The sequence below is a fragment of the Aedes aegypti genome, chromosome 3, assembly GCF_002204515.2.
Source record: "Aedes aegypti strain LVP_AGWG chromosome 3, AaegL5.0 Primary Assembly, whole genome shotgun sequence".
Lineage (NCBI taxonomy): Eukaryota > Metazoa > Arthropoda > Insecta > Diptera > Culicidae > Aedes > Aedes aegypti.
The window spans coordinates 129293305-129354402 of record NC_035109.1 but is presented as its reverse complement, the minus strand read 5'-3'; the positions used below and the strand labels follow the sequence as shown (position 1 = coordinate 129354402).

The window sequence follows — 61098 nt, the reverse complement described above, 5'->3', positions numbered from 1 at the left end:
AGGATTTTTGCAGGTACTCTCTCTCTCTCTCTAGTTGCGATGCTCACCATAACTCACACTTCAAACGAACTCTTGAGTCTGTCGCCCGAACAGACAGTCCTCGGGGAGTTGTGAGAGCACCCTTTTTTGATGGAATTTTACTCTGTTGTGTTTTGTGCTGCATCTTCCTCGCTCATTTTTCGTCGCCTCTCTGTTTAGCATTTTTTCGCTCCCTCGTAAAGAGGCAAAGGCAGCACGCTGCTCTAGAATATGTCACCGAGCTCTGGTGATGTTGAGGAGAATTATCAAGCCTGCCCACCCCCTTCAGCGTTATGAAATTTGTGAACAGGCCCTTATCATAATCTCGAAAACTTTCAAACAGACTCAAGTCAGAAAAGTGAACAAACTTACTTTATCAATCCTACCTGTTTCGCCGACGAAATTCTACACGTTCTGCTCCAAACCAACTCGATTTTTTACTCTTTAATGAATGTTCGAATCCTCTGAGCAGAATCTCAAATAGAGAAACTTAAAAGTAGATAGAGTACCGTGTACCGTTTAGGAGCGGAATTAAAAGGTACACGGTACTCCATCTACTTTTAAGTTTCTCGATTTTTTACTTTTGGAATGTTTAGTTTCAGAATTTTCAAAACGGCGTAAGTAAAATTTTCAATTTTCGCGACCTAACCACTTCGCCGCTTCGTTGTATGGAGAGACAATGGGCCGTATGAATAAAATGTAGTAAAGTTGAGTTTACTACATTCTCGGTAGTAAACGCTATATTTGGAACACGAGTGGAACATGTTTGTGTCATTTTCCTTTCTACACCTTTCGAACATACTACAAACAACGCATTGCTATGAATAAAGGTAGCATTTACTACAAAGCTACTGGTAGTTAGCTTCAGAGGTTGCTGCACATGCTTTGAAATTGCGAAATTGAATGGAATAATTTACTTTTAAGTAAAAATCATGGGAAAACGATATGAGTTTTGATATTTCGGAAGGTATTTTGAGTTTTGCTTAGGAATTCTGAGGTTACGAAAACATTCGCCCCGCCAATGCTGAGATTCCGCTAAGATTACCGGCAGTAGCAATTTGTAATATCCGTGTGAATTCTGGCATTACGATAATTATGTTATTTTCTAGGAATTTTAGGATGTCGGTAGGAATTCAGATATTTATAATATAAATCTGAATTTTACGTGTAAATTCTGACATCTCAGATTTCCTTTGGAATTCCGGAATTCCTGTAGGAACTTTGGGATTCCGATAGGATCCCGATAGGATTCCGATTCTGGAAGTTGAAATACCATTCAAGGAATATTGCGGAAATATTAGGAATCTGGTAAAAATCCTAGAATTGGGGTGGGAATGGGATTCCGAATATTAATCTCTTGGAATCTGTGGGTATCTTTGAGATTCCTGCGAATTATTGTGTGAATATTTGTAATTCTGAAAATCAATCTAATTATTGTAAAAACCTTTAAGATTCCGTTGATCTCCAGTTCCGTTGGAATTTCAAAGCAAAGCTTTAATATAAACGTTTTGAATGTCGGTGAATATTTTATAGATTTCAATGGGATTTTTTGTGAAATCGATAAGAATTTTAATAATTTCAGAGGGAACCCTGGTATTTTAGGGGAGATCCTAACGACTACCAATGAAATCACTACAATTCTCATAAAAATCTCTAAAAAAGTTCTAGAAATTCCAAGGATACTATCAGAAACCCTATCAAAATAACGAGAATATCACAGAAACACTTAGAACTTCCGGAATTGGGTCCTAAAATGTTTAATGAATTCTTGTTTTTATTTAATAGTACGAAAGAGCATGTTATTGCAACTACTTTATCAAGTTTTCCAGCTCAAATAACGGCTATAACATTTTTAAACTTCAATTTTAAAAATGGTTTCGAATATGAACCTTGACACTTGTGATCTTGTTTGACATTCACTTTTTCGACAAAAATGCCACAGGGCATATAGTTTGAACACTAGGGGTTGTTCCTATCTGACATTTCGGAAGGGACACGGAAAACAAAATATACCCAACATTTGAGTTTAAACCAAAAGGTGTGACAAAATCATAAAAAAATGTTTTTTGTACTTAAACCAATGAAAATCAATTAAAAATTGAGTAAACATGTGTTTCTGCCCTAAACTTAAGCGTTTGGTACTAAAATTGAGACAGGGCTTTAGGACCCTATTCAACATGCTGTTAAGAAACTACACGGGGAGCATCAAAATTCTACCGCAATTTCACCAGAATCTCAGTACTGGTGCTAGAAAATATGTAATTCCTAATTTGATAGCTGTAATCTCAAGATCTCTTCATAGATGTTAAGCTAATATAAAAAAAATCATCAATCACTGGCGTTGTCGAAGACCGAAAACCACCATTGGCGTAAATAGGGAGGGGCCAGGGGGGGCCTGGCCCCCCCGAATCATGGGCTTGGCCCCCCCGAAGTAAAATGAGAAATGAAAATATAGTTAAAACTAGTTTTTAGTATAAAACATGCACTTATGAAACTAAACGCGTTAAATGCATTTTGAATATAAATTTCTGGATGATCATTGTTTGACAGGCAATAGCAATATGTAATTTTAAAACGTCACATAGTGCCATACTGTTTCCTTTTTGCCCTTTCCCGATTTTGAAATTCATTGAAGCATATTTTAGAATTAGCAGAACTGGCTTGATCTATTTGTAGTGGTATTATTAATTAGAAAACCAAAGTCTCTTCATATTTTAAAACTAGCTGCGATATTTTGTGATCAATTATCTAGAATGAATCGTTGCTACTAGGAAATGTTTGTGTATGAGAATTATGGTAAAATTTTACAAAAAAATCTCAAAAATAAACAATAGTGCAGCAAGCGAACTATAGTTTCTTCACATTTTTCGCGAACCTTTAAATGTTTCATATAAAAATTTATTAGTCTTTCGATGTATTTGTCTACAAAACGTCGGGAACAGATATGCTAGTAAGTTGACGACAGTGAAGCAGTTGCATTCAATAGTGACAGTTAAACTGTTAACATTGAAATTCCTTTACGTATAGTAAGATAGTGGCGGATTCGTATAAAAAACAACATCAAACCGTGTAAAGGCGTAGATTTCGCAACATTTTTTTTTTTCAATTTTCAATTAACAAAAATGTTCTGAAGTGTTCAGATTGAAAAAATAATAAGACCATGTTACTATTTGTTTCTGTAGAACAAGCGTAAAACCTAGTTCATACTGAAGATTGTTTTTAGACACGCTTTTAATTTTTCTATAAGTGTTTATAATATGACTTTTTTTTATTATTTTTTCTTACGCAGCATTTTTTGGCGTCTTACGTAGGTTATATGGAAATTATTTCAATTCTTTTTTTGTCTTTGTAAACGAGATTTTTAACCCTGGGCTAGTTCATCTCGAGACCAACAGCTTTACTTCCCTTCCAAATGAAGTCACCACTGGGGATTTTTTTTATTATCGTACAAATTGGGCCGAAGGGTCTCAGATTTTCATGAAACTTTTTCCACAGGCAGGGCTCATGGATATATGAATAAAAAAAAATTGAGAAAAATTCAAGGTCGCCTATTTTTCCGGAAAACTCAGGTGGAAATTTTTTGTTTTCCCTTGACACTACTTACTTTGAAAAATCATAACTCAAGAACGAAGCATCGTAGAAACAAAGTTTTTATATGAAAATTTAAGCAAATTTTCTCAAAAATCAAAAAAAAAATATGAACTGGAAAAAGTTTTCCACAAAATTTTCCACCGTTGGGAAAATTCGTAAAGAAAAGCCGGAAAAAATATGCCCGAACTCGTGGAAAATTTTCAAAAAAATATTTTCGAGAAGGTAATTTTATAAGCTTTAATCACTGAAATTTTTAGAATGCACTTTTTTTTAGTTTTTGAGTTATGGCCAATTTTGTGAAAAATGTCCAGATGTGCCATATAAGACTTTTCTTTGAAAAATCATAACTCAAGAACGAAACATTGTAGAAACAAAGTTTTTATATGAAAATTTAAGCAAATTTTCTCAAAAATCCAAAAAAAACATGAACTGGAAAAAGTTTTCCACAAAATTTTTCACCGTTAGGAAAATTCATAAAGAAAAGCTGGAAAATCTATGCCCGAACTTGCGGAAATTTTTTTTAAAATACTAGTGGTCCCGGCAAACTTTGTCTTGCCATCAAGTAGGCTGTTGAAAAACGCTATGCAAGTCCCGTGTAGAAAATGTCAGATTAGTTTTCTCCCGTTTTCCCCACTATTTCGAAGACTTTCTTAATTTTTTTCTCCGCACAAACACGTCAGAGCTCTGGACGAATTCAACAGTGAAAGAATCATGTAAATCCAATCACCCGTTCTCAAGCTATTTCGTGACATACAAACATCATTACATTTTTATTTATATAGATTTTTGAGAAGGAAACTTTATAAACTTCAATTCTAGTAACTTTTAGGATGTACTTTTTTTTTGCTCCTGAGTTATGGTCAATTTTGTAAAAAATGGAAAGATTTGCCATACATGCCTTTTCGTTTAAAAATCATGACTCAAGACTCATCATGACTTGTCGAACCGGTAATGGAAATTTTCATCTTTTCCGTAATCCACCGGACTCCATTCGAATGAAGCTTACTGATGAGGCCTTGGCTGATCGTAGATTTGTCCTTACTGATTTGTGGCCGTCCAGTCTGAAGGGGTTACAGCATAAAGAATTGTATTCGTAATATTGAACTTTGTCCATTTCAACAGCTTCGGGAAAACTTTTTTCACTTTCCAAAAATTAATAACGAGGAATATACAGCTGATAGACAACACTTGCACTTTCTCACTGCTCTTTGTTAGTTTTTGGTAAACTTATGATTCTCAAGCCATTTCAACGCTTTAAACTTGAATTGGTAAATACCTATTTGTCATATTGTCTACCCATTTATTTAACTGTCAATTTTGTAGTTACCTAACAGGAAAAAAATGCCTACATTCTGATTGAAGAAAACTTTGTTTCTATGTAGTTTCGTTCTTAAGAAATTTTGTTTATGAACTTATAAATTTGTAAATATATGGTTCAAACAGCTCATCCTAGCAATATTTGATCATGTTTTAGGAACGAAAAATGAGCGTATTGAAAAATATTGTAGGATTGGATCTTATTGATCGCTCTTTTCAAATATACTTTGTTTGAAAGCTGGAATAGCTAATCGGGTTTTCATTATTTGTTTTCATAAACAGTGAAAAATGTCCTGGGAAACTGATTCCATTTCAAAAATTTCATATTTTTGAGATAATTTGAATCCGGTTCGACAAGCCATGATGAGTCTTGAGTCATGAATTTTAAACGAAAAGGCATGTATGGCAAATCTTTGCATTTTTTACAAAATTGGCCAGAACTTAAAAACTAAAAAAAAGTGCATTCCAAAAATTTCAGTGATTAAAGCTTATAAAATTACCTTCTCGAAAATATTTTTTTGAATATTTTCCACGAGTTCGGGCATAGTTTTTCCGGCTTTTCTTTACGAATTTTCCCAACGGTGGAAAATTTTGTTTCGTTCTTGAGTTATGATTTTTCAAAGAAAAGTCTTATATGGCACATCTGGACATTTTTCACAAAATTGGCCATAACTCAAAAACGAAAAAAAAAGTGCATTCCAAAAATTTCAGTGATTCAAGCTTATAAAATTACCTTCTCGAAAATATTTTTTTGAAAATTTTCCACGAGTTCGGGCATAGTTTTTCCGGGTTTTCTTTACGAATTTTCCCAACGGTGGACAATTTTGTGGAAAACTTTTTGCAGTTCATATTTTTTTTTTGGATGTTTGAGAAAATTTGCTTAAATTTTCATATAAAAACTTTGTTTCTACGATGCTTCGTTCTTGAGTTATGATTTTTCAAAGTAAGTAGTGTCAAAGGAAAACAAAAAAATTCCACCTGAGTTTTCCGGAAAAATAGGCGACCCTGAATTTTTCTCAATTTGTTTTTATTCATATATCCATGAGCCCTGCCTGTGGAAAAAGTTTCATGAAAATCTGAGACCCTTCGGCCCAAACCCGTACGGTAATAAAAAAAAATCCCCCACTATAACTTTTTTAGTCATAAGTGACTATCACCGGGATGGGCTTCGATCCCAGGTCCTTGGTGTGTACGGTTAGCGGTTAGACTACACTAGGTACGTCCCCACATCAATTCGGTTCAGAGATTTTTTTTTCGTTTTAAATATATATGCATTCATGTACAATTTCTGTTATTTGTAAGAAAAATAGAAAAAACTTGTTTCTAGAATAATGATTAGATATCGATGATGTACTGCATTGTTTTTTATATGTTTTTATTGCAAGTATGAACAAATCTAGAAAGCCTAATTGCAATCAATTTTCTTTAAGTGAAACTAACATTAGTTTGCTCATATCAGTTTGCTTATTTTACCAAGTCCAATGAAGCAGCCGTTTGTTAGACGACCTTTACTAACATCTATGTCAATCTATTGTATGAAAACTTATTGTTTTCCAAGCATGAGCTCACGAGTTTTAGTCAATATGTATTTCTCAGACGTACATTTATATTTTAAGACCGGCCGGATTTATTTTTAGATTTTTAGTAGCCCAAAATTAAACATTACTAGAGAGACTGGGATAAAAGTGCGAGTGAGACAAGATTTTGTTTTTAAGATTTCTAGCTCGATTCAAATCAAAGCTAATAAAAACCATAGTGTTCAAGAATAGATTGAAATTTGGAAAAATTATGGCTATTTGTTGTTTTTTAACGTAAAAAATAAAAATTTTGGTCAAACTTTCATTGCATGGAAATGAATAAGGATAAAATCTTCTTTTATTATTTATGTAAGGCCGTTTTTAGGCATCATAAGGATGCTTTGAGGTGTATTGATTGCTACATAATTGCTTGGAATCAAATTTTGACCCATAGTGTGGCAAAAGTTTGAATCAGCGGGGCAAAAGTTCAAGTCATATAAGCTTACAGAGAAATTCATAAATTACCCCAAACTCACACGAAATTTAACGAAATTTGGCTGATCGTGCAAAAAAAAGTCACAAACTTTTCACATTTTCACTTAGTTTTGCAAAAAACTGCTTTTTTTGGGCTTTGGGAAATTTTTCTTTTCAACTGCTATTGTTTTCTATCCTGCTTTCTTCAAACAACTGTTATCGTACGAATTTGCTGACAAAGGCTTTATTTGAATACAAAAAAACCTTTCAATTCTTCAATATGATGTTAGCCAAGCAGCTTTAGGTTTTAAAGTTTTTAACTCTAAAAAGGTATTATTCAATCCTATGTTCAAATTTTGGTTTCGTGAGGCTTAGAGAAATGAATCGTTCGCTACAGAAATTTTGAGCAACAATAATCCATATTTTCAAACTAGCAAGCGTCATTTTTTTTTTCAAACGCTAGGTTTTTTTTTAACTTGTCTGCTTCAAAAGGTTTGAATTTCACATTGATCTTGAATCTTAATTGAACTGATACATTTAAATCTTTATCTTGTTTTATAACTTTGAAAAAGTTCTAGTTCAAATCTAAAAGGAAAGGTAAATCCTGATTATAGTCTTGTATTCTATTCAATATCATTAGATTGGGTTGAAATCGTCATCTTGGCAATATAAAACAATAAAATAGATTGAAAGATGAAAGTGACATTTGGTATCTAAGAAAGTTGATCAATCGGTTTTGGACGATTTTTAGGTTTTGATCCACCTCTGTATGAAAGTACGCGACTCGGTTCACAAATATTATCGAAACAAGCATTGTTAAGTTATCTAAATCCCTTATGACTTTTATCTCTCATGAGAAAGGGGCCGTGGCCCCCCTCAAGTCTGATGGCTATTTACGCCCATGAAAACCACCCAGAAAATTCTTTTATGTACCATCATCATAAAATCATAGACATAAAGAGAATACCAGACTAATCGCAAAATTACACTACAAATCTTGTCAAATAACAGCACCTTCATGATTTGTGCAAATTGTCGCGTAATCGATTAGATTCCATGCATTTTCTTCATATGCATGTTTGTATTAATGTTAAGCGTCACTCTGAATATATTGTTCTTTAAGGCTGGTCCACAATGGTGTGAGCGGCAACGCGGCGCGGCAGGTTTTGACAGAAAATGTATGGGTTAACTGTCAAATCTTGCCGCGCCGCGTTGCCGCTCACATCATTGTAGCTCAGCCTTTACGTGTAGAATCACTCAGCACTCTGAATAGAAATTTCTTAACGTGCAGCTTCAGTCATTGCTCATGTTCGAAAGTAGTAAGTACTACATGTTCGAAAAGTTTTTTATTCATACCAAAAGTGTAGTAAACTTTGTGGATTTTGTTTTTGAGTAGATGCTACATGTAGTAAAGTTCAAAGTTTTTTATTCATATCACCCAATGTGATTTAACCACGAATCGAAACAAAACACTTAATTGAGGCGATTTTACACAGGTACAAAAACGTCGTAAGTAACTGAATGAAACGGCTTATCATTTTGTCATACATTTTTTGTGGGAAAAGATAGAAGCAACCTAATATTTGAACGTGAGCTGATTGCATGCAAAATTTAAGCGATGTACACGGTGAACAAATGTTAAAAAGGGGAATCATTTTAAAACAGTTTTAGAAGACAGGTTGTGATTCTTCTAAATTGATTTTCTCAAAACCGTATTAAAGGTACTTACTTCGATTTGAAAAAGTAATCGAGAAACATTGTGCATTTAGATGAGCTTTGCTACTGACAAGAAAAGGAATCGCCTATCTCGATGCGTGGAAAATTTCTCCCAAGAAATGGTCAAGAAAATCACTTTTTTCTGATCGCAGTACGCAGTTGAGAAGAAATGTCACTTCAAAGGGGGCTCTCTGTAGGAAATTTCTTGACCCTTTCAGCCAAGAAATTTCTTTACTTTTCTTGAGCGAAACAACATACTTAGCTTTAGACCAAAGTTAAGAAGAGAAATGATATATCACAGACAAGCAAACGTCACACGCTCACCGTTGTCCGTCGACCACCTTTTTAACTGTCAGTTTAAATATAGTATAGGTGGTCAATCCAGGACCCGCAACGCTCGCATCTGTTGGCCCATCCTCGATCACATTACTGATTCGATGATACCTTGGAAACCATGCTGATGACTGGTTGTTTTCGGGTGTTTCTCAAAGTTTTGGACTTTACTAGCATACTGTGATTATATGATGTCTTTCAATGATACAATGATTCTCAAGCCTGCGGTAGAACTTTGACAGCTGCGGTAGAACTTGGCGGTTACCGCAGGACGGAAAATTTACAAAAGAATCGCAGTAATTAATATTAATATTGCAATTTTTGAGATAATTTTCCGTTCTGCGGTTGAACCAAGGGGTGGATCACTTATTTGATGCACATCAAATGTGCATTGAATTGCATCAAATGCATTTTTTTCGTGATTCACATCAACTTAGCCCTGAGGTTGAAAACTTCATGTTGTTATCATAGTAACGCGTTGTTTGTTATGAAAGTAAAACAGTACGAAAACCTGACGGCCTGGCAAAAATATGTTCTTGATGATGTACTCTTTGGAACATAAAACGTTCAAGCTTCTATGAAACCTTCCGCTGAGAGATTCCACATTCTTCCAATGTAGACCAAACTTACTTTAAGACTTCATTTGTAATATAAATCGATTGTTTAATAAAGTAGAAATCAATTTTTCAATGCTTCAAAGGGAAATTATAATGAAATTCGGTAACTGGGGTCCATTCACAAATTTCATAACGCTAAAAATGACCATTTTCGATACCTACCCACCCCCTCGTAACGCTTTTTGTATGAACATTTTACAAATTTTGTATGAGCCCCCTTCAGCGTTATTAAATTTGTGAATGGGCCCTTGATTTGCCTGAGTGCTGAAAATTGCCGACGCGAGCGCTAAAATGATGTTTTTACCGCAGAATTTTTTTGCGGTTTATTTGGTCTTGAATTTATTAATTATCTGGCAACACTGAAATATATTCACCACCCTGATTATTTACGGCTGCAGCCGTCACACTCAAAATCAAGCGCATTTTCTCAAATTTCGTGATGTTTCTTGTGCATCTACAACTCTTACGTGATTTTCTATTTTTTTAGATATTTAAATCTCTATTAGAGCTTATCAAACTTATAGTTACATTCAGTAGTTTACAATAACCATCGAATGACTGCGTGAGGAATCTCTGCAAAATGCCGAATGTTGTGTTTAAATCTGTGGAAAGCTTCAGCAGTGAAGATCCGGTTTGTTGTTGGATGAAGCGAAAACAATCAGATTTCTGGTTTACTCATTCGCATATGCCTCTTTCAGAACTTCCCCGCTTCCAACCTGTTGGCCAAGGAAGTGCGCAAATGGAAGTGTCGCGACGCAGGGGAAAAGAATGCTTTCATTATTCTGCGTCTGGAAAAGCCGATGACCATTAACGGCATCGACGTGGGAAACGAACATTCAGCTTTCGTTGAAGTCCTAGTGGCGCGAAGTGGTCCAACAAATCCCGAATTCAAGGAAATCCTGTTGACATCTTCGTTCATGACTCCCATCGAGAGCAGGAACTCAACCAATATCAACAGGGTGAGGTGTTTTACCCAGGATGCGCTGATTGAAGCGGTGGCTCGAGGTCAGTGGGACTTGATTAAAATTATCTGCACTCAACCGTTCAACAGCCGGGTTCAATACGGACTTTCCTTCGTGACACTTCATTGTCCTACTGTAGAAAAGAAGCACGATGAAGAACCTCACCTACCTGCGAAGAAGTCACTAGTTCCGGATAAGTTTAAGAGGCAGATTAAGGAAGCGACCGAGAAACAAGAAGAGCCCAAAATAATGAAACTCGGAAGGTTTAACATCCGGGAAGAATCTCCCGATTCTGACGAAGGGAATAATTCTGCCTCGGCGCTTTTTGCTCGCTGGAAGGAAAATCGGAATGGAACTGAGGGAAGTCCGAAAAAGGTTAACAGTCCATCGAATGTAGTTTCGACGGCCGCTGCTATTCGAAATGCCTCCACGCCGGCTGCAGTCAAGAATCGACAGTCTACTCCGGTGGTCAGCAAGAAACCCGTGGCAATAACGCCCAAGACCAAGCCTCGGTTGTTTGACGACGACGACGATGATGAAGAAGTGGCAAAGAAGCCCCTGAATCGGAATCGAGATTCGCTTCTCTACGATAAAGACGATGACAAACCTAACGAAAAACTGGAGAAAAAAATGGCTGAAGATCGCGCCAGAGTTCAACGGGAAAAAGATGTTAAAGACAAAGATAAGCGAGATCGTTCTTTGGCGGAAAAGAAACCCAAGGCGGCTCACGATACATCTGCAGCGAAGTTTAAAGACTTTTTGTTCGAAGACCCTTCAACTGCAGGTAAGGGCGAGAGTCCCGTAAGGACGAGCTCATCTCAGGAAAAAAGACGTCGATCTCGATCTCCTCCAACCGCGGAGAAACCGAAACACAAACGACAAGATCAGCATGATGAATCAAAGTCTGAGGACAAGAAAAAACGTCCCTCGGATTCTCCGGCTAGGAAAGCTGACCCAAGTATTAAGGAAAGAACTGATAGTAGTAAGAAACAAGCGAAACACCATTTGTCGGCTGATGAAGAGGAGGGTGATAGGCGAAAACCGCCGACTTACAAACCGTTTAACAAGCTGCTGGAGCACGTGGTGCTCGTCATCAGCGGGATACAAAATCCGGACAGGGCGAATCTCCGAAACCAAGCGCTGGCCATGGGAGCGAAGTACAAGTCGGACTGGGACTCGAGCTGTACGCATCTCATGTATGTATTGATGATACTGAAGTCGAAATTGTTATGCAGGGCAGCCCAACATACGGCTACCCAAAGATGAGTTTGGGTTGAAGGTCCCTATAGTTGGACTACGTGGTTTATGGGCAACTTCCGAGTCATATAGTTTTGTCAGTTTACGTTGAAAACGATTATTTGTACCAATTCTTAGGCATAATTCTTCTTGTCCAATTTTCGTCAATTTTTCTTATTTTCCATGTTAACTGTAATTGCAGATGCGCCTTCAAGAACACGCCCAAGTACAACCAGGTGCACGGCAAGGGGAAGATAGTGAAAAAGGATTGGATCGAGCGATGTCACGCCCTCCGGAAACGTTTATCGTGGCGAAAGTTTGCCCTGGACTTGAATGACGCCGAGCAAACGGATTCCGAGGGGGAGATCGTTGACATAGCTAAGAAACCAAGTGGATCATCGCCCAGCAAACGAGCAGCCGAAAGGCCCAGCAGCAAAACCGAAGAACAAGTGAGAGAAACGGACGAGGAAGCTCTGGCCCATTACGATCTGGATGACGTAGTGATGGTCGAGGAGAGGATCGAGGACACGGTTGAGGTTTCCGGATCAGATACGGAAGAGGAGATTGAACGAGTGAAGCAAATGCAAAAGAAGACTGCGGAGCAACCTAATGCCATGTATGACAAGAGCACGGAGGACGAAGGAAACCAAAGTATGGCCGACGCTTTTGCCCCGTTGGACTTTTTCAAGGGCAAAGCGTTCTTCATTGACTCCGATGTTGGAGCCGTGGATATAATAAAGTTGGAGCGATATATAAAATTGTATAAAGGGTAAGAACTACAAAGTGCAGGTATAGATACATACATTAGTACTTCAAACAATTTCAGATCTATTACCAAACACGCATCGGAAGCAGATTACGTAGTGACGCGTAACCGCAAGCCTATGGGTGACAGTTTCAAAGGTGAAATAATCAAACCACTCTGGGTGTACGAATGCCACGATATGGAATGTCTCATACCGACTCAGCGATACCAGCCTTAAACATGTAGTTCACGGTCTCACCATTCCAGTTGTTACTCAAGTTCTCTATTTATTAAGTTATCTGTGTTTTTTAACCAATACAAAATCAGTTCGGACACTCAAAATGAATCTTATGCGTCTGACGAATGGAAAGAAAATCCGCTTAAACGATCATTTCAAGTTCCCGGGCGTAGAAAATTGCCTGTTCGGCCAGCTCCTGCGATGGCATCGGGTCTTTCGGCTTCACCAGCTCGCTGATGAAGTGATAGAACCCATCCGAACCGAGCTTCCAGCCTTTCTTCTCAGCAAACTCTTTAACCTCATCCTTGGTTTTAAGATTCAACCTCTTGGCTGCCTCCTGAAGCGAAACCCTCTCGTAGGAGCTCTCCAGACAGGCACCGATTTCGTCGCGAACCGTTTGCAGCAGAATGTCGGTGAAGAAGTTGTACCGCTCAGAAGGGGCATTGCCCTTCGCTTGGAAGATTTTGTTATAGCGTCCCTCCATCAGGTACTGCTCCAAAGCCAGTGGGTGGCGAATGTATTCATTGGATTGGATGATGTCCGCCGGGAGGAGCTCCAGTTCCGTATGAAATTCGGCTACGCGATTCTGTGACAACAGGAACAGCAGATTCATGCCTAGCAGCTGGTATTTGTTCTTCGATTCCCCTAGTTGGTTCCTGAAACGAAATTTAACGAGATCTGTTAAAGAGCGAGAATCATATGGAAAAGAAGGTATTCTTACTTGTAATCGTAATAGTAGCATTTCAGCTGTGAAATATATCGCTCGAAGGCCGGAATATTTTTCGTGGCCACACTGTATTCGACGGCGATTTCAAGGACATCCCGGGCAATCACCAGTTCTTGTTGCGTTGCCGGACTATCACCGGTGGGTAAATAGGATAGTTCAACCAGAGCAATCTGAAAATAAGATAGCATGACAAAATAGGTATTAGAATAGGTAGGGTGCAGAACCACTTGGGCACTTCCATGATTAACTTTGGCATGGGGGAGTTTTCTTGGCCGAATTGTCTGAAGAAGAGTCTACAAGAAGCGCTTCAGTACGACGCATATTGTGACCAAATATGAGCTCTGCAGCTTTTAAAAAACCCCACTGCCGAAGTGAATCAAAAGTGCCAAGAATAGGATTCGGCTTCCTACATTATAGCGTAAACACTATCACAAACGTTGGAGAATATAGTATTCACTACACATTGCATATTTCGCTCAAATTTTGGATAGTTAATTATCTATGCCTCAATGAAGGAGGTAGGGCATGTCATACGCACAAAAATAGGATAGGTCAGGGCAAGATGAGCACCCCTTAGTTTTGTGACCGATTTAATATTTTTTTTTAAATAACGTCATTACTGATAAATTGAAATTCATTCGATTACTATCCCCAGACCGTTATTATCCGAAAAAAAAAAAATCTCCGTCAAATCTGGTCTTACCGGTCGGTTTTAATAGGAAAGCTTCATGTCTGGGCAAAATAATAATCGTAGAGCCCATTTTGAATTTACGCCTTTTTGAGGTATAAGTCCACAAATTCAAAAGAATTTCGTGTTGTTTTTACAATTTTTCATTTACCTTAATTATCAGAAGAAATATACTTTCGAAACTTGATTCATTGATTTGTCGAGTTGTTTGTAATCTCAGGGTTGAATGTCAGTGGCGATTCCCTAACCTCAAATCTACCTGTTCCACGATTAGAAATTCTTGAATTTCAGCAACAAATTTGCATGTAATGAGTAGAGATTTGTTAGAAAGGACGATTTCAATAATTAACTTTTTGATTTATAATCTAAATTTGCCGAAATAGTCATTTTTAGAGTTGTAGAACAGGTAGAAAGTGAGGTTAAGAGTCGCCACTGTTGAATGTAAAGATCGACAAAATTTGGAGTTACGCTACGCTCTTTTCGAGGCTTAACCGTTAGTAGCACTTATTTTAAATAAACATAAAAAAGGAATTCTATTATCTTTAATCATGTACAAACGATAAACTTCTATTACACGTCGTAGATTTTTTTTTTCACAAAAAACTCATTTTTCATAGGCTCAACCGCCACACACTGGGGCAGAATCGAAAAAACGCGGAAACAACCTGTAGTTCTTCGGAATGAAGAGATAGACGTTTGATATCTTCTGCGAAAATGATCCTTTCAACGAGGCCGATGTTTTGAGATGAGGTCTTATTTTTTAGTATTATTCGCATAAATGACTCATATGCCATTTCGGTCAAATGGCAGTTTAGGTGTATGGTTTCTTCGGCAAAGTTGATCGTTATTTTATGCTGAAAATAATTGCTAAAGACGTCAAATTTCCAAGGCCTACTATTTCTGAAATATTGGCATTTTTCATAAAAATGTGCTTAAAATCGAAATTTTTGAGATTTGCTTGTAATTTTTCAATTAAAATACCATATATCACCTACGATTGTCTCAATTATTAATATAAAGCAGGTCTGGTGAAAATTCGATGGTAAAAATAATATTTTGTTTGATATTTTCAGTAAAATTTTCAAAAAACAGGGATATTGCGTATAGGCCATTCTTGCGATCGGGCAAGTTCGGGCAGGTGTTTTCATCGCCATCCACTTACGAAAGGTCAAAATATTCATAACTTATTTTTTCAAGGATATGATATTTGATATATTTTTTTCTATGTGATGTGGAAGTATGCTAAGTTTATAAAGAGGTTAAAAATTAATTTTCTTGACAATGTAATAGTTTTTCAATAAAAACAAAAGTTCAACATAATTATGGGCATTCATGCAGTGTACTGGTAGCTAAATGTACTTATCTATTTGCTTGTATATTTGCTATTCGTTAAAACGCCTTAAGCGTCAGACTCATTATTTCAAAACCATTTCGGTCGAATGTAAATTTAGGTATATGATTTCTTCGGAAAAGTCGATCGTTATTTTAAGTTGCAAACAGTTGCTGTAGATGTCACATTTTCAAAGATGGCAATTTGACCTCTTCAGCTATTGTTTTAAGCTTAAAATAACGATTGACTTTGCCGAAGAAATGATATATCTAAATTTCAATTCGACCGAAATGGTATGATATAATGAGTCTGGCACTTAGGACCTTTTTTCGAATAGTAAATATACAAGCAATGTAAAAAGCAAATAGCTAAGTACATTTAGCTACCAGTAAACTGCAAGAATGCTCATGATTATGCTGAACTTGTGTTTTTATTGGAAAACTTTTACATTGTCAAATAAAATAATTTTTAACCTTTTTATAAACCTAGCATACTTCCAGACCGCATAGAAAAAATATATTAAATATCATATCCTTGAAAAAATAAGGCATGAATGCTCTGACCTTTCGTAAGTGGATGGCGATGAAAACACCTGCCCGAACTTGACCTATCGCAAGAATGGCCTATACGCAATATCCCTGTTTTTTGAAAATTTTACTGAAAATATAGGGGACGGACCTGGTGTAGTGGTTAGAACACTCGCCTCTCACGCCGAGGACCTGGGATCGAATCCCATCCCCGACATAGTCACTTATGACGTAAAAAGTTATAGTGACGACTTCCTTCGGAAGGGAAGTAAAGCCGTTGGTCCCGAGATGAACTAGCCTAGGGCTAAAAATCTCGTTAATAAAGTCAAACCAACCAACCAACTGAAAATATCAAACAAAATATTATTTTTACCATCGAATTTTCACCAGACCTGCTTTATGTTAATAATTGAGATAATCGTAGGTGATATGTGGTATTTTAATTGAAAAATTACAAGCAAAACTCAAAAAAATTCGATTTTAAGCACATTTTTATGAAAAATGCCAATATTTCAAAAACAGTAGGCCTTGGAAATTTGACGTCTTTAGCAATTATTTTCAGCATAAAATAACGATCAACTTTTCCGAAGAAACCATACACCTAAACTGCCATTTGACCGAAATGGCATATTGGTCATTTATGCGAATAAGACTAAAAAATAAGACTTCATCTCAAATCATCGGCCTCATTGAAAGGATAATTTTCGCAGAAGACATCAAACGTCTATCTCTTCATTCCGAAGAACTACAGGTTGTTTCCGCGCTTTTTTGATTCTGCCCCAGTGTGCGCCATAAGACATTACGGAGTCAAATGTATATTATTATAAATCGATTATATTTTTTCATGTCTTATTAGTTTAACTCACCGTTTCAAGATGTTTCATGTTCAGCATAGACCATAGAGCTAACAATTTCAAATATTCAAGATGAACAAATGGCAACAAAATTTGATTTTACTGTAACACTCGGTAGGACTCGATCAAAAAATTAAAACCGGAAAGAAAAAACTTAACAAAGTATAACGGATAGCTACCCACAATAAAAAATGTAATATTGAAATATTATTTGTTGTATGTTTGTGCATTGTTATACAAAATATGTGCTACAAAAAAAAGTTACATGATCAAACTGGTTCCGTAATGCCTTTTTGGTGTTTGAGCCTATGAAATACAAGTAGATTTTAAGAAACCTATATGACATGTAATTGCAGTCTATCTGTGGCAACGTTTGAACATGATTGACGATTAGCGAATGCCTTTTTAATCTATTTAAAATTAGTGAATCTACTGGCAACGCCTCAAAAAGGGCATAACTCTTAATTTTGTAGATCTCCGCCCTGAGGTTACTCACACTTAGACAAACCAAATTCAAACCAAGTGATATGTTTGATCTAATAATTCTTCTTCTTCTTCTTGGCATTAACATCCTCACGGGGACAGTGCCTGCTTTATCAGCGTAGTGATCTTATGAGCACTTCCACAGTTATTAACTGAGAGCTTTCTTTGCCAAAGTTGCCATTTTCGCATTCGTATATCGTGTGGCAGGTACGATGGTACTCTATACCCAGGAAAGGCAAGGAAATTTCTATTACGGAAAGATTCTGGACTGACCGTGAATCGAACCCAGACACCTTCAGCATGGCTTTGCTTTGTAGCCGTGAACTCTAACCACTCGGCTAAGGAAAGGCCCCTAATAATTACGGTTAATGAAAAACCTTCCAAATATAACTGATTTTCTTTAAATTTGTGGAATTATATCTTCAAAAGGGCGTAACTAAATAAATAAATAAACTTCAAAACTGGGCCTATTTTTTTTAGATTTTGCCCTGACATGCTGCTTAGCTATAGAAAACGAGTTCAGATTTGATGGAGATTTTTTTCTGATAAAAACGGCACGGGAAACATCGTGTAAAATAAATTAGGTATAATAAAGAAATGCACTCATTCTGCGTAGATAAAAAGAAGGATCTGTATTCGACCGGGTTTCGTGGTACACTAATACAAATTTTATATTTAGAATTCTCTAGAATGGCTAGCTATCGATTTATTTCGATCATTATTGTGATCGGATGGATCAATGTGTCTCTAATAAATTTTGGGCTGCTGAATCTGATACCGTTCTTAGAAATTTTCCAATACCTCACAATTTTGAGCTACCGGTCGTCAAAGTTTCATAACACACTGATTTCATTAATGTTTACATGAAATTTAAGGTATGATATATCAAACTTTTTAATGATCTTATTCACTTATCATGCGAAGTAGGACTTGAAGTTTAATTTTATATTAATTTGGTTCAAATTTCACGATCAAATTTAGATTAAATCGATTTTTTCAACATGTTTAAAGTCTCCATACAAAATTATCCATTTCTCTTATATGGCAAAATACAATACTTTTCTAAACCATCAAAACAACTTTTTTCTCCATACAAAATTATTCATTTCTCTTATATGGCAAAATACAATACTTTTCTAAACCATCAAAAAACAACTTTTTAGCATCGAAAGTATTAGAAACTTTGTTTATAAGTGTTGTTTAGCCTATGAAGTTTAAATTCTGTGGCAAATTAAACAAATAAATTGCTATACAAACTGACAAAATTGCATGCAAGTTGGCTAAAATCGTCAAATTCTACATTTACAGCGAATACTCAAAACTAGACGTGCTATTATATTTTTGAAAACGGCAATGGCCCAAGTTAGGGTTCACTAATTGGTTTGTTCGCAAACAGTCACTAAAGTCACTTTTTTCAGAAAATTGGTCATTAAAGTCACTATTTTCGTGAAGAATTGAGATGATTTTTCGTAGACATTTACAACGGAAAATAAAAAAAATCTAGCGAAAGTTTTTAAGAAGATTGTAGCAAAATTTAGGAAGCGACTGGGGGATAAATTTTCTGGTCGAAAAATTTGAATAAATTTTGGCGGAAACCAGGACCAATAAATTACTAATTTTCTGCAGTAATCTGCAGCTATAGGAGGAATTTTAACCTGCCTCATGAAAGAACCTCATCATAATTCCTCCGGAAGATTAGCCAGAGATGGTTAGGAATAAAAATTTATATGGTTTATCAGAAACTCGTTCAGGACTTTAAAAGCGAGTCAGTGGTAGAAATCATTTCAGAAATTACATTAGAAATTCCAACAAATAAGCTATATATTTGGTTTGGTTTGGGTTTGGGGATTTGGTATCGGGATCTTCCCAACACGTAACAGATCGTAACAGGATTAAACGGAGGCCTAATCTTGAAGAAAATTACGAAAATTAAATGACCCCGACATCATAATTTCAAACTGATTGAACTTTTTTTTTCTCGGAATGTATTGATAAAAATTCCCACTGCCCTTGTTCGAAGAACGTAACTTAAATAGGGCGTTTTGAACATTCCAGCAGCTCTTATGGCATCAATGAATAGTACACCAGAAAATTTACTACACCGCAGCAGCAGCAACCTGAGTTCGAATCCCGTTCCGAACCTTACTTGAAGAATTAAATACTTGTAGCTTAAATAACGGCAGTGAGAGCATTTTTGTTTATTTTGATTTGGATAACTTTAAATGAGCAAATTTTACAGCGTCATCCACAAAGTATGAATACTCTAAAGTGTTAATAATGCTTGTGCTTTTATGTAGCATTAGCAATGAAAACTGTAGTGAGGCCCTTTTCAACTTTATTTGTACTTAAAAATATAATATTACTCTAATTCAAAATTGTATAGTGCAATGTAAAGCAGAAATAGAGTATTCATATATAGCTTCGCGGTTACTTGGGGTTATTTTTTCAGCGTAGCTTAGTTAAACAACGTGTTGCGAAACTGGCAACCCCGCCAGAGCGAAAGCAGAACGAGCAGGGGGCCGATATGATGGCCATATGGTCTTATCCACTGGTGTACTAAACTGACTCGGTCGAAGAATTTTGACACGGGTCCAGATCACGAAGGGATCATACGGGAGCGTGCCCCGCTCAAGTGTCACAATTCTCAGATCGAGTAAATTTAGTACACCGGTGGATTAGACCATTTTGTTGCCTCTTATCGAATGCAAGCAGCGCTCACCAATATTATTACGCTATAAGCAATGCAGCTGGTGTGGGAAAACGAACCTAGGCACACGCATTTTGTTCGTTATTATTTCCATATCGTAGCTCTCGGTTTGAAATAAAAGTAAGTTTCATATCCATTATCATGAAAATCACAATGAAGTGTTGTTTCCTTCTTCCGGTGTCGATTCTCATAATCATAAGAACAATTATCACGATGATAACATTTCGAAGAACAAGTTTCCAAATAATATCGATGCGCGGGATAGATGGCTAAATGCCATTGCGAACGCGGATTAAACCACTGACAAGTAAACCGAAGACTTTCATTGCACATTCTCACATACCAGCTTTGCGCAGTTTTTGTCTTGTTTGGCGCATTTTGTCCCATTTTCACTCATACGGAAGGTAATCATTCAACAAATATATGAGTGTGCGTGAGAATATCAACTGGAGTATAAATTTATGCTCCCGATTCGCGTCTACGAAAGTAATTACCACAGTTGACCCTATGCGTGAAGCTCCGATTATTTTACCTGGCAAAGCATAGGAAGTCAATTTTCAAATGCTTCTAAAAAATTCAAAACACTTTTTAATTAAATTCTGTTAAGTGTACGGGGTTAGACTATTGATCAACTATAGAATCAGCAGCATATTGAGAAAAAATATAAAACTCAAAATTATATGCCTATAGTGTAGCCCATCAAAAGTATATCAACATATACTGAAAAGATTTTAAATAACTATTGTAGTTAATTTTATATGAGCATTTGAAATTTCGCTTCCTATACCTTGCCGGGTAAAATTTTCGACACTTCACGCATCGAGCAAACTTTTCCCAGATGGCAGCACCGTACCTTCGTACCTTCGAATAAGAAGGCACAACAAGACCTGTCAAATACCATAGTGAAAAACTATGATGCCATCTCTCTGAGAACGAGCGAACGTCAGACGGAACGGTAGAACAAATCTCGATTACTTTTTCAAATCGACGTAAGTAACTTTCATACGGTTTTGAGAAAATTAATTCAGAAGAATCACAACCTGTCTTCTAAAACTGTTTTAAAATGAATCACCTTTTTAACATTTTTTCGCAGTGTACACCACTTATATTTTGCATACAATCAGCTCGGGTTCAAAAATTACGTAGTTTCTATTATTTCCCAAAAAAAATAATTATACAAAATGATAAGCCGTTTCATCAAGTTACTTTCGACGTTTTTCTATCAGTGTAAAATCGGCTCAAGTAGTGTTTTGTTTTGATTCGTGGTTAAGTCACTTTGTCTCTCCATACAGCGGGGCGGCGAAAGTAGTGGATAGGTTGCGAAAGTTGAAAATCTTACTTTCGTCGTTTTGTAAATCCGGAAATTAAACGTTCTAAAAGTGAAAAGTTGAGTTGGTACAGAGCGGTACGTGTAGAATTCCACCTGCTTAACACGTAGGATCGATAAAGTAAGTTTGTATACTTTTTGACTTGAGTCTGTATGAATAAGTTTTCGAGAAATGTAGAAACGTCAAGTATAGATTACCCAGGAAAAGTACCTATACGTATCGATGCAATGACGATGTGATTTCTAGTGCGTGGCACAAATTTATATTATATCTTGAAAATTTACATTATAAAGCGTATAATTTAGATTTTCGGAAGCATAAGTGGCAGGTGTGTAATGCACAGGTGGATGTGAAGTGGATAAGTGAATTTATACACGATTTTGGTGAATTTTAGGTCTTAGGTTTTGACCACATATCACCACAAGAATTCTAATTTACGCTGGACACTCAGAAGTAGTGATTCTTTATAGAGAGATAAGCGGAAGTAAAATGGAATGATTTGGCAACAGACCAGCAGCGCTGATTTTGCTCTGCGTCGAGAATAATATTGCTACACGGACATGACTTCCTCATTGCTAAAAAGTGTATTTTGTTTCGTTATTGATCTTTGAGCTACATATCCAGCCGAAAAAATCAACAATTAAAAATCACATTGACAAAAATTTAAAAAGAAAAATATTTATTTTTTTTTGCTTCATGTAAAATTACTTTTACCGAAATAATTTCAAGTGGATTACATTACTCCTCAAGAAAAGTTCAAAACAAACATAACGCATGTTCGTTTGGCTCACACTTTGACAGCTCTCGCTGCTCGATTGGCTCAAACTTTGACAGAAATGTCAGCTTCCGCGAATCTCTCTTATAAAGGATTACTACTCAGAAGTAGTTTATAGCCAAATTACCGTGTTCAATTAAAGGAGTGAGGTTTTTTATATTTGTATAATTTTCTAAATTACCTAATTCAATATTTCATTTGTAGCAGGTGAAAACCATTTAAAGTTAAAAGGAAAGCTATTGTTAGGAATATTCTTCGAATTCGATAAATACACTGAAATTGTAAGTGATAACTTTAACTATACCAAATGATCTCCAATCAGTAATAAATAATTATCTTTTAGCTTGTAGCTGCTGCTAATGAGAATCAGCGTTTTATTCAAATATTCCTCAACACAACGTGTAAATCCATTATAGTGCTAAGTAACCGCAAGCTAAACATTGGTTACAAATGGCAGAGATCGAGAAATTAATCAAGACTTCATAATTTTCCACAATCAACCTATCACAGAAGAAGAGCCTAAAGGTATTAACATAATTTCAAACCTTCCTAAAAATACCCTATAATAGTTTCCCCATCTATTATTTCAATAATTTATAATCTTCAGAGTTTTCTTGCGGCTCTCTATTAAGTTTATGAAAATTTGTGGTAGTAATTTATCAAGACGTTTATTTTATTGAGAGGTCTCTTTTCTTATTTTTTGAGGAACATATGAAGAAATTACTTTAGAAACATTGAATCATCTTGAAGTGGTGATTGAAACGTAATGGTTGGAACTAAGAAACTTATATTCAGGTCTTTACAGGACAAAGGTTGGATTGGGAATGATCAGAATTTTGACTTGTTAGTTTGTCTAAACAATTGGGTAACTAGGGAGATGTGTTGATCGGTAACTAGATTAAACTCAAAAAGGATGATTACTTCGATCTTCAACACCCCCTCGTAATCAGCCTAACCTAAAAAAAGTACTACATATATCTCTACTTTACAGAATCGAACATTGTTGACGACGATCTCTTCAATTGGGTTTATAAGCTGGGATACCAAAACCATTTCCGATTCCATGTATCCATTTTGGCTTCTTGTTATCCGGTGATCTTTTCACGTGAATATACCAGTATGCTAGTAACGAGTTGTCGAACGACGCTTTCATAACTTTCAAGCGTGTTGATTCGTCAGCTTAAGCATTATTTCCAGGGAATACCAAAACCACATCCGGATGAGGGCAGGTTACTTCCAAGCGTTTCGCAGACCACTGATGCACTGCTCTCGATCTTGATGCAAGTAAAACGCAACTGGAACGTCTTGAGCAGAATCCTCAATTGATTGAAGTTGATTTTCTTTCGTCACCACACCGTCGGAACAAACGCTTCCTTGATCTTCTTCGAAAATTTCCCCCTCTTCCAGCATCAACTAGATTCATTTTGTCATCAGGAACCATCTCCATCGCCGCTTGATCTTTCATCCTTGAATGGTCTAGCTGCCGGCTCCAAGAACTAGCGTTTTCCTCGGTGCACATTTCTTCTCCATATAACGTCCATCTCGTACAAATCGTCACTAATGGGACACACGCCAATAGTATCGCCATTGAAACTTATCTCAGCCGTTGTTGCTTCAAACGTTACCTTTATTTCAGCTTTTGCCATCATCTTCACCGATAGCAGATTCGCTCGTACATCCGAAACGTATACAGTACGTTGTCGATTGTACACGTTACTCCCCGGCTGCTGGTTCCTTCAATTCGTCCTCTATGCCATGCAATTAACGATTGATTGTCCTTTGCCACAGAAATAACAACAGGTTGCTTCAATTTCTCCAAGGAAACAAAATATTCCTGCCGATTCACTAGCTGATAACTAGCACCGGAGTCCTGATTGAAGGTAACTGTTCTTCGGCTACTGCTATCCGTCGACTTAAGGCTCATGAACGCAACTGCTTTTCTGTTGGCCGTCACATTCGCTTCCGCTCGTAGTTCGCTTCTGCAGTCCTTCACTTTATGGCCCTTTTTGTTACATCGATGACATCGTCCCAGGAACTTATCGCTTCGTTCTTCAAACCATGCCTTCTGCTGATTTCCAACGAACGCGAACGGCTCCTTCTGATTTACTTCGGTTATTCGATCAGATTTCTTCATTTCTTCCGCTAATAATCTCTCTCTGACGACACCCAGGCAGTGTTGCCACATTTCTATCTGTACCGAAGGCTCAAAAATCTTTTTTATCTGTACCAGAGATTCTAAAAATCTGTACCCAAAATCTGTACCACACCCAACATAAAATTTGCAAAGAAACCCTAAAAATCCTGAATAATTTGGGAATTTAGCACAGTTTAAATTGAAATAATTTCACCTATTACACACTTAGATTTTATTTCGTTGTTCGGTAAATTTTGTTACCGAAAACGTGCTGTAAATAAATATTCAACTGATGTTTCGGTATTCCAAACAAGCTTTACCGAAAAACCGTACACAATTAGAAAAAATCAAAGGATGTTTGCTTGTTTTCACCGCAGTCGTTATTTCATTTACCGAAAAACTTGTAAATCGTTTAGATTCACCGTAGTCAGTAAAAGTTTACCGTACTTCGGTATCTAGTGCTACAGCGCTTTACCGAACAAATGGTAATTTGAGATTTTCAGACCGCCATGTTTATTTGTGCAAGCAAGAACTGTGAGAATGGAAAATGCACTGTCGAGCATCGTCCAAGGTAAATAAATCGAATAATTGTTATCGCAGAATTATCTAAATTGTAATTTTTCTAGACTGAACCCATCCAAAATGGAATCGGCACCATTGTTGTCCGCTAGAAGGGCTGAATAACGGCAAACGTCCCACAAGATTCGGCGGTGGAGTGGCGATAGAGTGGATAATTATGGCGGTGAATTTGCAGCTTGCCTTTGGGTTGATCGTGGCTAACAGTGAAATTATATTGATAAAAAAAATAAACATGTTGAACCGAATAAATAAACGATCTAGGAATGAATTAGGTTGTTTCTTTATCATAATGAATTGCCATAATAATTTTGTTTTTGATCATCCTATCCAATTCTGACTGCCTGCAAATATGAACAATGCGTTCGGTAATTAATTTCACAAATCCTTCGGTAATAATTAACGAACGATTTGTAATATTTTGACAACTGCGTTTTGACTCCAATTACGGATTGCTCGGTTGTTCTTAACTTTACCGGAAGCATTACCGAACGCTCAGCGGTTTATATTTCGGTAAAAAAATTACCGGAGTCGGTGATATTTTCTAAGTGTGTATATAATTATTTTTTAATTTTATGGAAACAGTATATCTCAATAATAGTTTTGTGGAAATAAGTTCCGAATTTCACGCATCTCTTCAATGTTGTGTTACGAAAATCGCCTATTCCAAAAATCTGTACCAATCTGTACTTTTTCGTGAAAATCTGTAATCTGTACCGTACAGAATCTGTACCAAAAACTATCAGAAAATCTGTACCTTTCCAGATAAATCTGTACTTGTGGCAACACTGCACCCAGGGTCAGGTTTTCCTCTCTTAAGTTTTCCAACGCTGTAACTAAAGGGTCGTAGCTCTCCGGAAGGGTAACGAAAAGCTGCGACACCAGATCACTGTCTTGAAGTTTCGCTCCAGCAAATTTGAGTTTCCGGATCAGTTCGTCAAAAATCTTCAGATGGTCCTTGATACCTTGATCGATGCATCTTCTGCCATCTTGAGCTTTGCGAGTTGCTTGCGTATCAGTGTCTGCGAGGAAACCGACTTCTTGGCGTAGATTCCCTCCAAAGTGGTCCAGATGTCCTTCGCTGTTTCCTTCTCCCGGATAACATCCAACAAGTCGTCGTGGATAAATGAAATTATGAGGTTCACAGCCTTCCCGTCCATCTCTTGAAATTTCGGAAGTTCGACTTCGACGGTTGGCGCATCCTTCTTGATCGCGTCCAGCAATCCGGTCGACTTCAGTAACTTCTCGACTCTAAATTTCCAGTTCTCGAATCCGGCATCGGTGAACTGCGGAATCCCGTATACCAATTCTCTGCGCGTAGGGTCCATAACCTCTTGAAGTGGTGATTGAAACGCAATGGTTGGAACTAAGAAACTTATATTTAGGTCTTTACAGGACGAAGGTTGGATTGGGAATGAACAGAATTTTCACTTGTTAGTTTGTCTAAATAATAGTTACCCTAGGGATCATTTTTTCTAGATTGATTCCTCGTAATTTCATTATGACCTGCACATATTTCTTTATGGAGTCTTTCAGAAATTACTACAGATATATGTATCACAAAATTCCTTCAGAGATTCCGTATGGAGTTTTTCTTTACAATTTTTAGCGATTGCTGCAGAAACATTTGCACAGATTTCCCTAGTGAACTTCCAGTTTCCAATAGATTCGGCAGAAATTTATCCATGTTTTGTCCCGGAATTTCTTGCACCAATTTATCAAGGGGCTTAGCTTAGAAATTTTCTGGTGATTCATTCAAGCAAATCAAGATATTCGTTAATAAATGTGTTTAGAATATGTTTTCCGAAATTTCCCGATGAAAGATTCTTATGAATAATTACTAAACTGCCCATACTCGCAATACAGTCCCATTAGAAAAATCGTCATGTTGAGAAAAACGCTTCTAAACATATTTGCAAATATGTTCGTTCCATCACTGCTGGTAGCAATAAATCGTGGTAACATTGCTCTACACACTATCATTACAATATCATAAAATCGTCAACAACTGTAACACGGTTAAAATGGCTGTTTTTGAAGTCCAAATCTGGAACACAAGTCAATGGGACTCGTTATATGAGTACTTCTCTAGCCAACCGCAAATATACCCGCATACCAGTCCCATTCCTTAGGACTCGCTTACTTTGTTATCACGCACGTTGACACATTAATATTGAAGTTTACAATGGACCACGGGTTCACTAATTTGACGTTTGAGTGGTGCCGAATTCACTGGTTCCCATGGTCACGTAAATAACACGGCACCGCTCAAACGTCAAATAGTGAACTCGTGCATCAGTCCATTGATCACAAGGAATTTTGCCTTCGCAAGTTTCAATTGCAAATTTACTTCGAAGTACTATGCGGTGGTAGGTACAGGTCGGACTCGATTATCCGGAGACTCGATTATCCGGGGACTCGATTATCCGGGATTCGATTATCCGGAATTTTAGACTCGATTATCCGGAATTCATTTTTTGATGTTCTTGTTTTTCAATTTTTATGCATAAATCTGATATAATTTGATATTGCAATATACAATATGGATGGTTTTGCAGTTTTGAACGTATTTAAGAAAAGGAGAGTTTGAAAACGTGTTTTTTTGTGTATGCTGGTCTAATTTTGTTTATTTTTGTAAAGACCCCTACTGTTCCTAGAAATAATTTCTGGCTACGCCACCGCATCATATAAATAAAACAATGAAAAAAGATAATATTTAAATTCTTTTATCGAAGATTTAAATTTTTTCTTAGTGATTCGATTATCCGGAAGATTCGATTATCCGGAATGAAAAAAAAATTGATACTCCGGATAATCGAGTCCGACCTGTACTCTACTTTATTCAATGATAGTGTTGAAAATTTGATTTATCTGTTTCTATCGGCAGCTTGGTTGAGACCATCCATAGCACAGAAACGTTGGACTTGAACCATACCGAGGAATATAACTAATAGAGCAAGTTTTAGATCTTTATGACGACAATCGCTTTGAACTTGCGATTTCCCATATGTGGATGATACTTTTGTGTGCCCAGAACCATCCTTTTTCGGCATTAGATGTTATAGGTATGTAGGTACTCCGTACGACTATGAAAATGCTGTCGATGATACTAATGGCAATGTGCGCGAAAAGCCTCCCCTTTCATACCGATAAAACTTGAGCCTGCCGGAGATTTCGTTTCGTTTCGTTTCGAGATTTCGTATCCAAATAAATTGATAATTGGCCAAACCTTGTTTCAAAGAGAATCTATTTTGTTTGTTTTTTAAGCCTCGCACAGATAATATACTTTTAGTCGTGGTTCTACTACTTATCGCAACAGAAGTCACTCTAGAAAACTTTCATGTCAAGCTAGAATAAGTATTTTTTGTGTATAACATGGTTTTAATCAGTATAGTTTGTATTATTCATTCTTTTAATGAAATGAAAACCACGACACAAGATTACAAAAAATATTATCAAAATGGGTTTGTTTCAATTTCGTCACGATCAATTAATGGGACTGTTATGCGGGTATTCTCAATATGGGACGCACATGGTTTGGTATTTTTTCCACATTTTGTCCATACAAAGATTCAATTTTAAGCATGATTTTGGGAAGTACACTAAAAATAAACATCATTCACGGAGCTAACTCAAAAATGAATAAAATTAATATGGGACTGTTATGCGAGTATGGGCAGTAAAGCGTCAATTAAAAAGAATCTTTAAACTAAATTTCTAAGGAACTCTGAAGGTATGCTTTAAACAATCGCAGAAGTTTCTGAGGAACCGTTGGAAAAACTAATGGGAAGTGTTCCTGATTGGTACCCTTGAAGAGATGAATCTTTAGAGGAATATCTGATGAAATTGCGGAAAAAAATGTTGGAATGTTCCAAAGAACGTTTATTCGGAAAAAAAATAATCATTTCAGCATAAAAAAAAATATTTTTTTTAACGGATTTTTGAATGGCCCTTAGAAAATATTGTATTAATCTTAGTATGTAGTATTCAGTATTTAGTATTTATTTCATTTAAACTTAACGTAAGCCTGTCGGTTATACCATTTTTCAGGTCAAGGAAACAACAATTGATATTGCAACTTTTAGAAAATAACAATTACCTAGGTATTAAGAGGTAATTGTAATTTTCTAAAAGTTGGTCTTAGTTGGATTTTTCAAAAAATCCCTGCATAATTTTTTGAAGGATTCCTAAAAAAATTTGTTTGGATAAAAATAAACTATATTCCTGAAAAAATATAGGGATAATTTTCCCTAGAAATCAAAAGATTCCTTCCATAATTCCCAGACTTCGGTAGAACTACCGAGACATCGATATGCTTGGCTATCCTCGCATCTCTTCACACACCTGGCTATGTCCTTCCAAGTACATAACAAAATATGAGAATCATTTCGCAAAGGACGAGTGAATCGCCAGAAACCAACCTTCAATTTGTCCAGCAGCGATCCGCACAGCTTCATGTTCACGGGAGTTTTAGTCCACTCGGTACGCAACTGCTTGTACAGGGCAACCACGTTATCCATCTTCGGGCGGTAGCTTTTCGAGGGAGATCTGGAACCGTGGGCCACGAAACCGGTAGGTAGTCTTCGAAATAGGCTAAAAATTGAGCGAAATTCACGATTTAAGGTCACACAATCCGGAGTAATCCGTAAACACAATGAACAGTGAAGCAAAACTACAAAATTGAAGTGTCATGACAAGCCGATGCTCAAATGACAGAGTTGTCATAATGCTATTCGCAGTGGCACAGTACTGCTGTAATGAGGTTTTAAACCCTTTCCAACATTTTGGAAAGCAGACTTGGAAATCGTAAAAGAATGTCCAACAATAATTTACCTGTTGAAATTAAAATTGAACAACTTCAATACTTTAACATCCATTTTGAGGGTTTTTAAAAAATAGGACACGTCAGAAACTTATGAAATTTTCCACTCAGTTTATAATTTTGAAAAATTTGCATGCTAACATTCACCGCCGGCTGAGATCTTTCCAAAGCCCATCCAACCATTTTTCTAGACGCACCTTGCGCTTGCCGTCGCGCGTGGTTCGATGGCTTTGATTGGCCCGTGATTAATTGCAGCGGCACGCTCGTGGGCCGGATTTTGCGTTCGATTTGAAATGGCGCACTTTCCCTCCGCGACCGAACGGGAGCGCCACTGTTCGGATGATTTTCGTCTCTCGAACGCCATCTTGAATTTTGAAATCAGACTTCGAGACCATGGTGTTTATGTGGAAGGGATAATTTTTCGTCAGTTTCTGTTTGTGTGCGTGAGATTCCGCTGACGTCAGACTGCATTTTCAGTGCAAAACTCCACTGATGACGTCAAACGTTGTAGATGTGTGCGAAGTACGATCGCATTATTTTGTGCGGTTGATGGCGTACCTCTTGGGTAGAAGGGACTAATCGGATTCGAGAAGGCCTTCGGTTCGGCTTCGGCTTGTACGTTTGTGTGTTATTATGGAGCAAAAGTGACAAGTTTAGACGCGTCAGTTTCGAGTTAATTTTAAAATTTTGGATGTTGATGCAATTTTACCTCAGCCAAAATCATTGGAAAAGGTGCATAAAGACGCTCAGAAGGCGGAACCGGTGCAGTGAGTATTTTTCCCGGTACGGATTTCCCGCAGAAACGGAACGAAAAAATCTTCCCACTGCGAAGTAGAGCAAGCGCTTGGGAAGCCGAAGCGGCAGGTGGTGGCGGCGGTGGGAACGGGAAAGTCGTGAGCGCGGGAACAGGCAAAAGCCTCGGCCGCCTTCGATTTCGACGTCTCCGAATCGTGAAACAAAAACATTCAAACTTCGAAGCCGCGTCAAATCGTCACTGACGGGATAAACAAAAACAAGATCACAAAAGTGATAAAGTGGCGCTTTCCGTTTGAATTTGGAAACAGAGGAGTTTGCTGAAGTTAAAAAAGTGAGTAAACCAATCTAAATTAGAAACTAGATAAATTGACCATATCTCTATGTGACATAAAAAGTTATTGTTGAATAAGCTCTGTTAAGTTTTGCTTGCAAAAGAACAATATTTGTGTTACTATATATTGCATTTTAAACAATTTTCAACTTTCAAAGATGTCATTTGTAACAATGTAATCAATTTTCAATTTCAATTCACAATTTTAGTATGAAATTGCTTTAGAAACATTTCGCAATGTATGCCCGACTTGCATGAGGTTTCTGGTTTATCCTCCGGCCTAATGAGGTATTACAGCTTTAACCATTTGTTTCCCATGACTTCGATCGACTATTTCTCTACATAAAAAAAATATATACCGTATTGGACAAAACATTTGCAACTTTTTCGATTTTTCATACAAAATTATCAAATTTGGTAAGCTAGTTCTCAGTTATTTATGGACCAATTTGAATGAAATTTTCACAGAACATCAGACATAACTTGAATTTCAACATATATTTTTCATTTTGTAGCGTTTGGTGTAGCAATGAGAGTGCAAGTCAGTCCAAAGCCGGGGACAGGGATAGGTAATTACCGTAATAATCTATGCGGACCGCTTGAACACCATCAGAAAGGAAAGGAAGGGTTGGGGTAGGGTATAGGGGATTGGATAAGGCTTGACACAATAATGCGATTAATGCTGCAAAATGTAAATGTGCTGGTAGCAGCTTTATTTAATTTCAAGTCAATGACGAAATCCATATGGCTACCACACTCAAGTCATGTGGTTTTTCTCATTGCTTACCTACTGTAGTGTGAATCTCATAACTTTTCCCAACACTGCGGCTCCTGCAGCCGACAACTCCTGGATTGTTCGTTCAAAAGAAATTAAGGACTGTTCATTTTATAAAGTGGACACTTTGTGCATTCTGTATCTTTTCAATTTATCAATGAAAATCGGTTTTCTGGTACATCGTTTGACTAGAATTATTCAATGTTATGATAATAAAAAAAATCTCCAAAATAATCATCGAGGTTATAATAGACTCCATGCCAAATACCTGGGAGGGAGAAACCAATACGAAATTTATGTACGTCATAGTGAGCCGAGATTATGCTGTCACGAACTGTCACCGTGAGCCCAGATCTTAAACAATGGACTAACGTTATATCAGCGCGTAATTGATCAAAACGTATTTTTGCATTTTATCAAATGTGACTAAAAATCGATCAAGAAGCTAGTCATGCTTATTCAAATGTAATGTCACGATAGCACCTTCTATTCTGATTGAATATAAAGTATTCAAATACGCGTTATTTTACTTTTTTCCAATAAAAACGCAAATGCAATGCATATAAAATTTTTGCCCTTTTCTTATGTATGACCGTATAAATCGAAGGTACACAATAAAATAATCGAGTCTGCCTTGATTGTCGTTGGCAAGCTGGAGTTTTCTTGCAGTTTGAAAAAACTTTGTGTCAAATTTCGTGTGTAGTATCGGTGCCTCCCTCCCAGCCAAATACGAAACAGAAAATTCTTTACCTTGTTTCTGGCGTTCCGTCCCGACTGGGACAAAGCCTGATTCTCAGTTAAGTGTTCTTATGACCACTTCTACAATTATTCACTGGGTGCTTTTTTGCCGATTGATCATTTTTGTATGTGTATATCGTGTGTATACTGGTTTTCCTGAAGAGCTACGCGTTGGCCGCAACGGCAATATGGTCATCCCGAAAATAAAATAATTTTATCTGAAAACCGTTTCCAATAAGGTCAAATTTGGAAAGTTTGATAATATAACGAATCGGCAGCATTTTCCAGGGTGGCCACCGAACCGGGAAAAACGGGAAAAGCGGGAAAAAGACGGGAATTTGATTCTACCGGGAAAAACCGGGAATTTGAAATGGATACCGGGAAAATCATGTTGAACGACGAACATTTTTGAGCTATAAATATACAAACTAGAAGTTGTTGAAAATCTTTCCACTACTGCCAGGAATAAATTTTTTTGAACTTTTGTCAAACTTTTCTGACTTGATGTTTTGAATCAAGGTTCAATCATTTTTTTTCTTACAATCAATCAAAGTATCTAGGGTGCCGGTGCCATTAGTGGACTACCTAAGCTATAAAAAATCATAACAAAATAACGAAAAGCCTTAGCAGAGATCTTTTGGCGTCAACAGAAAGATTTCAACCTCTACTATATGGGAAAAATATAAAAAGAGTGATAAAACTATTTTTTTAACATAAAATCGCTTGAGCCACTATTGGTACACGTGTTCCAGTAGTTGCGCTAGTGCTCCAGTAGTAGACGTTTGGAAATTATACAAGGAATTTTGAACAAAAAGGCAAATTTTTACACAGGTTTAACATTTTTCCCTTCGAACAGCAACTAATATCTTTCAAATGAAGCATTAAGAACATCTCTGGGACTTTTCTTCATTTTTATACATCCATTTTAAAAACTGCTTCCATCCGTTGATTCACTACTGGAACACGACGGCAACTATTGGTGCAAGGGAGCAATTTTTTTGCGTAAACTTAATTATTTATATGACTTTTTGATGAAATAAAAAGCTGAAATTTGGCAAATCGACTAAACTAGAGGCGATCTATCCTCCAAAAATAGCACATGTCGTGTTTATCAAAAAATGTACGTTTTATTCCATAGTCCAATCTACTGGTACATTACAACCATTGGTACCGGCACCCTAATTTATAATTCTTCAAAAAAAAAAAACGACAAGGGAATAATAAATAACATGCTTCTACATGTGTGGCTTTGTTTAATTTTCATCTTAAACTTCACACTAAGAATAAATCACAGGTTTCTGTGCTATTTCACCAAAATCTCAACAACAGAAATTTCGGTGAATCGTTCGGTGATATGTAACCGTTCGTGAAGCTAGAAAACGTTCAGCTGTCAAAAGCACCGAAAAGTTCGGTGTTATTTTTACAGTTTTTCTGTGGATTTTTTGTTCAATTTCGTAGATTTTACCATACGTTTCAGTAAGTTTTAAATTTCCGGCGATGACTTGTTTCCATTTTTGGCATTTTATAGTTCTTCCGTTTAACAAAATTGATGATTGAAATGAAAACATTCAACAACGGGAGCTATTTAGAATTTAAACTTTTTTCGCAGTTGTAAACATGGGCGCCATTTCACTGATTATCAATGTGAATTTCGGTACATGGTAAAAAGATGGACTTTTACCGAACTTTAAGTTAATTTTTCACAGACTTTTGTAAAATTTTAATTTTTACCGAATTTTCAGTGAATTTTTGACAATTTACCTATGTTGGAACCGCTGTTATTCAACAGAAAAAAAAAGTTGAATCATATTTCACAGTACGAATTCTGTGGATTATTTCACAGATTCTTATGTTTCATCCTAAGTGTGTTCTTTGCTTTGGAGAACTTTTTATTTTCATTAAGAAGAAATAGAAAGATTAGAAATTGAGTTCAAATATCTTCGATTAGCTAAATTAAAAACCGGGAAAATTTTGGTGATTGTACCGGGAAAACCGGGAAAAAAGCGGGAATTTCAAAATGAAACTTGGTGGCCACCCTGATTTTCTCAAGACATTTTTCCAGAAATCCCTCCAAGATAATCTCAACTGTACTTCTTACAAGGATTTCGACAGAGATTCCTCCAAGAAGTACTTTTGATCGCTCCAAGAATATAATTCAGCAATTCCTCCAGGAATTTTGCCAAGAGTTTCTCCAGAGGTTCTACCAGAGATGCCTCCAAGGATTATTCCAGAAATAACCTCTACAAAGTTAACTCTAGGTATTTCGCCAGGAGTTTGGTAAATTGCTGGGCATGGCATACCATTGGTATCTCGCGTACCTGAAGGAATAAAATAGACCCCTCTGTGCGGTCCTTAGCCTCCTGCCCAGCAACTCTTATCCCTACCTCCTCGCGGTACTGGCCGGGGTACCAGTAACCTAAGGAAAGATCGGGTAACCAACTCTGGTCGTATGCTGACAGGAAAGGGGAGGTTTGCTTTTGCTTCTGCAAACCTTGAGCGTCTGTTCCCCATGTCAGGGGCGGATGATCAACGTCCGACTGCCAGTGAAGGAATAGTTAACGAGAGAATACGAACCGGGGCAATCGGCGAAGACTACAGCGACGTTAGTGATTGGAAGCTCGGTACGTGGAACTGTAAATCTCTCAACTTCATCGGGAGCACACACATACTCGCCGACCTGCTGAAGGACCGCGGATTTGGCATCGTAGCGTTGCAGTAAGTGTATTGGAAGGGATCAATGATGCAAGTTGAGGCTCAAAGGCCGGTTCTTCAACTTCGGCATAATAAACGTGCACAGCCCTCACTCCGGAAGCACTGATGATGATAAATACGGTTTTTACGCGCAGCTCGAACGCGAGTACGACAGCTGCCCAAGCCACGACGTCAAAATCATCATAGGAGATCTAAACGCTCAGGTTGGCCAGGAGGAGGAATTCAGACCGACGATTGGATAGCTCAGCGCCCACCGGCTGACGAACGAAAACGGCCTACGACTAATTGATTTCGCCGCCTCCAAGAATATGGCCATTCGTAGCACCTACTTCCAGCACAGCCTTCCATACCGATACACCTGGAGATCACCACAGCAGACAGAATCGCAAATCGACCACGTCCTGATTGATGGACGGCACTTCTCCGACATTATCGACGTCAGGACCTATCGTGGCGCTAACATCGACTCTGACCACTATCTGATGATGGTCAAACTACGCCCAAAACTCTCCTTCGTTAACAACGTACGGTACCGACGGCCGCCCCGGTATGACCTAGAGCGGCTTAAGCAACCGGATGTCGCAGCGGCATACGCGCAGCAAAAAAAAATGAAATGACCTTTATGCCAAATGACTTTATGCCAAACGGGGTAGCTTTTCCTAGATCATCTTCCGTCGTCTGTCACCTGTAGTAAACGAGTTCGTGGGAAGTTATCAAGTAGGTTTTGTTTACGGCCGATCGACAACGGACCAGATTTTTACTGTACGTCAAATCCTCCAAAAATATCGCGAATACCAGGTCCCAACGCATCACCTTTGCAGAAATTTTAAGGTGGCATACAATAGTATCGAGCACGTAGAGCTATGGAAAATCATGGACGAGAACAGCTTTCCCGGGAAGCTCACGAGACTGATAAGAGCGAAGATGGAATTGTGCAAAATTAAGTGAAGGTTTCAGACGAACACTCCAGTTTGTTTGGATCCTGCCGGGGATTACGACAAGGTGATGGATGATATGGATATTGTCGGCCGAACTTCTGAAAAGGTTGCAGACCTCTACACCCTCCTGAAACGCGAGGCAGCAAAAGTTGGACTGGCGGTGAATGCGACTAAGACAAAGTACATGCTAGCTGGTGGGTTCGAGACGGGGATACGTTCGATGTGGTCGACGAGTTGGATCCTTGCTGACGGCTGACAATAACGTTAGCGGTGAAATACGGAGGCGCATCATCAGTGGAAGTCGGGCCTACTATGGCCTGTACAAAAAGCTGCGGTCAAAAAAAAAATCACACCCGCACCAAAAGTACCATGCACCAAACGCTCAAAAGGCCGGTGGTCCTCTACGGGCATGAAACGTGGACGATGCTCGAGGAGGACTTGCAAGCACTTGGAGTCTTTGAACGTCGGGTGCTTAGGACGATCTTTGGCAGTGTACAGAAAAACGGTATGTGGCGGCGAAGAATGAACCACGCCCAAGTAACCACAAGCATTAAGGTATTACCTTATTTTAACTTTAATTCAACGAGTGCAATGCATCATTGCTTTTATTCTGCAGTATGCGTGCAGTAATGCTTTAATTCCATTTTATGAATGCAATGTAGCATTGTTCTATTGTTGCAATGAAATATGCATTAATGGGTGATATACGGTCACCTTTCAATGCTTCATTGCATCATCTTACTCAAGGCTTCATCGCAACAAAAATGAACAAAAAAGATTTCATTGCTCTATTTATTGTCAATCTTTCCCTCACTCAGGAAAATAGACTATAGAAATACTTAAATATTCCAAATGAAAATTCGCCACAAGAAATCTTGTTGAAATTCGTAGAACCAGAATTTGAAAACAAAAAAATATGCAACAACTTGAAATTGAACCAAAAACCTTACGATTAGTAGGCCCGTGCGTACACCACAGGTCTAAATGAAAACAAAACAAAATCTCAACAGCAAAAATCGACAGCCGTGGTAAACTTGCGGAAGTGCAACAGTCGTGTCCACTTACTTATTGCGCACTTCACCTCAAATTGGACTATCAATTCGTAGAGTGCACGCAAAAAAAGTGTGATAAGAGCGCACGCTTGCATCGGATCATTAAAACGTATTCGGTATACTTGTTTCTTGAACCACAAGGAATAAGGCGACATCCACAAATTACGTAACGCTCTAGGGGGAGGGGGGGAGTAGGCTACAGCGTTACGGCTCATACAAAAATTTGAAATTTTTCATACAAAAAGCGTTACGGAGGGGAGGGAGGGGGTCAAGAATTTCCAATTTTAGCGTTACGTAATAAATGGATGCCGCCTAAGTGCACTAAAAGCACCATCATGATCCGACGTAATCCTGAGCTGCTTACACACTTTGAAGGAGCTTACACACTTGGGATGGTCCAATTTGGAGTGAAATCGACAATATTTATCACTGGCAACGAAAGGGCGCTGCTTGAAGTTGCACCATTTTCCCGGCCAAGACATGCAGCATGGTCATGGACATGGTCCGGAGGATAGGCGCGACGAGTCATCGAAAACATCACACAATTAATTTGGGTTCAAATCCCAGCAAAAGGAAGTAAACACAATACACATATGAATCATACAAAAAAAAAAAAGCAACATCCAACGAACAACAATATTTTTGTGTTTCTATTTTTGATCCTTTCTTTCATGCATTAAATACACTTTTGCTAAAGCTTTTATACGGTACAGACAGTAACTATACTTTAGCAACTGCCAACATAGAGCTAGCAAATGTAGCCGTATTTACACTTTAAGGTAAAGCGGCGTGTAACTCAAAGAATCATTAGAATCATCATTGATGTAACAGTAGTAGTGTCGCCTTTCCATGTATATTTTTAAAACAAACAAACAAAAAATATAACATTTGTGTTAAGCATATTTCTATGTAAACACATGGAAAATTTAGTAGAATGACGAATATTGGAAATCAAAATCAACTGTTCAATAGTACATATCAAAAGAAAACATTACAATTTAATGAAAGGCAACGGAATTTCTCTGTTTTTATAGGATTTATCGCATATTTTGGTTATGCATCGGTATGGTTTATGTTTGCAAGGAATGACGGTGTTGTCAGGTGATTGGTGACAGATTTTTCTAGCAATTGTTATATGCTTGTTTTCGGAACATTTGCTGCATATTATAAAAACTTATCATTTTGCAAATAGTTTTCCATCACAAGATCACTGATTTAATAAAGTTTTAATGATTTTTGTGATCAATCCACATTAACGATCAACGCTCCGTCATCGTAATCATCGTCATAATCGAAACTTCAAAAGCAGTTTTTCTGTTCTAAACTAAAAATTATTCGATAAAAATGTGTTCACTGTGTTTCGATTGGAGAATAGAATACAGTGAACGCATTTTGCTGTAAATTTTATTGATTTTGAACAAAAAAACTGCTTTAAAAATTTCCGAAATCAATGACGGATCCTGCCCCCTTAAATGCTATGATTTTACAGATAGCAACTCTGACATCACTGCGTTCAACGATCGCGATGATTGTGCACACACGATAGACGCGTCCCGACGCATCCCGACGCATCGCACTGTGGAGCTTTTCAATTATTTTGAGTGGTCCAAATTGATAAACACTTGGTATGATTTTATGCTTCGTAGAGATGGTTTCTGTAATTTGAGAGAATCGAAAAACAAACAACGTATGAGTTTCAAGTTTCAATGCTTTGCCCAACCTTTCCGCACTGAAAATTATTACAACAGAAAAAAAATTGAATATTTTAGACTATAAACACATGCATGTCTCAGTGTGCGGTGGCGGCGTCGATTCGCAGCAAGTGAAAACCATCGCCATAATTGTTTTGAGTGATGCGGTTGATAAAACTTTATAAATATTGAAATCCCGGTGGAAATGTGTTCCTTTAAGAAAAGTACATACAATATTTGTTTAGTGGAAGTGTAGTGAACGCAATATGGAATCCAAAACACAAATGCTTGCCGCTGAGTTACAATCGAAAAGGTAAGCACCTTCTATTTACAAGTGTAGTTGTGTGAAGCAATGAAATGCGGCATGAAATCGGAGATATTTTTTGAGAATATAAATCTCATGTATATTGTCGCTTAATTGATAATGCTGTATCTGAAAGTATTGATTAAATATTGAAATATCACCTGAAGCATTTTTCTTCGCATAAATTATCCATTTAATCAGGTGATAAGCAGTTATATTTCATCGATGTTGCAAATACCAATACTATCATAACAATATGTTAATGATTTTGGAAGAAGCCATTTTGTGATGACGCACCAAAAGGCCTTAATAGCGCCCTTTTCCACTTTAATACTGCATTAATGAGACATGTAACGCAGTATGATTTTATATGCCATATTTTATAGAAGCATATAAAGTGATAGTGATACAACTATATACAGCTGTACGGTTAATTGGGCGAGTTCGCCCAACTCTACGGCGAACCCAGTATCCAGAAGGTGGCCAAAGCTGGAAGGATACGATGGGCAGAGCATGTTGCAAGAACACCGAACAGCAACCCTGCAAAGATGGTGTTCGCTTCGGATCCGTTGATACAAAAAGGTGTGAAGCGCAGCGTGCTAGGTGGGCGGATCAAGTGCGTATCGATTGGGCCACGAACCGAGTATTGTGGCGTGAAATTGTTGATTCAGTGTTATCTGTCTAGATGTTAACTATGAGATTTCGCCAGGAGTTTCTACAGGAATGCCTCCAGTGATTCGTCTATAGATTCCTCCAGTACAATCTTCAATATAATATTCTTTCATGAATTTCTCCAAGGATTTCTATAAGAACTTTTCCAGGGATTGTTCCAGGGTTTCCTTCAGAGATTCTTCAAGTAATTTCTCCTGATATCCTTTAGTAATTCTTTACGAGTTCCTGGAACAGCAACACGTGCTTTTCGAAAAAAAAATACATTGTGAAAGTTTGCTGTTAAAAAACGTATGGAATTGTTTCTGAGTAGTCAGAAATTCTCACTGAGAACTCACACTTTTAATACCACTGATCGTTGAAAATCGTTTTAAAACATCAAAAAACGTCATTTTCGAGGGAAGCTGCTTAATATTTGACATTACCCACATACAGAAATCATTCCAAACGCATAATAAATAAATAAATGCAAGAAATATCGTTTAAACTAAGCTTTATTACGTCACTGAATTTTTATCTTAATCATGAAGCATGTTTTCATAATTTCCTCTAGAAGAAACTTCTTTGAGTAATTTTGCAATTTTGCGTTTCTTGACTAAATTCTGTTTCAGAGCCCTACTCGCAATCAAATAGATCAGAATGCCTCGATTGAAGAAAAAAGAAGAACCAACTCCACCGGCAGAGCCCACAGTAACCCTGACGGCAGGTCGCTCTCGCCGTACCATCAAACCCAATCGTAAATATCTCAATGATAGTGTGGTATTGGCCACAACGTCCAAAACTTCATCACGGGACAGCAGTCCAGATAGCGATGCCAGCGAAGATGACTACAGACAGGACGATGATGATGAGGAGATTATCCCACCGAAATCGGCTGCCGGGAGAAAAAGTACTGGCTCGACTGCGGCTGCCAAGAGGAAACCGGGACCAGCCACTCCGGGTGCCAGATCACGAGGTAGACCTCCCAAAGGGGTAACCAAAACCGAGCCTGTTAAAAATTTGCGAAAGGAAGTTTTGAAAAAGATGGACTTGTCAACCTTGAACATGGGAAGGGCTCGCGTAGTTTTGACCCCAATTAACAAGGACATCAAGAGGAAGCTTGATTTAGACACATCCCTTGTGAAAGGTATGCTTTTTAAATTTTTGTTGTTTTCGATATTTCACATTTAGATATTTTGTTTTTCAGATAAGACGCCCATCAGAGGGAAGCAACCAGAAAAGCAACCAGAAAAACAACCGGAGAAACAAGCTGAGAGGCCAAAACCTAAAATATTGAGCAAACCTCAAGAGCCTGTGAAACCCGAGAGACATGCTCCAGGCAAAGTGGTGGATAATAGAGAAAAGCCCAAGCCAATGTTTAAGAAGAAACCATCGGAACTACCATCTCCGAAGCAACGGGAACCACAGGTGCCCAAGAAGTTAATCAACCCCGCAGCATTGCAGAAACAAAGGGTGGAGAAGTCGATACTAGATAAAAGACAGAAGAAACCGGAAAAGCCCACGACAACAGAAGACGTCGAAGATGATGACGATGATGTCCAAATAGTTGGAATTAGTCGTGAAGTGGCGCCAAACTTAGGGCGGAAATCATTACGAAAAAGTCCACTGATTGCAAAGCAAATTTCACCGATCGCGAGGAAACCAGCTAAACCGGTTGTTGCTAGTAAGACTACGCCCCCAGTTGTCACCAAGTCTACTCCGCCTGTTGGTGCTTCCGGACCAAAGCGTAAAGCAGCAGATTCTAGTGCAGACGATAGCGGAATTAAGGCAAGACAGGCTCGTTCGTCAAAGGTCAGCAAAATGTCCATCACATTGGACTCGGATGACGATGAAATGAGTGATGGCGAACCCGTTCGCAGAAGCACTCGATCCAGCTTGATCTCAGACAAGGGTTCTGCTGCTAACTCACCGCAGAACACTTCCGCCAAAGCAAAGGATTCGTCAGCTCCCACAAAGCTACCCGGAAAAGATGCAAACATTACGAAGGCTACAATAAGCAAATCTATTAGTATGCCAGCTTTGGACAAAACTAAGATAGCTAGCAGACCTTCCACTGCTAAACCGATACAAACACCAGCCTCCAAAATTTTGCCGAAACCGATGGCTCAGTCAACGCCGAAACCTGCTGTTGCTTCCACGTTAGGAGAGAAGAAAAGCAAGTCCGAGATGAATCTCGCCGATCCCATCAATTCTTCCGACAAGGATCTCAAAGGAAAGGACAAAAACAAGTCGGATCAAGCAACCATTCGGATTGTTAACATTGGTGACATCATAAAAAATAAAGCCAACAGCACGCCCGATGTTCGGAAAGCTGGTATTAGTAAGCCAATCGCTACAAAGGACATGTATGCCTCTTCCACCGAAAGTGAAGACTCGGAGGATTCAGATTTTTCGGAAGATTCGTATGATCCGAAAACAGATAAACCCAAAACTAATAATCAGCTAGTAGCCACGATATTGGAACGTAAACGACCTATCAATTTGGATCATTTACGGCTTAACCGGTCGGGGAAACGAGGGCGACCATCCACCAAACAGTCTGCTGCAGAAAACAAAGTCCCCAAAGCATCGGGCGCTAATCTGGCCCAAGACGATGGAGTGGACTTTGAGGATATGCTTCAAACCAACATCGTAACTGCAAACAAAGTTCAAAAGGTCATCAATCCAACGATTATGCGGGGTCGTGGAAGGCCTCCAAATAGCACAGATGAAAACTCTTCGCGCCCTAGCGTAACCAAAGCAGTGCCATTGAACAAGGGACCGGCCACTGCGGGTGTTAAAACGCTGACATCCAATAATAATAACGTGTACAAATCCAACAACAATGGCCGGCTTGGGTCGACGACAACTCTCAATCGGTCTGGCTCGACAAGTCCTCAGAAAGGACCACCTCGAATTTTGAATGCCACCATGAAACTGGGCGACAACCGTCCATTTGCCAAATTGATTGCGAATAGCGATAACAAACACTACTCAATCGATTTGACGGATCCGGACAACAATGTTAAGCTGATAGCATCTCCAGGCTCCACGGCGATTTCGCCGGTGAAGAGATCACCTATCAAGCCTGTTCCGCGACCGATCGTTGCCTCGACCGGTCTGCGGAACACTTCGAACGCTGTGAACAAGTCCGTCGGTGGGGCAGTGCAACGATCGGTCTCTGCGATTACCAGTTCCTCTGGTAGTGGTTCCAAGATGAAGAAGATCACCTGCTATGAAACATGGTACGTTGTATATTCATTTATTTTAATTTGCAATTTTGAAAGAGAAAAAAGCTCGTTTGAGTAATTGCTTTCTCAAGTTTTTCCTCAAAAGCATTGCTAAATGAACAATTTTAATGAAAAAAAAAGGCTCAGATGGCATTGATCCATAGCAGAGCTAAACCTTGAGAGTGAAAGGTTCAGGTTTAGTTCATCTCGGGACTAACGGCTTTACTATAAGTGGATGAAAAGGTCCTCTATCAAGATTTTGAACCAATTTTCCCAATATATGCTTCTCTTCTTGTTAATAGTCTAGGTATTTAAAGATTGATTTTTACATCATCCCATTAGGTACGTCATCAACATCCCCAACACGGAGAACAAACCGGAACGTCCATCGTTTGCCATGTCGATGATTGGGCTTGGCAATGAAGCAGCCAACATTCAGCTGCCTTCCTCGGAGTGGTCCCACAAAATTATTCTCACAAAGCGAAAAGTGCTCCCGACCGAAGGCGATGAGGTTTTCAATGGCGACGTGGAAGATCGAGCCATCAGCGAGGAAGAGAAGCGCAATTATGAACCTTGCAATATCATGTTCCGGAGGCGAACGGCCACACCGGGCAAGTTCAACCTGCAGTACGATCGGGCGGTTATTTTCAAGAACGACACTTTCTTCATCAACGTCGATGGAAAGAACTGCCAGCTGGTGGGGGCTCCCTGCAAGCTCGGCGATGTCCATGACATTGAGACCCTGTTGTCCGTTGTCGATTTTGTAAATCTGAAAAACTCATGTGTCGAATTGTCGGCTGCCTAATTTGTACGGATGACCGCAGTTGTTGTCCGGTGAAAAGTCGACAACCTGTAAATAGCTTTATTTTAAACGAATAACATCAGAAGCACTCCAACTAAAACAGATGCCACCTAGAACGGAGAGAAAGCCGTACAGATTGTGAGACTAAGATGAGAGGAATCGCAAAGAACGCTAAAGGAAGCATCCATGGAAGGTAACTATCGTTGATTTTGAAACGAATTATTTTTACTTTTACGACAAGCATTAGGTGAGACTATTATATTTCCAAATTTTATCCTTGCCCTGATTTGGGGCAACGAAATCGACAGTACTCGTTATTTATTAGCATGACTAATAAGAGGTATTAGATTTTTTACAGATCGTAACTTTAAGCGTACAATAAATAGGAAATATTATGGCAAATATTGCGATGTAGCTATATGTCTGTATTTACTTTGGACTCAAATATGTGTTTTGCCATGGCGGGTTAAAATAAGTATTATCGGTTTCCCAAATTTTCCCTCAAATGCAGATAAGTTTTGGTTATTATCGTGTATTGATCTCGTGAATCTGTTTCTGTATTATAAATACATAGGTACATAATAGGTATCCGAAAGGTTTGGGTTTGACAGTAGGGTTCAAGAATCCATCATTCAATCATCAACAATTAAAAACAGTTTTTTCGTTCATATTTAAATAAATCCCCATGATGATCTATCATTGAATTACAAAAAGCAAATGCAATGATTGATTTTCATTAACAATGCTTCGATTGAGAAAAAACTGGTTTTGAAATTTAATGATTATTTTCCTCTTAACCTTCAAGGCCCAGCGACAGATCTTTTATTTTCAATCGACTGGTGCTCAGAAACAAATAAGTTTAACGAAATGCGATTATGAAGCACAAAACTAGACAATGTCTAGTAGACATGCGACTGCTCAAATTTCATGAAATAGTCTCAGCGTTGTTGTTAGAACATGATTCTTGTCTATAGTAACACTTCGACCAGATTGCCAAACATTGTCCGGACTCTGAGGTCACTTCTGGTGAATCTGGAGACAAACATGAATAACAGATAAAACTAGGCATGCGGCAACTTCATGAAATAACCTCAGCGTTGCTGTATAAGAACATGCTTTTGTACGTATTGATACTTCGGGCAGATGAACAGACAATGGCCTGTTTATGAGGTTGCTTCCGGTGATTCAGGGAACAAACTTGAACAATAGGTAAAACTAGAAATGTGACATCTCAAACTTCATGAAACAACCTCAGATAACCAGACAATAATCAGGTTTTGAGGACACTTCCCGTGAACCAGGAAACAAACGAATAAAGTAAAACTGGACATGCGACTACTCAAACTTCATAAATTATCCTCATAGTTTCTGTAAGAACATGTTTCTTTCATGTATATCACTTCAGTCAGAAGTCCTGATTTTAAGATCCGTTCTGCTGAATCAGGAAACAGATAAAAAATCGGGTCTTTCTATAGAAAAAAAAAAATTGGAAAAACACAGACAATTGCAAACAGCAAAGCACAGCTGAGATGATTTCATGATGTTTGAGTAGAGAGCTGCATGGTCTTTTTATGTATTCACTAGTAATTGGACAGGAACGGCCTATGACGGACTAAAAAAGCGGAAATAACACATACAAGCAAGTCGTATCGAAAGAAAATAGTCGCATGGAGATGACTGTACCGCAAAAAAGAATCACAGAAGTTCTACCGAAAGCTCAATGTATCATGCAATGTGTTCGTAGGTATCGCTAACCTAGGTATGCAGAAATAGCTACCGGGGTAGTGGAATCAAGGGTTCATAAACCATTAAAAACGAATGAGAAACTGGTATATTAAAAAGTTTAATCTTAGAGTATCTGTTTATCATATGACATCAATATCAAATCAAATCGAAAGATTTGCCTGTATACGCATTTCCTTAGGGATTTGGATATATTTTTGTAGAACTGCTGGAAATGTGATAATTATTTTAGGGATCAGAAATACTGGGATTCCAGAAGAAGCTCTGGGATTTCCGTAGAAATTCAGTCCTACGTGGAAGATAGAAATTTTTGGCTTTAAAATTCCGAAATCTTTATAGGAATCGGGATCCCGCTAGTTGTTTTGGAATTCTTGTAGGATTGTTTTAATTCCGATAAAAGTTCACTAGGATTCACACATTAATCCCAAATATGTTTACCGATATCTCAAAGATTCCCATCGGAATCCACAAGATTCATAGTGATATTCAAAATATCAATATAAGTATCTCGAAGTTTCTCTCCGGAATTCCAAAAATTGTCTACAGAATTCAAAAGTTTTTCCAAAATTTCACAATTCACAAGATTCGCTCCAGATTTTCCGGGAAACCCATACCCCGTATTCCTTAAGAAATCCCAAAACTGCCAATCGAAGTCTCAAGTTCCCAAAGGTGTATAACCGGAATCCCATAGGCAACCAACCGAGTCCCAAAAAATTCCACTAGAATTCCATAATGTTCACTAAAATTCCTCCAAGCGTCGAAGAAATGATATAGGAATCTCAGAATTTTAAAACACATCCAGAATGCCTATCGGTATCTCTGAATTCCTACAGAGGTACAGTAGTTTCTCGGTTTTATCACGGCTTGTTTTGATATCGCTTCATTACATCACAGACAAACAGACGTAACACTTAGAACAAACCGTGATCAAAATCATAGTCACGAAGACATGTGCGCCCAATGCTAAAATCGGTGTATTTGGCCGATGGACCAACAGATGGCGGTAGTGTGTAAACGTCAAATGCGAACATAAATGATGCGAGCGCTGCGGGTGGTGGATTGGCCACCTACCATATATATGAATTGGCCGTTCAAAAGGTGGTCGATGGAAATCGGTGAGAGTGTGACGTCTGTTTGTCTGTGATTACATCATTCTTGATTTTAGCACGGTATTCTGTTCGGTTTAATCACGTCACAAAAATTGTTTGAAATTCACACATTTTACATTGAAAAATTATATTGGAAATAGTCCTAAACAATCCCTGTCAAATAGATAAATATTTGACATGTAATAACGTGTTTTTCATTTCATTCGTTCCATTTCTGCAACATTAAGCTCAAATTTAGATGAAAATTATATAGCAGAAAAATACATTTTCATTATAGGCTTCGGTATTTCACGCCAAATTTTTTTGTATCCGTGATATAATCTAGAAACTACTGTATTGGAATTTCAAAAGAAACCCCCGAATTTCAGAGTTCCTATATAAAAATCAGAATTTCAACTGAGTCTTAATATTCTTGCGACGATTACAATTGAAATTGTAATGCCAGAATTCATACATTTATAAACTTGATTGATGTAGGTAGCCGGATCCTAGTTTTTGAAAATAAGTTAACCGCGATTCAGCTACTACACGGAGCCACCTAGTAAACCTAGTTTTGACTTTTTTTTGACTCAATTCTGCTCTTCCGTGGGATTATCCAAATTTGGTTTAACTGGTATATTATATAATAGCTCTCAGTAGGTTTCGTAGTCTCCGTAACGCTTGGTCGGTGCGTCTCTCTCCGTTTTGCAAACATTGCTATACTACATTTTACGAAACGGTAACACTGATTATATTGCTGTTATTTTCATACGTTACAACACCGCCTCCTGTCAAAATTTCGGTCAAAGCGATTAGCTGTTCAAAAACGTTACAAACATATTTGCACCAAAAATATTGAAAATTTGTATTCAGGATCAATTTGTAACGTAGATTTAACTCCTTGATTTAAACTAAAATTTTGGGTGAAAAAAAACAACCCTGTGCAAAATAATTTCCACCCAGCGTAAGCTTTTGAACCTACGAAGTGGGTTGAAACAACTTAAATTTAGGTAAACTCGAAAGAACTTAATTGGCTTAATCCACGAACATTCGTCGCCCGGTGTGTTCGTCTCTCTATGTTTTAGACAACATTGCTGCTGCGAGAGAGGTAAAACAACCCAACCGCGAGTAATAACTTAATGCAGTTGAACCAAATTTGAGTTAAAAGAACTTTTTTTTTGGGTAGTCTGATTTCTCCGTGTCAGTCGACACTCAGAAACACGGGTAGTCACAGAATGACTAAATTTTAGTAATCTATGACTATTTTCTATCTGCCTCTCTTTCATCCTGCAGGGAATTTTATTCCTATTTGTCAATTCACCTGGGTTTAAGCATCGCTAAGCTTCAACCCAGTCGAAATGACAGTTAGTGTGAAAATTCACAGCAAATTGAAAGAGAGGCAGATAGAAAATAGTCATTAATGCATAAACTTTAGTAATTCTGTGACTATTTTAATTCCGAGTGGACATTGATATTTCATAAGGGCTAACTTGTGATAATCAATTTCTCTTCGTCGTTGCTCTCTTCGCATTATTATAGAAAACAGAATCACTTTTCGAAACATATATTTGTGTTGTACGGTAAACGATTATCAAATCCAGCAGAATACGCAAGAAACATTGCGGATTTTTTTATATTGACAATGTATAAGCGAAAGAGAGGATCGATGAAAAATAATCGATCAAGTAATCAAAAGTTGGTTCATTGCCCCCCACTTCGAGGTTGCGGGCGGTAAACCTATTTTGAGTTGTAAAACGGGTCAATTTTTGCAATACGTTAAAAAATATGTTTTTTTTTATTCCTGCAACTTATTTCAATTTCCGTAACTAACGAAAAAAAAAAACAATTTTGAAATTAATTTAATATCTAAAGACATTATTCCCATAAAGCACTGATGATCGGGTGGTGGATTGTGTATACACGTACATCAAACGAAACTCAGGAACTTAGGTTACGGGTTTTCCATTAATTACGTAAAATAATTTTCGGATTTTAAAAAATAATAAAAAAGAAACCCTTGATGTGCGTTGTACGGCCCCATAAATTAGTCAAAAATAAAACGTTACTAATTTCTGAGCTTAAAAAAAATACACAAAAACCTAAAGGGTTATCCGAATTAATGCGGGATTGGATATTGAAGGGTTAAATTTTCTCAATTTTGGGTACTTTGGTTTTTCAGTGTGGTAAGTATCGACTTCTCGCATGTATAATTCCATTCAGTGTGTTAGGTTTATTTTCAAAAAGGGCCAACACAATCAATATCCATGTCGTCATACGCCCTTTTGTCGACATACTGCATAGCATCATACCCCTCGGCAAGTCGACGTTTTCATGATGGTCGATTTTTTTCCTGGTGAAATACCCCTCGTTCCAACCAAGACAACCTGGGTCGTAATGAGTTTAACTATGGGCTATTGTGTTCGGGAAAACAGTTGGCGGTCTATCATCTGTCGGCATATTGGTCCGAACCCTAAAAATGCCGGTTGCAAGGGGTTCGAGTATTACACCGTATAGTTTTTCACCAACATACACGGACAATTTTATCAATGTTCAATTAAACTTAAACTAATCATTTTTTTTTTTCAAATTTATTTTCAGGATTCCAGATGCTTCAACTTGGGAATGTTCAATTATTGTCATATATTGCGTTTTCAACAGTTTGATTTAGAATTTTAGTTCAGTGTGTAGTAACTAGTATGTACTCGAAAACTATGTATAACAAGTACAAAAAAACTTGGAAATAATACTACTAATAATTTACAATTTGTAAATATAGTAGTTTCTCTACAAATTCAAATTTGTTACTGTTTCATTTATATGCTTAGTATAAAAAGATCTAATGTGTAAGCTTGATGAATAATGACTACAATGTGTAAAAGTGTAACAATATAAAAAACTTTATTCAGTTATCAATAAAAGTATAAGTGGAAAATTCAAATTGCTGATTTAAATGTATTCCCATTCACTTAAACTAGATGATGACAATCCTGTAAGTCCGGTTTCTTCCATGCGCGGAAAGCTCGTCTGGGTGCCTGGTTTTTGCACCGATAAAGCCGCTACTTGACTGGCTGCCGCTACGCACTGGGCCATCTCTGCAGTCGGATCCTCTGCTATGAAATGTGCCAGGGCACCTATAAATGCATCGCCGGCTCCCTATGGGTAAATAGGATGGGGGAGGTGATGGTAATGAACTTATGAACACTAATTTCGAACGAAAATTTTCATCGTTCATTATTTCTTAGATAACCAATTAAGGTGAAGATGAATCAAAGCCACACCTCAAATCTGCAAGAGCTAAAATCTAGAGAGCCATACAGCCGTTCGAGCTGGAAAGGTGATCGATTGGTCATTTCACAATCGACCAAATTTTTACCTCGAACCGCTTCTCTAGATGACAGCTCTTGAAGACATTCCTTTTATTCAGTTTCACCTTAAAGTGGATTGCTTATTACCGTTGTATCCACGACATTATCGACCTTGAATGGTTTTACGTGAATGACCTTTGTGCAGTCTTTCGTCACAAAAATCGCCCCTTTTTCGCCGAGGGTGATGATAATCGTACCACAGCCCATATCCCGCAATTTGAACAATGCGCCTTTTGCTTCCCTGAAACCCGATTACTCATTAAGTAGATAGTACAGATTCAAAACGAATATAAAATCATACGCAATTGTCTCAACCGGCATTCCGGTTATGAGGGCTGCTTCGGATTCGTTGACACAAAATATAGTGCAGCATTTGAGTAGCGCTAGGGGAATGTTTTCCAAAGCCGGAGCTGCATTCATTATGGATGTACCTTTGAACGTTTTCAACGCTTCAATCGTTGCTAAGACGGGAGTTTCAAGCTGGCATACCAAGACTTTAGCTTCACTGAGTAATTCTCCGCAGGCTTGGACATCATCCACCTGCAAACAGTTGTTCGCTCCGACGACTATCACTATTTGGTTATCACCATTATTAGCAACATTGATCTGCGCAATTCCGGTACTTTGTCCATCCAGAATGGCAATGTGATCTATATTGACCCCCTCCTTCTGGAGGTTACTGTAGTAATTTTTGCCCCACGGATCGTTTCCTAGTTTTCCAATCATTGCAGTCCGGCTGCCCAAACGAGCAGCAGCTACGCATTGATTCGCTCCTTTCCCACCGAAACCGGTGGTAAATTTCGTTCCATGTAGCGTTTCACCCACCTTCGGTAGACGTGGAACGTAGCTGTGTGAAATTTAGAAACAGCTAAATCAACTGCAAACCATTTGTCACTATATCAGTCGTTCTCATACCTTATGAAGTCCACGATTAGCGAACCGAACACAACAACATCAAACTTTCCGGACATTTTAGAGCAAAAATCTTGAACTTTAGTTTAAATATTTCGTACAATCTTTTTCCTACAATTTCTGCACTTTGATTAGTCATACACTAAATTAATGTGCAACAATTATCTGTACAATGATAGTGCAATGTAAATATACAACAGTGACGCACTCATCCAGATAGATAAGCGAAATTTGCCGTCTTTAGCGTAGCACGGTTTCTGTGCTTTACCTATATTCCACAATTTCGGAATTTTTGCTCCAAACACACTGTCATCGCTTTCGGTAGCATACATTCTATTTTTGTAACCTATTATACTTCCATTTCTTTCAAGAGTTTTAGCTCACCTAGAAAAATCGGTCTGTGATATTGAATATTAGTTATGCGACAACTTTGCCTATAGTGCAATTGATAATGTTTGCATACTGCTAAGCTCATGCAAAATTCAGCTCAAATTAGATGAATATCGACATAAGTGAAAATTCAATCATCATCACGCCACGACGATGACGACGACGACGACGACGGCAGTGACTGATGACGACTTCATCACCACTCAATGACGGTGGGTTTGCTAAGAAGATGAACGACTTCGGTAGATGATTCGTGATGCTTTATGCTGTCGGTGTAGATGTAATGTAATTAATTGTTGAGTTGCCGCAATCGGCATCAATTAAGAAAAATAGTTTTGGAATTAAGTATATATTTGAGAGGTTGATTACTGTATATATTTGATCACCGGATGAGGCAAATGGACATTAAAATATTGAACGGCTATTTAAATCTCGCCTATTGTTAAACATTCCACCGAGCTGGATCGACTTAATAGATTTTATTTTCACGTACTGTGGTGATAATTTTCATAGGGTTCAATACATTTTGGCCCGTTGATTTCAAATGTTTTCTCATAATTTTCGTACTATTTTTGAGATTCTTCATATTTCTTACTCCGGGACAAACAATGCTAAACAATATTTTAATAAAACTTTTCCTCTGAATAACGAAAGCTGCTGAAAGAAATGAATCAGAAATATATAAATGGAAATTAGGGCGGTTCAAATAAAAAAAAAGATTGAAAATCCAATCTCCTATATCTTCCCTACCATCTTTACCATAAAAATAATGTTCGGTGAAATTTTCAGCTTTTTCTTTAAATCCATGATAAAGTAGGTTTATATGGAATTACTGTGGAGAAAATTCGGAGAAATATTCCAAACACGTTAGCACTGTAATGTAAGTACAAACTTATCATCCTATAGTGAAAACACGTTCTTTAACTCTTAATGAAGGGTTCTGTTGAAGAAACAAATTCTTTTTTGAATTCATTTAATGTGGTATTTTTGTAGAAGTTTTCAGGGCTATAATCGCACATGAAGCTAAATAATAGCAAACAAAGTCATGAATATCTGTTCTCCTATCCGTCGGATTGAATTGCAGGGCTGTTACAACAGTCGCGATTTTCGCGATTCTAGCGGATTTCGCGATTTTCGCGGATTTGTGCCGTCAGACGCGAAAATCGCGAGTGAATGAAAAACTGTCGCGAAAATCGCGGACTTGTCTAATCATGCCTCGAAAGTCACATTCTTCTTCTTTCTGGCGTTACGTCCCAACTGGGACAAAGCCTGCTTCTCAGCTTAGTGTTCAATGAGTACTTCCACAATTATTAACTGAGAGCTTTCTTTGCCGATTGACCATTTTTGCATGTGTGTATATCGTGTGGCAGGTACGAAGATACTCTATGCCCTGGGAAGTCGGGAAAATTTCCAACCCGAAAAGATCCTCGACCGGTGGGATTCGAATCCACGACCCTCAGCTTGGTCTTGCTGAATAGCTGCGCGTTTACCGCTACGGCTATCTGGGCCCCGTCACATACAAATCGATAAGACAGACAATTCTATTCAGTAGATTTGAATTATGCAATTTGAATTTTGCATAAGTTACAACAAATCCATATTTCAGAGTCTGCAAAATATCAACTTTGTAATTTTTCTTAATTGTAATTCTGTATATTGGAAGCGCAGAGTTAGCTCATATTGTAGTGTGGTCACCAAATTTCTGTTTTGTATACTATTTTATATAGTCAAATTTAGAAATCTGAAACTGTTGAGCTGCATCTGTCTTATTCTTCAATTATTGAATCCTATTTCATTTAATTTCCTAGTGACAGTCAAAAATCCTTGACGTTACGATTTATTGAGAGTTCTACTATAATTAAACAATGTTGTCGGTTCAGTATTTTTCAATCCAAACAGTTTCGAAAAATTCTCAGGTCATAACTGCGGAAGTGCTCATTGAAAACTAAGCTGAATAGCAGGCTCTATCCCAATAATGGCGTAATGCCAAGAAGTCTTCTGCTTTAAAAAGTTTAGAAAAATTAACAAAAATAAAAAATGAGTATTTTAGTTTTTGTTAAACAGACTGATTAAAACTAACATACTTTCCAAGGCATCAAATTAATATTTGCCCTTCAGTTCAATACCAGTCAAATGTTTGACCTTGCAAGCTTTTGGCGATCTAATATGGAATAAGATGAGCGAAAATTTGTATTGAGATTACTATTTCTTATGCGTCTATTTGACAACATTTTTATTTAATAACTAGTGGTCCCGGCAAACTTCGTCTTGCCATCAAGTAGGCTGTTGAAAATCGCTTTTGATCGTCCCATATAAAATGACAGTTTCGTTCGCGCTCGTTTTTTCAACTTTCCCGGTGAATATCCTGGGATTTTTATACACACGAACACGTCGGAACCCCTGACAAACAAAACTGAGAAAGAATCTTTCAAATCCGTTGACCCGTTCGTAAGCCATTTCGTGACATACAAACACCATTCCATTTTTATTTATATAATATAAGAAGATAGATTAGGGGGTGACCCATTTCGCATAACGCAGTTTCACACAATAAAAGAAATCATATATTTCTCTTCATGCTAAACGTCCACCCGAAACGTATGCGAAGCATCCTTATACGAGACGTCCTATCCCAATAAATAGGCACATGAATTTTAGCACCTGTAACTTTGTCTGGAATGTACAGAGCTCTTTACTTATAAAAAGCCATCTCGATTTTTTGACGATTGTTAAGATTTGGAGCCCAGATAGCCGTAGCGGTAAACCAGCAGCTATTCAGCAAGACCAAGCTCAGGGTCGTGGGTTCGAATCCCACCGGTCGAGGATCTTTTCGGGTTGGAAATTTTCCTCGACTTCCCAGGGCATGGAGTATCTTCGTACCTGCTACCCGATATACGCATGTAAAAATGGTCATTGGCATAGTAAGCTCTCAGTTAATAACTGTGGAAATGCTCATAAGAACACTAAGCTGAAAAGCAGGCTCTGTCCCAGTGGGGACGTAACGCCAGAAAGAAGAATAAGTAAGATATCGATAGTATAAACGTCTCAGGTACAAACGATTCTTAAAATGTTACAAATTGAAACCAAAACTTTTGTTTTCGTTTCTCGATGTTTTCTCGATTCAATGCCCCACAGGCACAAATGGAAAGATTTATGATATTATACTGCTTCGCGTTATAAAATGGGTTAACCAACGTGCGAAGTTTGATTTTTGACCAATTTCACCGCATCGCAACACGATTTTCAATAGTGCGCATAATACACACGGCGGAGAGCATAGATGCGCACTATAGCGAAGTGCCTCGCGACGCGGCGAAGTTGGTCCACAATTTCGCAATATATCATCCTTGTGATATTGATAATCGTGTAAACAAAAGTAGGAAAGTAAAATTGTCACATTACCGGAAAAAACTGCTTCTTAATTGTTAAATGATCAACATTACCTTACAAAACCAAAGACATGTCTAATGTTTCTATGAAACTGTGACAATTTTAATAATTCGTCCATATTATGCTTGGTTTGAATAAATGCGTGAATTGGATACATTAGCTGTATGGAAATTTTCCACGATTAGCGGACATGGTCAATCGCTTTCTCGATCTCAACCAATCGATTTTTTTATTGACTATAAAACTTATTGAATTCTGATGTGTCGCACCAGATCACCTCTCTGAGACTCTTTAAATTTGCTACAAGACCATTAAAGGGCAACTGTTACCTGAGATAATTGATGACGCGTCTGATTAACTATTTATAACATTCTGCAAACTTTGACCTTTTGCAAGGCAAAAATGCAAAAAATTCGATTGAGTTTCCACTACCAATAGTGGACAACCTGAGAACAAAAAATTATAACAAAATAATGAAGACTTAACAAGAGTTCCATAGTTATTCTTTTTATGTTAAACACAATATTGCAACATCTAAAAAGTAAAAAAGAAATTTTGTACATGACATTGCCACTATTGGTACTTGTGTTTCGAACAAAATGTTTGATTCATACATAGATTAATTTTTTTCCCTCGTAGCAGCAGTTGAATTCTTTCGAAAGGTGCATGCAGATCATCCCTATGACTTTTTTATTTCATATATCCATTTGAATCATAACTTGCACTAGTTGCACCACTAATGCAACAGGACAGTAACTACTTTAAACTACTTGTATTTCCACAACCATTGGTGCAACTACCCTAGATTTGAATTTTTGAGTTTTTTTTGGCGCGTATTGGTGCCTTCAGCCGCGGATCGAGTTTTGACAGTCGCGATTTTCGCGGTTAAGATTTTGAAGTTTTTGTAACAGCCCTGGAATTGCTCTCTTCAGCAAATTTCTTAATAATGGTTTGAAAATGAGTTTTTACTATGGGACGATGAGTTGGTAGTTACATTCCAGTACTAATAATAATAGTTCATTTATTTATCTTTTGATAATTACAATTTACATATAATAATACGGAGTACAAAACATCATCTTATTATCTATATCTATTTTTAATCCAATTTTTTGAACATTTCCTTTTAAATTCAGCGATACTTTGTGCATGTTTAATTTCATTTGGCAATTCATTAAAAATTCTTATTCCTCTATAGTATATTGATTGTTGTGTACTTGTCATAATAAACGGCACAACACGTAGATCATAATTTCGTCTAGTTTGATGCGTCCTCGGAGATGAACCAGCCAAGGGCTGAAAATCTCCCTAATAAAGATAAATAATAATAATAATAGTTTGATGCGTATGAATGTTTCGTCCTCGTTTAATCATAGTTGTCAAGTATTCTGGCATTTGATTATTAGTTAATTTGAAAATAATTGTCAATACATTGAAAACAACGCGTTTTTTCACTGAAAGCCACTGCAAAGCTTCCAACATTCCTAATATGGGTGTGTATTTGCTGCAATTTAATATATACCGCATGAATTTGTTTTGTAACCTCTGCAACCTACTCAAATGCGTATCACTGGCTAAAAACAAAACTGAAGAGCAATAATCGATAAGCGGCGCCACCAATGTTTTATATAAGAATATCTTACTCCAAAACGTCAATTGACTACCTAATCTAACTAGCATGCCATATTTTCTTGCTACTTTTTTAATTACATTATCTATGTGCTCTTTGAACTTTAATTTATCATCCATATAACTCCCTAGGTATTTAACAACATTCACTCTCTCAACTTAAATTCCCTCAATGTCCATTTTTAGCTCAGTATAATTCAATTGTTTTCTGTTACTTATAATCATGCATATATTTTTTTCCACATTCAATTTTAGCTTTTTAATTTTCAACCACTTGCTCAACAATTCCACGTCATCCCTCATTTTGCTAATTGCCGTTGTCTCGTTTTTCTCTGCAATGAATACAACGGTATCGTCTGCAAATAAATTTATGTCACAATGCTTTATAGCTTTCTTCATATCGTTGATGTATAAAATAAATAAAATCGGTCCTAAAACGCTTCCCTGAGGAACACCAAACGGCACTGATTTTGGAACTGAAGTAGAGTTTCTATACTGTCAAATTTGTGTTCGACTGGATAGATATGATTCGAACCATTTGAGAACCTGTCCTCCTATGCCATATTTTTTCAAAACTTTTAACATTTCTGGGCGTGATATAGTTTCGAATGCCCGTTTGAAATCCAAAAATAAAACAATAATCGTTTTCTTTTCCTCTATCATTCGTTTCCATTTATAAAAAAGTAAGTTCAAAGCAGATTCACACGAATGGTTCTGTCTAAATCCAGATTGTTCACTTATTAATATCTTTTGCTCATTTAAATACTCAAGTAATTGATCTTTAACTATAATTTCTAACACTTTCTCGTAAATTGGTAGCATATGTATGGGTCTATGTTCTTCAGCTTTCGTTGTTCCAGACACTTTTGGTATTGGTACCACCGTTGAATGTTTCCAACTACTAGGGAAATTTCCCTGTTCTAGAGACTCATTAATTATTCCAAGCAAATATTCTCCGGTAACTTCTAATGAATTTTTTAGCACTTGTAAATTTACATTGCCGATGCCTGATGAACTACCAATTTTGTGAATAGATCTACACAACACATCATATAAAATACGATGGAACACATTCCATGTCTCAGCAAAATAATCGCTCTCATCTTCAAAACAGTTCGGAACATCTTCAAAACAGTTCGGAACATCTTCAATACTGCTGTTAATTTGCTGAATGCTATCCACAAAATAACTATTAAACCTTTCACATATTTCATGATCGTTTTCTACAACCTTTCCATCAAATGTCAACCTGATTGGTGGTTTTTCTTTACTCTTCCATAACGACTTTAAGGTTTTCCATAATTGCTTGCTATTTCCTCTATTTTGTTCAATTTTCCTTTGAGTGAATTCTGCTTTAGCTATTCTGATAGAGTATGCATACTAATTTCTTAAAACTTTGTACTGACGCCAATCAGCTTCATCCCAACTGGTACTAGCTTTTCTATACGCATCGTCTCTTGCAAGTTGCAAACTTGTCAACTCTATTGTATACCATTTTTTTCTACTGTTGCATTTTATGCTTTTGATAACAACAAGCTTATTTATGTTCTCTTTCAACAAAGTGCTCAAAATATCTGCTTTTTCATCTAGTTCTCTTTCACTATTGTCAGACATGCTTCTTCTCAACAGAGATATAAGTGCGGCTTTTGAATATTTTTTCCAACATTTGAAAGTTATATAATCTTCTACAGGTTCTGAACATTCATTAAATTGTATCTGAATAGTTTCATGATCGGAAATTTTATTTCCTTGATTAATCGTCACATTCAATTCATCGTCGTTACAAAATACTAAATCGATGATAGTCTGTGATCTAATAGTACGCCGCGTGATATCATTCACTTTTTGATTTAGATTAAAACACTGCATTAGATTTTGGAGTTTTCTTTTATCGCTGACGTTCTTCCAGTTGATATTAAAGTCTCCAGCGATTAGGTTTATTACTTTGTCATCAATTATTCTTTCAAGCCAAATTTGCTCCAAATGCAGTAAAAATTCTTGCTGATTTGCACTTAGTGAATGATACAATACACCATAAACTCCAACTTTTAGCCCTTTGACTACTTTTATAGCAATGAACCAATTTGATCCACATGTTGAATTGTCAACTACATGAACTTTTACTTGCTCATGGATATACATAACCACCCTACTTGTATGCCTGGAGGCAGAGTGGCAACATATCATATGATAGTACTAACGTGTTTGGAGCATTTTTCAAACTTTCTCCATAGTAATTTCCATATAAGCCTACATTGTCTTTGGGCCACCTTCAAATCATCACCGAAAAAGCTGAAAATTTCACAGAACACTATTTTTATGGTAAAGATGGTAAGGACGATATTTGAGATTGGATTTTTAAACTTTTTTTTTAAATCTGAACCGCCCTAATGAAGATCTTCACAAATTTCTTTATGAGTATCGTCATAAATTTATTCGTAAATCTTAGTAGAAACTTCGTTTTTGCTGCTAAGTATTCTTCCATACACCTCCTCCTTTGCCATTTTTCTATCCTTTGCAGTTCTTGAAACAGAACATTTTGCAGGACTTTTAGCATACACACTTAAATTATTTCACCGACCTCAGCAAAATGTTTCGCCGAGAACCCAACAGCTGAGATTTCGGTAATTTCCAATACCGAATCTCCGTACTTATTTTACCGAGATTTCGGCAAACCTAATTTTTTACCGAGATTCGGCAAATAATTACCGAGATATCAGCTGTTGGTTATTCATCTTCTTGTTTTCTGGCTTTCACTGTAATCCGATAAATATATTTAGTGAGAAGCGGATAAATCTGATTGAAAAATTGACTTGAACAAAAAGTGAAAATTCTTAAAACATATACCAAAGTGTTGAAGAACATCTAAACTGTTTACCTGAAAACTTTAGCCAAAGTTGCGTGTTAATTGCAAAATAAGCAGTTCTAGTGGTAGGACATTATCCACAAGCCATGATTGTGTTTCGAGCACACAACTGTTCGGTAGATCGATACATGTATACTAGAGTGGTTCAAAAAATCGTTTTTGCTCCACACCGCGCATTCGATTCTAAATCAAATTATAAGTGTCCTCCCAAAATTTGAGCTCATTTGGATGAAAACTGTATACATAATAAGAGATGTGATTGGACATTTTGTGTGTTGTTGATCATCTCAAACACTCAGTGAAGAGAATATTCAATAGACAATTCCCAATGTTATTTCCCTATAACCTACTTGTGATAGCTGCTTCAATAGCTATCATCACAAATGTAAGAAGATCAGTCAAGATATGTTGAGTAAACTATCGGACTCTCCATACTTCTGTTCATCAAGGTGTGACGATATGTTCAGAAGATTTACAACCTTCTCGGCTAAAGGAAAACTGTGTGAGGGCGACAAGAATTACATCTCGACTGTTATCAAGGATGCATTGACTGAAAAACTGGATTCGGTACTTTGCGATATACGTTACGTGCAAGTTGGTCAAGATGAACTGAGTCAGGAACAGGAAAATCTCAAGGAACGCAGTTCTCAGCTTGAGGGTACCGTCAACGATTTAGAAGGTGAAGGACGGATTTCACGCCAACTCGACACGCGATTGGCAGCACCCCTTCAGAATTCAATGAAACTTTATGGATGTCAAAAGTATGTGAAACTAAGATACTTTGCATATTTTGTATTTTCAAAATCGATCTAGACTAACATTTGAAAAGGGTCAAAGTTTTTTTTACTTTTTTTATAAACCCGTATAACTCGAAAACGGTAAGACCTACAAAAAAGTGTTGTATGGGGGACAGTCGTGAAATTTCCTGAAGTTTTAGAAAAAAACATTGAAAAAATAAAAAACCATTTTCTACACCGAAAAAACAATGATTCAAAACTTTAAAGTCGATTTTAAAAAAAACGGCCATTTCAGATTTTGATCATCCTTAAGCAAAAAGTTTCGTAATTAAATTTACTAAAAGTCGTCCATACATTGCAAATTGGGCATATTTTAGGAAAAAGAGTTTTTCTAATTTTTTTTTTGATTTTTTTTTTATTTCGCTTTAAATAGTCAAGTATGCTCATATTTTGAAGTGATAAATGAGTTTTAATCACAAAATAGATTATATTTGTTTTATTGGGAGTAGTTAAAAGAAATAAAACGGAATTATACAGAGTTTTTTTTTAATTAAATACAATTGATCTCGCACCAAACCGCTTATGAGAAAATGAACTCCGTCTAACAATCCGATGGGTTTTTAATGGTTGGAAAGATATCACAATAATATTTTATTTCTTATATGGTCAAAGCCAATCTTAACAGGTGTCTGGAAAGGGTCAATATTATGCTTATAAAAAAAAGTCGTGGTTTTTTTTATCATGCATCATTATTTTTATTATTGCTATATATCCTAAAACGTAGTATCTGCACATGAATATTTACATTATTTTTGGGCTTTACTGAATAAATTGAATATTTTTGGTTCATCCTCTGAATTGGTATACCGTTTGGCTGCAATTTGTGTATCACTAATAGGCATAAAACAATGATATTTTTGGGTACAAGGGACAGTTTTAACCTTATCAAACAATTCCATCAATTCCTCTGACATTTTAACATACTGTTCATTAGATATATAACAGAAATTTAATTTGGTGATACATGTATCAGTTTGTTTCACTGCCCAGTCGAATAGTTCTCGCGGAGTTGCGATTGTGTTTCCATAGTCTTTTGCAAGACTTGCTCTTGTTGCCATTCGCTTGAGAGTGCCAACAATAGCGTCACAGGGGCCTTTGCCGTGGGATGTGGCAAAAAGTGCCATTCTGCTTCCAATCCATATATTTTCTTGAAATTACATAAGCTGGCAAATTTTTTTTTTATTTTTATAATGAGCTGCAGCTCCATCTGACATAAAAATAACTTT

At 37.3% G+C, this 61098-nt stretch overlaps 4 protein-coding genes and 1 long non-coding RNA gene across 6 annotated transcripts; 3 read left to right on the top strand and 2 right to left on the bottom strand.

The window, feature by feature from the left end:
• Positions 1–9963: 9963 nt before the first annotated feature.
• Positions 9964–12868, top strand: LOC5576096 (DNA repair protein XRCC1). The gene is made up of 4 exons (XM_021848516.1): positions 9964–10214; positions 10282–11741; positions 11984–12550; positions 12608–12868. The coding sequence occupies exons 1-4, from the start codon at positions 10164–10166 to the stop codon at positions 12762–12764; spliced, it is 2235 nt and encodes a 744-aa protein (XP_021704208.1). The 5' UTR covers positions 9964–10163; the 3' UTR covers positions 12765–12868.
• On the bottom strand, positions 12788–29590 carry LOC5576100 (26S proteasome non-ATPase regulatory subunit 8). Its single transcript, XM_001662395.2, has 3 exons — positions 29315–29590; positions 13486–13661; positions 12788–13420 (listed from the first exon to the last, which is right to left on the bottom strand). The coding sequence occupies exons 1-3, from the start codon at positions 29411–29413 to the stop codon at positions 12907–12909; spliced, it is 789 nt and encodes a 262-aa protein (XP_001662445.1). The 5' UTR covers positions 29414–29590; the 3' UTR covers positions 12788–12906.
• On the top strand, positions 22207–25602 carry LOC110677649. Its single transcript, XR_002501097.1, has 3 exons — positions 22207–22327; positions 22388–24888; positions 24944–25602. It is a non-coding gene; the product is annotated as an uncharacterized LOC110677649 (long non-coding RNA).
• A 730-nt stretch (positions 29591–30320) lies between the features above and the next one.
• Positions 30321–49461, top strand: LOC5576101 (nucleolar and coiled-body phosphoprotein 1). Of its 2 annotated transcripts, XR_002502514.1 has the most exons (5): positions 30321–30802; positions 40293–40807; positions 40868–42905; positions 43233–43885; positions 49122–49461. XR_002502514.1 is itself a non-coding variant. In XM_021854153.1 (4 exons), exons 2-4 carry the CDS (start codon positions 40321–40323, stop codon positions 43693–43695), a joined length of 2988 nt encoding a protein of 995 aa, XP_021709845.1. In that variant the 5' UTR covers positions 30321–30802; positions 40293–40320; the 3' UTR covers positions 43696–44110. The 2 variants fall into 2 exon arrangements, 1 of the variants encoding a protein (XP_021709845.1); XM_021854153.1 differs by lacking the exon at positions 49122–49461 and having other exon boundaries at positions 43233–44110.
• Positions 49397–51178, bottom strand: LOC5576102 (ribokinase). Its single transcript, XM_001662397.2, has 4 exons — positions 50804–51178; positions 50190–50735; positions 49976–50129; positions 49397–49676 (listed from the first exon to the last, which is right to left on the bottom strand). The coding sequence occupies exons 1-4, from the start codon at positions 50857–50859 to the stop codon at positions 49470–49472; spliced, it is 963 nt and encodes a 320-aa protein (XP_001662447.1). The 5' UTR covers positions 50860–51178; the 3' UTR covers positions 49397–49469.
• Positions 51179–61098: the final 9920 nt, after the last annotated feature.

What these genes read in the sequence shown, in the direction of transcription:
- LOC5576096 (XM_021848516.1), top strand. Translation starts at nt 10,164, where the DNA reads ATGCCGAATGTTGTGTTTAAATCTGTGGAAAGCTTCAGCAGTGAAGAT. An exon ending in TCGAGCTGTACGCATCTCAT is followed by an intron (nt 11,742 to 11,983) that starts GTATGTATTGAT and finishes CTGTAATTGCAG; the next exon opens with ATGCGCCTTCAAGAACACGC. An exon ending in TATATAAAATTGTATAAAGG is followed by an intron (nt 12,551 to 12,607) that starts GTAAGAACTACA and finishes AAACAATTTCAG; the next exon opens with ATCTATTACCAAACACGCAT.
- LOC5576100 (XM_001662395.2), bottom strand. Translation starts at nt 29,413, where the DNA reads ATGGATAACGTGGTTGCCCTGTACAAGCAGTTGCGTACCGAGTGGACT. An exon ending in CGCTGCTGGACAAATTGAAG is followed by an intron (nt 13,662 to 29,314) that starts GTTGGTTTCTGG and finishes TCTTATTTTCAG; the next exon opens with ATTGCTCTGGTTGAACTATC. An exon ending in TGCTACTATTACGATTACAA is followed by an intron (nt 13,421 to 13,485) that starts GTAAGAATACCT and finishes ATTTCGTTTCAG; the next exon opens with GAACCAACTAGGGGAATCGA.
- LOC5576101 (XM_021854153.1), top strand. Translation starts at nt 40,321, where the DNA reads ATGCCTCGATTGAAGAAAAAAGAAGAACCAACTCCACCGGCAGAGCCC. An exon ending in AGACACATCCCTTGTGAAAG is followed by an intron (nt 40,808 to 40,867) that starts GTATGCTTTTTA and finishes TTTGTTTTTCAG; the next exon opens with ATAAGACGCCCATCAGAGGG. An exon ending in ATCACCTGCTATGAAACATG is followed by an intron (nt 42,906 to 43,232) that starts GTACGTTGTATA and finishes TCATCCCATTAG; the next exon opens with GTACGTCATCAACATCCCCA.
- LOC5576102 (XM_001662397.2), bottom strand. Translation starts at nt 50,859, where the DNA reads ATGTCCGGAAAGTTTGATGTTGTTGTGTTCGGTTCGCTAATCGTGGAC. An exon ending in CTAATCGTGGACTTCATAAG is followed by an intron (nt 50,736 to 50,803) that starts GTATGAGAACGA and finishes AATTTCACACAG; the next exon opens with CTACGTTCCACGTCTACCGA. An exon ending in ATAATGTCGTGGATACAACG is followed by an intron (nt 49,677 to 49,975) that starts GTAATAAGCAAT and finishes ATTTACCCATAG; the next exon opens with GGAGCCGGCGATGCATTTAT.